We start from the raw sequence: 72,089 nt of genomic DNA, 5'->3' as shown, positions 1-72,089 counted from the left end.
CCCACAACAAAACCCTATCCCTAGGTCCAATCCTAACACTAACCGTCTCTCTAACCCTAGCCCTCAACATAACCCCAACCCTAGGTCCAATCCTAACCCTAACCGTCTCTCTAACCCTAGCCCTCAAAATAACCCCAACCCTAGGTCCAATCCTAACACTAACCGTCTTTCTAACCCTAGCCCTCAACCTAACCCTAACCCTAGGTCCAATCCTAACCCTAACCATCTCTCTAACCCTAGCCCTCAACATAACCCTAACCCTAGGTCCAATCCAAACCCTAACCGTCTATCTAACCCTAGCCCTCAACATAACCCTAACTATAGGTCCAATCCTAACCCCAACCGTCTCTCTAAACCTAGCCCTCAACATAACCCTAACCCTAGGTCCAATCCTAACCCTAACCGTCTCTCTAACACTAGCCCTCAACATAACCCTAAGCCTAGGTCCAATCCTAACCCTAACCGTCTCTCTAACCCTAGCCCTCAACATAACCCTAACCCTAGGTCCAATACTAACCCTAACCGTCTCTCTAACCCTAGCCCTCAACGTAACCCTAACCCTAGGTCCAATCCTAACCCTAAAGGTCTCTCTAACCCTAGCCCTCAACATAACCCTATCCCTAGGTCCAATCCTAACACTAACCGTCTCTCTAACCCTAGCCCTCAACATAACCCCAACCCTAGGTCCAATCCTAACCCTAACCGTCTCTCTAACCCTAGCCCTCAAAATAACCCCAACCCTAGGTCCAATCCTAACACTAACCGTCTTTCTAACCCTAGCCCTCAACCTAACCCTAACCCTAGGTCCAATCCTAACCCTAACCATCTCTCTAACCCTAGCCCTCAACATAACCCTAACCCTAGGTCCAATCCAAACCCTAACCGTCTATCTAACCCTAGCCCTCAACATAACCCTAACTATAGGTCCAATCCTAACCCCAACCGTCTCTCTAAACCTAGCCCTCAACATAACCCTAACCCTAGGTCCAATCCTAACCCTAACCGTCTCTCTAACACTAGCCCTCAACATAACCCTAAGCCTAGGTCCAATCCTAACCCTAACCGTCTCTCTAACCCTAGCCCTCAACATAACCCTAACCCTAGGTCCAATACTAACCCTAACCGTCTCTCTAACCCTAGCCCTCAACGTAACCCTAACCCTAGGTCCAATCCTAACCCTAAAGGTCTCTCTAACCCTAGCCCTCAACATAACCCTATCCCTAGGTCCAATCCTAACACGAACCGTCTCTCTAACCCTAGCCCTCAACATAACCCCAACCTTAGGTCCAATCCTAACCCTAACCGTCTCTCTAACCCTAGCCCTCAAAATAACCCCAACCAGAGGTCCAATCCTAACACTAACCGTCTTTCTAACCCTAGCCCTCAACATAACCCTAACCCTAGGTCCAATCCTAACCCTAACCATCTCTCTAACCCTAGCCCTCAACATAACCCTAACCCTAGGTCCAATCCTAACCCTAACCGTCTCTCTAACCCTAGCCCTCAACATAACCCTAACTATAGGTCCAATCCTAACCCCAACCGTCTCTCTAAACCTAGCCCTCAACATAACCCTAACCCTAGGTCCAATACTAACCCTAACCGTCTCTCTAACCCTAGCCCTCAACGTAACCCTAACCCTAGGTCCAATCCTAACCCTAAAGGTCTCTCTAACCCTAGCCCTCAACATAACCCTATCCCTAGGTCCAATCCTAACCCTAACCGTCTCTCTAACCCTAGCCCTCAACATAACCCTAAGCCTAGGTCCAGTCCTACCCCTAACCGTCTTTCTAACCCTAGCCCTCAACATAACCCTAACCCTAGGTCCAATCCTAACCCTAACCATCTCTCTAACCCTAGCCCTCAACATAACCCCAACCCTAGGTCCAATCCTAACCCTAACCGTCTTTCTAACCCTAGCCCTCAACATAACTGTAACCCTAGGTCCAATCCTAACCCTAAACGTCTCTCTAACCCTAGCCCTCAACATAACCCTAACCCTAGGTCCAGTCCTAACCCTAACCGTCTCTCTAACCCTAGCCCTCAACATAACCCTAACCCTAGGTCCAGTCCTAACCCTAACCGTCTCTCTAACCCTAGCCCTCAACCTAACCCTAACCCTAGGTCCAATCCTAACCCTAACCGTCTCTCTAAAAATAGCCCACAACAAAACCCTATCCCTAGGTCCAATCCTAACACTAACCGTCTCTCTAACCCTAGCCCTCAACATAACCCCAACCCTAGGTCCAATCCTAACCCTAACCGTCTCTCTAACCCTAGCCCTCAAAATAACCCCAACCCTAGGTCCAATCCTAACACTAACCGTCTTTCTAACCCTAGCCCTCAACCTAACCCTAACCCTAGGTCCAATCCTAACCCTAACCATCTCTCTAACCCTAGCCCTCAACATAACCCTAACCCTAGGTCCAATCCAAACCCTAACCGTCTATCTAACCCTAGCCCTCAACATAACCCTAACTATAGGTCCAATCCTAACCCCAACCGTCTCTCTAAACCTAGCCCTCAACATAACCCTAACCCTAGGTCCAATCCTAACCCTAACCGTCTCTCTAACACTAGCCCTCAACATAACCCTAAGCCTAGGTCCAATCCTAACCCTAACCGTCTCTCTAACCCTAGCCCTCAACATAACCCTAACCCTAGGTCCAATACTAACCCTAACCGTCTCTCTAACCCTAGCCCTCAACGTAACCCTAACCCTAGGTCCAATCCTAACCCTAAAGGTCTCTCTAACCCTAGCCCTCAACATAACCCTATCCCTAGGTCCAATCCTAACCCTAACCGTCTCTCTAACCCTAGCCCTCAACATAACCCTAAGCCTAGGTCCAATCCTAACCCTAACCGTCTTTCTAACCCTAGCCCTCAACATAACCCTAACCCTAGGTCCAATCCTAACCCTAACCATCTCTCTAACCCTAGCCCTCAACATAACCCCAACCCTAGGTCCAATCCTAACCCTAACCGTCTTTCTAACCCTAGCCCTCGACATAACTGTAACCCTAGGTCCAATCCTAACCCTAAACGTCTCTCTAACCCTAGCCCTCAACATAACCCTAACCCTAGGTCCAGTCCTAACCCTAACCGTCTCTCTAAGAATAGCCCTCAACCTAACCCTAACCCTAGGTCCAATCAATCCTAACCCTAACCGTCTCTCTAAACCTAGCCCACAACAAAACCCTATCCCTAGGTCCAATCCTAACACTAACCGTCTCTCTAACCCTAGCCCTCAACATAACCCCCACCCTAGGTCCAATCCTAACCCTAACCGTCTCTCTAACCCTAGCCCTCAACATAACCCTAAGCCTAGGTCCAATCCTAACCCTAACCGTCTCTCTAACCCTAGCCCTCAACATAACCCTAACCCTAGGTCCAATACTAACCCTAACCGTCTCTCTAACCCTAGCCCTCAACGTAACCCTAACCCTAGGTCCAATCCTAACCCTAAAGGTCTCTCTAACCCTAGCCCTCAACATAACCCTATCCCTAGGTCCAATCCTAACCCTAACCGTCTCTCTAACCCAAGCCCTCAACATAACCCTAACCCTAGGTCCAGTCCTAACCCTAACCGTCTCTCTAACCCTAGCCCTCAACCTAACCCTAACCCTAGGTCCAATCCTAACCCTAACCGTCTCTCTAACCCTAGCCCACAACAAAACCCTATCCCTAGTTCCAATCCTAACCCTAACCGTCTCTCTAACACTAGCCCTCAACATAACCCTAAGCCTAGGTCCAATCCTAACCCTAACCGTCTCTCTAACCCTAGCCCTCAACATAACCCTAACCCTAGGTCCAATACTAACCCTAACCGTCTCTCTAACCCTAGCCCTCAACGTAACCCTAACCCTAGGTCCAATCCTAACCCTAAAGGCCTCTCTAACCCTAGCCCTCAACATAACCCTAACCCTAGGTCCAATCCTAACCCTAACCGTCTCTCTAACCCTAGCCCTCAACATAACCCTAACCCTAGGTCCAGTCCTAACCCTAACCGTCTCTCTAACCCTAGCCCTCAACCTAACCCTAACCCTAGGTCCAATCCTAACCCTAACCGTCTCTCTAAAAATAGCCCACAACAAAACCCTATACCTAGGTCCAATCCTAACACTAACCGTCTCTCTAACCCTAGCCCTCAACATAACCCCAACCCTAGGTCCAATCCTAACCCTAACCGTCTCTCTAACCCTAGCCCTCAAAATAACCCCAACCCTAGGTCCAATCCTAACACTAACCGTCTTTCTAACCCTAGCCCTCAACCTAACCCTAACCCTAGGTCCAATCCTAACCCTAACCATCTCTCTAACCCTAGCCCTCAACATAACCCTAACCCTAGGTCCAATCCTAACCCTAACCATCTCTCTAACCCTAGCCCTCAACATAACCCTAACTATAGGTCCAATCCTAACCCCAACCGTCTCTCTAAACCTAGCCCTCAACATAACCCTAACCCTAGGTCCAATCCTAACCCTAACCGTCTCTCTAACACTAGCCCTCAACATAACCCTAAGCCTAGGTCCAATCCTAACCCTAACCGTCTCTCTAACCCTAGCCCTCAACATAACCCTAACCCTAGGTCCAATACTAACCCTAACCGTCTCTCTAACCCTAGCCCTCAACGTAACCCTAACCCTAGGTCCAATCCTAACCCTAAAGGTCTCTCTAACCCTAGCCCTCAACATAACCCTATCCCTAGGTCCAATCCTAACCCTAACCGTCTCTCTAACCCTAGCCCTCAACATAACCCTAAGCCTAGGTCCAGTCCTAACCCTAACCGTCTTTCTAACCCTAGCCCTCAACATAACCCTAACCCTAGGTCCAATCCTAACCCTAACCATCTCTCTAACCCTAGCCCTCAACATAACCCCAACCCTAGGTCCAATCCTAACCCTAACCGTCTTTCTAACCCTAGCCCTCAACATAACTGTAACCCTAGGTCCAATCCTAACCCTAAACGTCTCTCTAACCCTAGCCCTCAACATAACCCTAACCCTAGGTCCAGTCCTAACCCTAACCGTCTCTCTAAGAATAGCCCTCAACCTAACCCTAACCCTAGGTCCAATCCTAACCCTAACCGTCTCTCTAAACCTAGCCCACAACAAAACCCTATCCCTAGGTCCAATCCTAACACTAACCGTCTCTCTAACCCTAGCCCTCAACATAACCCCCACCCTAGGTCCAATCCTAACCCTAACCGTCTCTCTAACCCTAGCCCTCAACATAACCCTAAGCCTAGGTCCAATCCTAACCCTAACCGTCTCTCTAACCCTAGCCCTCAACATAACCCTAACCCTAGGTCCAATACTAACCCTAACCGTCTCTCTAACCCTAGCCCTCAACGTAACCCTAACCCTAGGTCCAATCCTAACCCTAAAGGTCTCTCTAACCCTAGCCCTCAACATAACCCTATCCCTAGGTCCAATCCTAACCCTAACCGTCTCTCTAACCCTAGCCCTCAACATAACCCTAACCCTAGGTCCAGTCCTAACCCTAACCGTCTCTCTAACCCTAGCCCTCAACCTAACCCTAACCCTAGGTCCAATCCTAACCCTAACCGTCTCTCTAACCCTAGCCCACAACAAAACCCTATCCCTAGTTCCAATCCTAACCCTAACCGTCTCTCTAACACTAGCCCTCAACATAACCCTAAGCCTAGGTCCAATCCTAACCCTAACCGTCTCTCTAACCCTAGCCCTCAACATAACCCTAACCCTAGGTCCAATACTAACCCTAACCGTCTCTCTAACCCTAGCCCTCAACGTAACCCTAACCCTAGGTCCAATCCTAACCCTAAAGGCCTCTCTAACCCTAGCCCTCAACATAACCCTAACCCTAGGTCCAATCCTAACCCTAACCGTCTCTCTAAACCTAGCCCTCAACATAACCCTAACCCTAGGTCCAGTCCTAACCCTAACCGTCTCTCTAACCCTAGCCCTCAACCTAACCCTAACCCTAGGTCCAATCCTAACCCTAACCGTCTCTCTAAAAATAGCCCACAACAAAACCCTATCCCTAGGTCCAATCCTAACACTAACCGTCTCTCTAACCCTAGCCCTCAACATAACCCCAACCCTAGGTCCAATCCTAACCCTAACCGTCTCTCTAACCCTAGCCCTCAAAATAACCCCAACCAGAGGTCCAATCCTAACACTAACCGTCTTTCTAACCCTAGCCCTCAACATAACCCTAACCCTAGGTCCAATCCTAACCCTAACCATCTCTCTAACCCTAGCCCTCAACATAACCCTAACCCTAGGTCCAATCCTAACCCTAACCGTCTCTCTAACCCTAGCCCTCAACATAACCCTAACTATAGGTCCAATCCTAACCCCAACCGTCTCTCTAAACCTAGCCCTCAACATAACCCTAACCCTAGGTCCAATACTAACCCTAACCGTCTCTCTAACCCTAGCCCTCAACGTAACCCTAACCCTAGGTCCAATCCTAACCCTAAAGGTCTCTCTAACCCTAGCCCTCAACATAACCCTATCCCTAGGTCCAATCCTAACCCTAACCGTCTCTCTAACCCTAGCCCTCAACATAACCCTAAGCCTAGGTCCAGTCCTACCCCTAACCGTCTTTCTAACCCTAGCCCTCAACATAACCCTAACCCTAGGTCCAATCCTAACCCTAACCATCTCTCTAACCCTAGCCCTCAACATAACCCCAACCCTAGGTCCAATCCTAACCCTAACCGTCTTTCTAACCCTAGCCCTCAACATAACTGTAACCCTAGGTCCAATCCTAACCCTAAACGTCTCTCTAACCCTAGCCCTCAACATAACCCTAACCCTAGGTCCAGTCCTAACCCTAACCGTCTCTCTAAGAATAGCCCTCAACCTAACCCTAACCCTAGGTCCAATCCTAACCCTAACCGTCTCTCTAAACCTAGCCCACAACAAAACCCTATCCCTAGGTCCAATCCTAACACTAACCGTCTCTCTAACCCTAGCCCTCAACATAACCCCCACCCTAGGTCCAATCCTAACCCTAACCGTCTCTCTAACCCTAGCCCTCAACATAACCCTAAGCCTAGGTCCAATCCTAACCCTAACCGTCTCTCTAACCCTAGCCCTCAACATAACCCTAACCCTAGGTCCAATACTAACCCTAACCGTCTCTCTAACCCTAGCCCTCAAAGTAACCCTAACCCTAGGTCCAATCCTAACCCTAAAGGTCTCTCTAACCCTAGCCCTCAACATAACCCTATCCCTAGGTCCAATCCTAACCCTAACCGTCTCTCTAACCCTAGCCCTCAACATAACCCTAAGCCTAGGTCCAGTCCTAACCCTAACCGTCTTTCTATCCCTAGCCCTCAACATAACCCTAAGCCTAGGTCCAATCCTAACCCTAACCGTCTCTCTAACAATAGCCCTCAACATAACCCTAACCCTAGGTCCAATACTAACCCTAACCGTCTCTCTAACCCTAGCCCTCAACGTAACCCTAACCCTAGGTCCAATCCTAACCCTAAAGGTCTCTCTAACCATAGCCCTCAACATAACCCTATCCCTAGGTCCAATCCTAACCCTAACCGTCTCTCTAACCCTAGCCCTCAACATAACCCTAACCCTAGGTCCAGTCCTAACCCTAACCGTCTCTCTAACCCTAGCCCTCAACCTAACCCTAACCCTAGGTCCAATCCTAACCCTAACCGTCTCTCTAACCCTAGCCCACAACAAAACCCTATCCCTAGTTCCAATCCTAACCCTAACCGTCTCTCTAACACTAGCCCTCAACATAACCCTAAGCCTAGGTCCAATCCTAACCCTAACCGTCTCTCTAACCCTAGCCCTCAACATAACCCTAACCCTAGGTCCAATACTAACCCTAACCGTCTCTCTAACCCTAGCCCTCAACGTAACCCTAACCCTAGGTCCAATCCTAACCCTAAAGGCCTCTCTAACCCTAGCCCTCAACATAACCCTAACCCTAGGTCCAATCCTAACCCTAACGGTCTCTCTAACCCTAGCCCTCAACATAACCCTAACCCTAGGTCCAGTCCTAACCCTACCCGTCTCTCTAACCCTAGCCCTCAACCTAACCCTAACCCTAGGTCCAATCCTAACCCTAACCGTCTCTCTAAAAATAGCCCACAACAAAACCCTATCCCTAGGTCCAATCCTAACACTAACCGTCTCTCTAACCCTAGCCCTCAACATAACCCCAACCCTAGGTCCAATCCTAACCCTAACCGTCTCTCTAACCCTAGCCCTCAACATAACCCTAACTATAGGTCCAATCCTAACCCCAACCGTCTCTCTAACCCTAGCCCTCAACATAACCCTAACCCTAGGTCCAATCCTAACCCTAACCGTCTCTCTAACACTAGCCCTCAACATAACCCTAAGCCTAGGTCCAATCCTAACCCTAACCGTCTCTCTAACCCTAGCCCTCAACATAACCCTAACCCTAGGTCCAATACTAACCCTAACCGTCTCTCTAACCCTAGCCCTCAACGTAACCCTAACCCTAGATCCAATCCTAACCCTAAAGGTCTCTCTAACCCTAGCCCTCAACATAACAATATCCCTAGGTCCAATCCTAACCCTAACCGTCCCTCTAACCCTAGCCCTCAACATAACCCTAAGCCTAGGTCCAGTCCTAACCCTAACCGTCTTTCTAACCCTAGCCCTCAACATAACCCTAACCCTAGGTCCAATCCTAACCCTAACCATCTCTCTAACCCTAGCCCTCAACATAACCCCAACCCTAGGTCCAATCCTAACCCTAACCGTCTTTCTAACCCTAGCCCTCAACATAACTGTAACCCTAGGTCCAATCCTAACCCTAAACGTCTCTCTAACCCTAGCCCTCAACATAACCCTAACCCTAGGTCCAGTCCTAACCCTAACCGTCTCTCTAAGAATAGCCCTCAACCTAACCCTAACCCTAGGTCCAATCCTAACCCTAACCGTCTCTCTAAACCTAGCCCACAACAAAACCCTATCCCTAGGTCCAATCCTAACACTAACCGTCTCTCTAACCCTAGCCCTCAACATAACCCCCACCCTAGGTCCAATCCTAACCCTAACCGTCTCTCTAACCCTAGCCCTCAACATAACCCTAAGCCTAGGTCCAATCCTAAACCTAACCGTCTCTCTAACCCTAGCCCTCAACATAACCCTAACCCTAGGTCCAATACTAACCCTAACCGTCTCTCTAACCCTAGCCCTCAACGTAACCCTAACCCTAGGTCCAATCCTAACCCTAAAGGTCTCTCTAACCCTAGCCCTCAACATAACCCTATCCCTAGGTCCAATCCTAACCCTAACCGTCTCTCTAACCCTATCCCTCAACATAACCCTAACCCTAGGTCCAGTCCTAACCCTAACCGTCTCTCCAACCCTAGCCCTCAACCTAACCCTAACCCTAGGTCCAATCCTAACCCTAACCGTCTCTCTAACCCTAGCCCACAACAAAACCCTATCCCTAGTTCCAATCCTAACCCTAACCGTCTCTCTAACACTAGCCCTCAACATAACCCTAAGCCTAGGTCCAATCCTAACCCTAACCGTCTCTCTAACCCTAGCCCTCAACATAACCCTAACCCTAGGTCCAATACTAACCCTAACCGTCTCTCTAACCCTAGCCCTCAACGTAACCCTAACCCTAGGTCCAATCCTAACCCTAAAGGCCTCTCTAACCCTAGCCCTCAACATAACCCTAACCCTAGGTCCAATCCTAACCCTAACCGTCTCTCTAACCCTAGCCCTCAACATAACCCTAACCCTAGGTCCAGTCCTAACCCTAACCGTCTCTCTAACCCTAGCCCTCAACCTAACCCTAACCCTAGGTCCAATCCTAACCCTAACCGTCTCTCTAAAAATAGCCCACAACAAAACCCTATCCCTAGGTCCAATCCTAACCCTAACCGTCTCTCTAACCCTAGCCCTCAACATAACCCCAACCGTAGGTCCAATCCTAACCCTAACCGTCTATCTAACCCTAGCCCTCAAAATAACCCCAACCCTAGGTCCAATCCTAACACTAACCGTCTTTCTAACCCTAGCCCTCAACATAACCCTAACCCTAGGTCCAATCCTAACCCTAACCATCTCTCTAACCCTAGCCCTCAACATAACCCTAACCCTAGGTCCAATCCTAACCCTAACCGTCTATCTAACCCTAGCCCTCAACATAACCCTAACTATAGGTCCAATCCTAACCCCAACCGTCTCTCTAAACCTAGCCCTCAACATAACCCTAACCCTAGGTCCAATCCTAACCCTAACCGTCTCTCTAACACTAGCCCTCAACATAACCCTAAGCCTAGGTCCAATCCTAACCCTAACCGCCTCTCTAACCCTAGCCCTCAACATAACCCTAACCCTAGGTCCAATACTAACCCTAACCGTCTCTCTAACCCTAGCCCTCAACGTAACCCTAACCCTAGGTCCAATCCTAACCCTAAAGGTCTCTCTAACCCTAGCCCTCAACATAACCCTATCCCTAGGTCCAATCCTAACCCTAACCGTCTCTCTAACCCTAGCCCTCAACATAACCCTAAGCCTAGGTCCAGTCCTAACCCTAACCGTCTTTCTAACCCTAGCCCTCAACATAACCCTAACCCTAGGTCCAATCCTAACCCTAACCATCTCTCTAACCCTAGCCCTCAACATAACCCCAACCCTAGGTCCAATCCTAACCCTAACCGTCTTTCTAACCCTAGCCCTCAACAACTGTAACCCTAGGTCCAATCCTAACCCTAAACGTCTCTCTAACCCTAGCCCTCAACATAACCCTAACCCTAGGTCCAGTCCTAACCCTAACCGTCTCTCTAAGAATAGCCCTCAACCTAACCCTAACCCTAGGTCCAATCCTAACCCTAACCGTCTCTCTAAACCTAGCCCACAACAAAACCCTATCCCTAGGTCCAATCCTAACACTAACCGTCTCTCTAACCCTAGCCCTCAACATAACCCCCACCCTAGGTCCAATCCTAACCCTAACCGTCTCTCTAACCCTAGCCCTCAACATAACCCTAAGCCTAGGTCCAATCCTAACCCTAACCGTCTCTCTAACCCTAGCCCTCAACATAACCCTAACCCTAGGTCCAATACTAACCCTAACCGTCTCTCTAACCCTAGCCCTCAACATAACCCTATCCCTAGGTCCAATCCTAACCCTAACCGTCTCTCTAACCCTAGCCCTCAACATAACCCTAAGCCTAGGTCCAGTCCTAACCCTAACCGTCTTTCTAACCCTAGCCCTCAACATAACCCTAAGCCTAGGTCCAATCCTAACCCTAACCGTCTCTCTAACCCTAGCCCTCAACATAACCCTAACCCTAGGTCCAATACTAACCCTAACCGTCTCTCTAACCCTAGCCCTCAACGTAACCCTAACCCTAGGTCCAATCCTAACCCTAAAGGTCTCTCTAACCCTAGCCCTCAACATAACCCTATCCCTAGGTCCAATCCTAACCCTAACCGTCTCTCTAACCCTAGCCCTCAACATAACCCTAACCCTAGGTCCAGTCCTAACCCTAACCGTCTCTCTAACCCTAGCCCTCAACCTAACCCTAACCCTAGGTCCAATCCTAACCCTAACCGTCTCTCTAACCCTAGCCCACAACAAAACCCTATCCCTAGTTCCAATCCTAACCCTAACCGTCTCTCTAACACTAGCCCTCAACATAACCCTAAGCCTAGGTCCAATCCTAACCCTAACCGTCTCTCTAACCCTAGCCCTCAACATAACCCTAACCCTAGGTCCAATACTAACCCTAACCGTCTCTCTAACCCTAGCCCTCAACGTAACCCTAACCCTAGGTCCAATCCTAACCCTAAAGGCCTCTCTAACCCTAGCCCTCAACATAACCCTAACCCTAGGTCCAATCCTAACCCTAACCGTCTCTCTAACCCTAGCCCTCAACATAACCCTAACCCTAGGTCCAGTCCTAACCCTAACCGTCTCTCTAACCCTAGCCCTCAACCTAACCCTAACCCTAGGTCCAATCCTAACCCTAACCGTCTCTCTAAAAATAGCCCACAACAAAACCCTATCCTTAGGTCCAATCCTAACACTAAACGTCTCTCTAACCCTAGCCCTCAACATAACCCCAACCCTAGGTCCAATCCTAACCCTAACCGTCTCTCTAACCCTAGCCCTCAAAATAACCCCAACCCTAGGTCCAATCCTAACCCTAACCGTCTCTCTAACCCTAGCCCTCAACATAACCCTAACCCTAGGTCCAATACTAACCCTAACCGTCTCTCTAACCCTAGCCCTCAACGTAACCCTAACCCTAGGTCCAATCCTAACCCTAAAGGTCTCTCTAACCCTAGCCCTCAACATAACCCTATCCCTAGGTCCAATCCTAACCCTAACCGTCCCTCTAACCCTAGCCCTCAACATAACCCTAAGCCTAGGTCCAGTCCTAACCCTAACCGTCTTTCTAACCCTAGCCCTCAACATAACCCTAACCCTAGGTCCAATCCTAACCCTAACCATCTCTATAACCCTAGCCCTCAACATAACCCCAACCCTAGGTCCAATCCTAACCCTAACCGTCTTTCTAACCCTAGCCCTCAACATAACTGTAACCCTAGGTCCAATCCTAACCCTAAACGTCTCTCTAACCCTAGCCCTCAACATAACCCTAACCCTAGGTCCAGTCCTAACCCTAACCGTCTCTCTAAGAATAGCCCTCAACCTAACCCTAACCCTAGGTCCAATCCTAACCCTAACCGTCTCTCTAAACCTAGCCCACAACAAAACCCTATCCCTAGGTCCAATCCTAACACTAACCGTCTCTCTAACCCTAGCCCTCAACATAACCCCCACCCTAGGTCCAATCCTAACCCTAACCGTCTCTCTAACCCTAGCCCTCAACATAACCCTAAGCCTAGGTCCAATCCTAAACCTAACCGTCTCTCTAACCCTAGCCCTCAACATAACCCTAACCCTAGGTCCAATACTAACCCTAACCGTCTCTCTAACCCTAGCCCTCAACGTAACCCTAACCCTAGGTCCAATCCTAACCCTAAAGGTCTCTCTAACCCTAGCCCTCAACATAACCCTATCCCTAGGTCCAATCCTAACCCTAACCGTCTCTCTAACCCTATCCCTCAACATAACCCTAACCCTAGGTCCAGTCCTAACCCTAACCGTCTCTCCAACCCTAGCCCTCAACCTAACCCTAACCCTAGGTCCAATCCTAACCCTAACCGTCTCTCTAACCCTAGCCCACAACAAAACCCTATCCCTAGTTCCAATCCTAACCCTAACCGTCTCTCTAACACTAGCCCTCAACATAACCCTAAGCCTAGGTCCAATCCTAACCCTAACCGTCTCTCTAACCCTAGCCCTCAACATAACCCTAACCCTAGGTCCAATACTAACCCTAACCGTCTCTCTAACCCTAGCCCTCAACGTAACCCTAACCCTAGGTCCAATCCTAACCCTAAAGGCCTCTCTAACCCTAGCCCTCAACATAACCCTAACCCTAGGTCCAATCCTAACCCTAACCGTCTCTCTAACCCTAGCCCTCAACATAACCCTAACCCTAGGTCCAGTCCTAACCCTAACCGTCTCTCTAACACTAGCCCTCAACCTAACCCTAACCCTAGGTCCAATCCTAACCCTAACCGTCTCTCTAAAAATAGCCCACAACAAAACCCTATCCCTAGGTCCAATCCTAACCCTAACCGTCTCTCTAACCCTAGCCCTCAACATAACCCCAACCCTAGGTCCAATCCTAACCCTAACCGTCTCTCTAACCCTAGCCCTCAAAATAACCCCAACCCTAGGTCCAATCCTAACACTAACCGTCTTTCTAACCCTAGCCCTCAACATAACCCTAACCCTAGGTCCAATCCTAACCCTAACCATCTCTCTAACCCTAGCCCTCAACATAACCCTAACCCTAGGTCCAATCCTAACCCTAACCGTCTATCTAACCCTAGCCCTCAACATAACCCTAACTATAGGTCCAATCCTAACCCCAACCGTCTCTCTAAACCTAGCCCTCAACATAACCCTAACCCTAGGTCCAATCCTAACCCTAACCGTCTCTCTAACACTAGCCCTAAACATAACCCTAAGCCTAGGTCCAATCCTAACCCTAACCGCCCCTCTAACCCTAGCCCTCAACATAACCCTAACCCTAGGTCCAATCCTAACCCTAAAGGTCTCTCTAACCCTAGCCCTCAACATAACCCTATCCCTAGGTCCAATCCTAACCCTAACCGTCTCTCTAACCCTAGCCCTCAACATAACCCTAAGCCTAGGTCCAGTCCTAACCCTAACCGTCTTTCTAACCCTAGCCCTCAACATAACCCTAACCCTAGGTCCAATCCTAACCCTAACCATCTCTCTAACCCTAGCCCTCAACATAACCCCAACCCTAGGTCCAATCCTAACCCTAACCGTCTTTCTAACCCTAGCCCTCAACATAACTGTAACCCTAGGTCCAATCCTAACCCTAAACGTCTCTCTAACCCTAGCCCTCAACATAACCCTAACCCTAGGTCCAGTCCTAACCCTAACCGTCTCTCTAAGAATAGCCCTCAACCTAACCCTAACCCTAGGTCCAATCCTAACCCTAACCGTCTCTCTAAACCTAGCCCACAACAAAACCCTATCCCTAGGTCCAATCCTAACACTAACCGTCTCTCTAACCCTAGCCCTCAACATAACCCCCACCCTAGGTCCAATCCTAACCCTAACCGTCTCTCTAACCCTAGCCCTCAACATAACCCTAAGCCTAGGTCCAATCCTAACCCTAACCGTCTATCTAACCCTAGCCCTCAACATAATCCTAACCCTAGGTCCAATACTAACCCTAACCGTCTCTCTAACCCTAGCCCTCAACATAACCCTATCCCTAGGTCCAATCCTAACCCTAACCGTCTCTCTAACCCTAGCCCTCAACATAACCCTAAGCCTAGGTCCAGTCCTAACCCTAACCGTCTTTCTAACCCTAGCCCTCAACATAACCCTAAGCCTAGGTCCAATCCTAACCCTAACCGTCTCTCTAACCCTAGCCCTCAACATAACCCTAACCCTAGGTCCAATACTAACCCTAACCGTCTCTCTAACCCTAGCCCTCAACGTAACCCTAACCCTAGGTCCAATCCTAACCCTAAAGGTCTCTCTAACCCTAGCCCTCAACATAACCCTATCCCTAGGTCCAATCCTAACCCTAACCGTCTCTCTAACCCTAGCCCTCAACATAACCCTAACCCTAGGTCCAGTCCTAACCCTAACCGTCTCTCTAACCCTAGCCCTCAACCTAACCCTAACCCTAGGTCCAATCCTAACCCTAACCGTCTCTCTAACCCTAGCCCACAACAAAACCCTATCCCTAGTTCCAATCCTAACGCTAACCGTCTCTCTAACACTAGCCCTCAACATAACCCTAAGCCTAGGTCCAATCCTAACCCTAACCGTCTCTCTAACCCTAGCCCTCAACATAACCCTAACCCTAGGTCCAATACTAACCCTAACCGTCTCTCTAACCCTAGCCCTCAACGTAACCCTAACCCTAGGTCCAATCCTAACCCTAAAGGCCTCTCTAACCCTAGCCCTCAACATAACCCTAACCCTAGGTCCAATCCTAACCCTAACCGTCTCTCTAACCCTAGCCCTCAACATAACCCTAACCCTAGGTCCAGTCCTAACCCTAACCGTCTCTCTAACCCTAGCCCTCAACCTAACCCTAACCCTAGGTCCAATCCTAACCCTAACCGTCTCTCTAAAAATAGCCCACAACAAAACCCTATCCCTAGGTCCAATCCTAACACTAACCGTCTCTCTAACCCTAGCCCTCAACATAACCCCAACCCTAGGTCCAATCCTAACCCTAACCGTCTCTCTAACCCTAGCCCTCAAAATAACCCCAACCCTAGGTCCAATCCTAACACTAACCGTCTTTCTAACCCTAGCCCTCAACATAACCCTAACCCTAGGTCCAATCCTAACCCTAACCATCTCTCTAACCCTAGCCCTCAACATAACCCTAACCCTAGGTCCAATCCTAACCCTAACCGTCTCTCTAACCCTAGCCCTCAACATAACCCTAACTATAGGTCCAATCCTAACCCCAACCGTCTCTCTAAACCTAGCCCTCAACATAACCCTAACCCTAGGTCCAATCCTAACCCTAACCGTCTCTCTAACACTAGCCCTCAACATAACCCTAAGCCTAGGTCCAATCCTAACCCTAACCGTCTCTCTAACCCTAGCCCTCAACATAACCCTAACCCTAGGTCCAATACTAACCCTAACCGTCTCTCTAACCCTAGCCCTCAACGTAACCCTAACCCTAGGTCCAATCCTAACCCTAAAGGTCTCTCTAACCCTAGCCCTCAACATAACCCTATCCCTAGGTCCAATCCTAACCCTAACCGTCTCTCTAACCCTATCCCTCAACATAACCCTAACCCTAGGTCCAGTCCTAACCCTAACCGTCTCTCCAACCCTAGCCCTCAACCTAACCCTAACCCTAGGTCCAATCCTAACCCTAACCGTCTCTCTAACCCTAGCCCACAACAAAACCCTATCCCTAGTTCCAATCCTAACCCTAACCGTCTCTCTAACACTAGCCCTCAACATAACCCTAAGCCTAGGTCCAATCCTAACCCTAACCGTCTCTCTAACCCTAGCCCTCAACATAACCCTAACCCTAGGTCCAATACTAACCCTAACCGTCTCTCTAACCCTAGCCCTCAACGTAACCCTAACCCTAGGTCCAATCCTAACCCTAAAGGCCTCTCTAACCCTAGCCCTCAACATAACCCTAACCCTAGGTCCAATCCTAACCCTAACCGTCTCTCTAACCCTAGCCCTCAACATAACCCTAACCCTAGGTCCAGTCCTAACCCTAACCGTCTCTCTAACCCTAGCCCTCAACCTAACCCTAACCCTAGGTCCAATCCTAACCCTAACCGTCTCTCTAAAAATAGCCCACAACAAAACCCTATCCCTAGGTCCAATCCTAACCCTAACCGTCTCTCTAACCCTAGCCCTCAACATAACCCCAACCCTAGGTCCAATCCTAACCCTAACCGTCTCTCTAACCCTAGCCCTCAAAATAACCCCAACCCTAGGTCCAATCCTAACACTAACCGTCTTTCTAACCCTAGCCCTCAACATAACCCTAACCCTAGGTCCAATCCTAACCCTAACCATCTCTCTAACCCTAGCCCTCAACATAACCCTAACCCTAGGTCCAATCCTAACCCTAACCGTCTATCTAACCCTAGCCCTCAACATAACCCTAACTATAGGTCCAATCCTAACCCCAACCGTCTCTCTAAACCTAGCCCTCAACATAACCCTAACCCTAGGTCCAATCCTAACCCTAACCGTCTCTCTAACACTAGCCCTCAACATAACCCTAAGCCTAGGTCCAATCCTAACCCTAACCGCCTCTCTAACCCTAGCCCTCAACATAACCCTAACCCTAGGTCCAATCCTAACCCTAAAGGTCTCTCTAACCCTAGCCCTCAACATAACCCTATCCCTAGGTCCAATCCTAACCCTAACCGTCTCTCTAACCCTAGCCCTCAACATAACCCTAAGCCTAGGTCCAGTCCTAACCCTAACCGTCTTTCTAACCCTAGCCCTCAACATAACCCTAACCCTAGGTCCAATCCTAACCCTAACCATCTCTCTAACCCTAGCCCTCAACATAACCCCAACCCTAGGTCCAATCCTAACCCTAACCGTCTTTCTAACCCTAGCCCTCAACATAACTGTAACCCTAGGTCCAATCCTAACCCTAAACGTCTCTCTAACCCTAGCCCTCAACATAACCCTAACCCTAGGTCCAGTCCTAACCCTAACCGTCTCTCTAAGAATAGCCCTCAACCTAACCCTAACCCTAGGTCCAATCCTAACCCTAACCGTCTCTCTAAACCTAGCCCACAACAAAACCCTATCCCTAGGTCCAATCCTAACACTAACCGTCTCTCTAACCCTAGCCCTCAACATAACCCCCACCCTAGGTCCAATCCTAACCCTAACCGTCTCTCTAACCCTAGCCCTCAACATAACCCTAAGCCTAGGTCCAATCCTAACCCTAACCGTCTATCTAACCCTAGCCCTCAACATAACCCTAACCCTAGGTCCAATACTAACCCTAACCGTCTCTCTAACCCTAGCCCTCAACATAACCCTATCCCTAGGTCCAATCCTAACCCTAACCGTCTCTCTAACCCTAGCCCTCAACATAACCCTAAGCCTAGGTCCAGTCCTAACCCTAACCGTCTTTCTAACCCTAGCCCTCAACATAACCCTAAGCCTAGGTCCAATCCTAACCCTAACCGTCTCTCTAACCCTAGCCCTCAACATAACCCTAACCCTAGGTCCAATACTAACCCTAACCGTCTCTCTAACCCTAGCCCTCAACGTAACCCTAACCCTAGGTCCAATCCTAACCCTAAAGGTCTCTCTAACCCTAGCCCTCAACATAACCCTATCCCTAGGTCCAATCCTAACCCTAACCGTCTCTCTAACCCTAGCCCTCAACATAACCCTAACCCTAGGTCCAGTCCTAACCCTAACCGTCTCTCTAACCCTAGCCCTCAACCTAACCCTAACCCTAGGTCCAATCCTAACCCTAACCGTCTCTCTAACCCTAGCCCACAACAAAACCCTATCCCTAGTTCCAATCCTAACCCTAACCGTCTCTCTAACACTAGCCCTCAACATAACCCTAAGCCTAGGTCCAATCCTAACCCTAACCGTCTCTCTAACCCTAGCCCTCAACATAACCCTAACCCTAGGTCCAATACTAACCCTAACCGTCTCTCTAACCCTAGCCCTCAACGTAACCCTAACCCTAGGTCCAATCCTAACCCTAAAGGCCTCTCTAACCCTAGCCCTCAACATAACCCTAACCCTAGGTCCAATCCTAACCCTAACCGTCTCTCTAACCCTAGCCCTCAACATAACCCTAACCCTAGGTCCAGTCCTAACCCTAACCGTCTCTCTAACCCTAGCCCTCAACCTAACCCTAACCCTAGGTCCAATCCTAACCCTAACCGTCTCTCTAAAAATAGCCCACAACAAAACCCTATCCCTAGGTCCAATCCTAACACTAACCGTCTCTCTAACCCTAGCCCTCAACATAACCCCAACCCTAGGTCCAATCCTAACCCTAACCGTCTCTCTAACCCTAGCCCTCAAAATAACCCCAACCCTAGGTCCAATCCTAACACTAACCGTCTTTCTAACCCTAGCCCTCAACATAACCCTAACCCTAGGTCCAATCCTAACCCTAACCATCTCTCTAACCCTAGCCCTCAACATAACCCTAACCCTAGGTCCAATCCTAACCCTAACCGTCTCTCTAACCCTAGCCCTCAACATAACCCTAACTATAGGTCCAATCCTAACCCCAACCGTCTCTCTAAACCTAGCCCTCAACATAACCCTAACCCTAGGTCCAATCCTAACCCTAACCGTCTCTCTAACACTAGCCCTCAACATAACCCTAAGCCTAGGTCCAATCCTAACCCTAACCGTCTCTCTAACCCTAGCCCTCAACATAACCCTAACCCTAGGTCCAATACTAACCCTAACCGTCTCTCTAACCCTAGCCCTCAACGTAACCCTAACCCTAGGTCCAATCCTAACCCTAAAGGTCTCTCTAACCCTAGCCCTCAACATAACCCTATCCCTAGGTCCAATCCTAACCCTAACCGTCTCTCTAACCCTAGCCCTCAACATAACCCTAAGCCTAGGTCCAGTCCTAACCCTAACCGTCTTTCTAACCCTAGCCCTCAACATAACCCTAACCCTAGGTCCAATCCTACCCCTAACCATCTCTCTAACCCTAGCCCTCAACATAACCCCAACCCTAGGTCCAATCCTAACCCTAACCGTCTTTCTAACCCTAGCCCTCAACATAACTGTAACCCTAGGTCCAATCCTAACCCTAAACGTCTCTCTAACCCTAGCCCTCAACATAACCCTAACCCTAGGTCCAGTCCTAACCCTAACCGTCTCTCTAAGAATAGCCCTCAACCTAACCCTAACCCTAGGTCCAATCCTAACCCTAACCGTCTCTAAACCTAGCCCACAACAAAACCCTATCCCTAGGTCCAATCCTAACACTAACCGTCTCTCTAACCCTAGCCCTCAACATAACCCCCACCCTAGGTCCAATCCTAACCCTAACCGTCTCTCTAACCCTATCCCTCAACATAACCCTAAGCCTAGGTCCAATCCTAACCCTAACCGTCTCTCTAACCCTAGCCCTCAACATAACCCTAACCCTAGGTCCAATACTAACCCTAACCGTCTCTCTAACCCTAGCCCTCAACGTAACCCTAACCCTAGGTCCAATCCTAACCCTAAAGGTCTCTCTAACCCTAGCCCTCAACATAACCCTATCCCTAGGTCCAATCCTAACCCTAACCGTCTCTCTAACCCTAGCCCTCAACATAACCCTAACCCTAGGTCCAGTCCTAACCCTAACCGTCTCTCTAACCCTAGCCCTCAACCTAACCCTAACCCTAGGTCCAATCCTAACCCTAACCGTCTCTCTAACCCTAGCCCTCAACATAACCCTAACCCTAGGTCCAGTCCTAACCCTAACCGTCTCTCTAACCCTAGCCCTCAACCTAACCCTAACCCTAGGTCCAATCCTAACCCTAACCGTCTCTCTAACACTAGCCCTCAACATAACCCTAAGCCTAGGTCCAATCCTAACCCTAACCGTCTCTCTAACCCTAGCCCTCAACATAACACTAACCCTAGGTCCAATACTAACCCTAACCGTCTCTCTAACCCTAGCCCTCAACGTAACCCTAACCCTAGGTCCAATCCTAACCCTAAAGGCCTCTCTAACCCTAGCCCTCAACATAACCCTAACCCTAGGTCCAATCCTAACCCTAACCGTCTCTCTAACCCTAGCCCTCAACATAACCCTAACCCTAGGTCCGGTCCTAACCCTAACCGTCTCTCTAACCCTAGCCCTCAACCTAACCCTAACCCTAGGTCCAATCCTAACCCTAACCGTCTCTCTAAAAATAGCCCACAACAAAACCCTATCCCTAGGTCCAATCCTAACACTAACCGTCTCTCTAACCCTAGCCCTCAACATAACCCCAACCCTAGGTCCAATCCTAACCCTAACCGTATCTCTAACCCTAGCCCTCAAAATAACCCCAACCCTAGGTCCAATCCTAACACTAACCGTCTTTCTAACCCTAGCCCTCAACATAACCCTAACCCTAGGTCCAATCCTAACCCTAACCATCTCTCTAACCCTAGCCCTCAACATAACCCTAACCCTAGGTCCAATCCTAACCCTAACCGTCTCTCTAACCCTAGCCTTCAACATAACCCTAACTATAGGTCCAATCCTAACCCCAACCGTCTCTCTAAACCTAGCCCTCAACATAACCCTAAACCTAGGTCCAATCCTAACCCTAACCGTCTCTCTAACACTAGCCCTCAACATAACCCTAAGCCTAGGTCCAATCCTAACCCTAACCGTCTCTCTAACCCTAGCCCTCAACATAACCCTAACCCTAGGTCCAATACTAACCCTAACCGTCTCTCTAACCCTAGCCCTCAACGTAACCCTAACCCTAGGTCCAATCCTAACCCTAAAGGTCTCTCTAACCCTAGCCCTCAACATAACCCTATCCCTAGGTCCAATCCTAACCCTAACCGTCTCTCTAACCCTAGCCCTCAACATAAGCCTAAGCCTAGGTCCAGTCCTAACCCTAACCGTCTTTCTAACCCTAGCCCTCAACATAACCCTAACCCTAGGTCCAATCCTAACCCTAACCATCTCTCTAACCCTAGCCCTCAACATAACCCCAACCCTAGGTCCCATCCTAACCCTAACCGTCTTTCTAACCCTAGCCCTCAACATAACTGTAACCCTAGGTCCAATCCTAACCCTAAACGTCTCTCTAACCCTAGCCCTCAACATAACCCTAACCCTAGGTCCAGTCCTAACCCTAACCGTCTCTCTAAGAATAGCCCTCAACCTAACCCTAACCCTAGGTCCAATCCTAACCCTAACCGTCTCTCTAAACCTAGCCCACAACAAAACCCTATCCCTAGGTCCAATCCTAACACTAACCGTCTCTCTAACCCTAGCCCTCAACATAACCCCCACCCTAGGTCCAATCCTAACCCTAACCGTCTCTCTAACCCTAGCCCTCAACATAACCCTAAGCCTAGGTCCAATCCTAACCCTAACCGTCTCTCTAACCCTAGCCCTCAACATAACCCTAACCCTAGGTCCAATACTAACCCTAACCGTCTCTCTAACCCTAGCCCTCAACGTAACCCTAACCCTAGGTCCAATCCTAACCCTAAAGGTCTCTCTAACCCTAGCCCTCAACATAACCCTATCCCTAGGTCCAATCCTAACCCTAACCGTCTCTCTAACCCTAGCCCTCAACATAACCCTAAGCCTAGGTCCAGTCCTAACCCTAACCGTCTTTCTAACCCTAGCCCTCAACATAACCCTAAGCCTAGGTCCAATCCTAACCCTAACCGTCTCTCTAACCCTAGCCCTCAACATAACCCTAACCCTAGGTCCAATACTAACCCTAACCGTCTCTCTAACCCTAGCCCTCAACGTAACCCTAACCCTAGGTCCAATCCTAACCCTAAAGGTCTCTCTAACCCTAGCCCTCAACATAACCCTATCCCTAGGACCAATCCTAACCCTAACCGTCTCTCTAATCCTAGCCCTCAACATAACCCTAACCCTAGGTCCAGTCCTAACCCTAACCGTCTCTCTAACCCTAGCCCTCAACCTAACCCTAACCCTAGGTCCAATCCTAACCCTAACCGTCTCTCTAACCCTAGCCCACAACAAAACCCTATCCCTAGTTCCAATCCTAACCCTAACCGTCTCTCTAACACTAGCCCTCAACATAACCCTAAGCCTAGGTCCAATCCTAACCCTAACCGTCTCTCTAACCCTAGCCCTCAACATAACCCTAACCCCAGGTCCAATACTAACCCTAACCCTCTCTCTAACCCTAGCCCTCAACGTAACCCTAACCCTAGGTCCAATCCTAACCCTAAAGGCCTCTCTAACCCTAGCCCTCAACATAACCCTAACCCTAGGTCCAATCCTAACCCTAACCGTCTCTCTAACCCTAGCCCTCAACATAACCCTAACCCTAGGTCCAGTCCTAACCCTAACCGTCTCTCTAACCCTAGCCCTCAACCTAACCCTAACCCTAGGTCCAATCCTAACCCTAACCGTCTCTCTAAAAATAGCCCACAACAAAACCCTATCCCTAGGTCCAATCCTAACACTAACCGTCTCTCTAACCCTAGCCCTCAACATAACCCCAACCCTAGGTCCAATCCTAACCCTAACCGTCTCTCTAACCCTAGCCCTCAAAATAACCCCAACCCTAGGTCCAATCCTAACACTAACCGTCTTTCTAACCCTAGCCCTCAACATAACCCTATCCCTAGGTCCAATCCTAACCCTAACCATCTCTCTAACCCTAGCCCTCAACATAACCCTAACCCTAGGTCCAATCCTAACCCTAACCGTCTCTCTAACCCTAGCCCTCAACATAACCCTAACTATAGGTCCAATCCTAACCCCAACCGTCTCTCTAAACCTAGCCCTCAACATAACCCTAACCCTAGGTCCAATCCTAACCCTAAGCGTCTCTCTAAACCTAGCCCACAACAAAACCCTATCCCTAGGTCCAATCCTAACACTAACCGTCTCTCTAACCCTAGCCCTCAACATAACCCCCACCCTAGGTCCAATCCTAACCCTAACCGTCTCTCTAACCCTAGCCCTCAACATAACCCTAAGCCTAGGTCCAATCCTAACCCTAACCGTCTCTCTAACCCTAGCCCTCAACATAACCCTAACCCTAGGTCCAATACTAACCCTAACCGTCTCTCTAACCCTAGCCCTCAACGTAACCCTAACCCTAGGTCCAATCCTAACCCTAAAGGTCTCTCTAACCCTAGCCCTCAACATAACCCTATCCCTAGGTCCAATCCTAACCCTAACCGTCTCTCTAACCCTAGCCCTCAACATAACCCTAAGCCTAGGTCCAGTCCTAACCCTAACCGTCTTTCTAACCCTAGCCCTCAACATAACCCTAAGCCTAGGTCCAATCCTAACCCTAACCGTCTCTCTAACCCTAGCCCTCAACATAACCCTAACCCTAGGTCCAATACTAACCCTAACCGTCTCTCTAACCCTAGCCCTCAACGTAACCCTAACCCTAGGTCCAATCCTAACCCTAAAGGTCTCTCTAACCCTAGCCCTCAACATAACCCTATCCCTAGGTCCAATCCTAACCCTAACCGTCTCTCTAACCCTAGCCCTCAACATAACCCTAACCCTAGGTCCAGTCCTAACCCTAACCGTCTCTCTAACCCTAGCCCTCAACCTAACCCTAACCCTAGGTCCAATCCTAACCCTAACCGTCTCTCTAACCCTAGCCCACAACAAAACCCTATCCCTAGTTCCAATCCTAACCCTAACCGTCTCTCTAACACTAGCCCTCAACATAACCCTAAGCCTAGGTCCAATCCTAACCCTAACCGTCTCTCTAACCCTAGCCCTCAACATAACCCTAACCCTAGGTCCAATACTAACCCTAACCGTCTCTCTAACCCTAGCCCTCAACGTAACCCTAACCCTAGGTCCAATACTAACCCTAACCGTCTCTCTAACCCTAGCCCTCAACGTAACCCTAACCCTAGGTCCAATCCTAACCCTAAAGGCCTCTCTAACCCTAGCCCTCAACATAACCCTAACCCTAGGTCCAATCCTAACCCTAACCGTCTCTCTAACCCTAGCCCTCAACATAACCCTAACCCTAGGTCCAGTCCTAACCCTAACCGTCTCTCTAACCCTAGCCCTCAACCTAACCCTAACCCTAGGTCCAATCCTAACCCTAACCGTCTCTCTAAAAATAGCCCACAACAAAACCCTATCCCTAGGTCCAATCCTAACACTAACCGTCTCTCTAACCCTAGCCCTCAACATAACCCCAACCCTAGGTCCAATCCTAACCCTAACCGTCTCTCTAACCCTAGCCCTCAAAATAACCCCAACCCTAGGTCCAATCCTAACTCTAACCGTCTTTCTAACCCTAGCCCTCAACATAACCCTAACCCTAGGTCCAATCCTAACCCTAACCATCTCTCTAACCCTAGCCCACAACATAACCCTAACCCTAGGTCCAATCCTAACCCTAACCGTCTCTCTAACCCTAGCCCTCAACATAACCCTAACTATAGGTCCAATCCTATCCCCAACCGTCTCTCTAAACCTATCCCTCAACATAACCCTAACCCTAGGTCCAATCCTAACCCTAAGCGTCTCTCTAACACTAGCCCTCAACATAACCCTAAGCCTAGGTCCAATCCTAACCCTAACCGTCTCTCTAACCCTAGCCCTCAACATAACCCTAACCCTAGGTCCAATACTAACCCTAACCGTCTCTCTAAACCTAGCCCTCAACGTAACCCTAACCCTAGTTCCAATCCTAACCCTAAAGGTCTCTCTAACCCTAGCCCTCAACATAACCCTATCCCTAGGTCCAATCCTAACCCTAACCGTCTCTCTAACCCTAGCCCTCAACATAACCCTAAGCCTAGGTCCAGTCCTAACCCTAACCGTCTTTCTAACCCTAGCCCTCAACATAACCCTAACACTAGGTCCAATCCTAACCCTAACCATCTCTCTAACCCTAGCCCTCAACATAACCCCAACCCTAGGTCCAATCCTAACCCTAACCGTCTTTCTAACCCTAGCCCTCAACATAACTGTAACCCTAGGTCCAATCCTAACCCTAAACGTCTCTCTAACCCTAGCCCTCAACATAACCCTAACCCTAGGTCCAGTCCTAACCCTAACCGTCTCTCTAAGAATAGCCCTCAACCTAACCCTAACCCTAGGTCCAATCCTAACCCTAACCGTCTCTCTAAACCTAGCCCACAACAAAACCCTATCCCTAGGTCCAATCCTAACACTAACCGTCTCTCTAACCCTAGCCCTCAACATAACCCCCACCCTAGGTCCAATCCTAACCCTAACCGTCTCTCTAACCCTAGCCCTCAACATAACCCTAAGCCTAGGTCCAATCCTAACCCTAACCGTCTCTCTAACCCTAGCCCTCAACATAACCCTAACCCTAGGTCCAATACTAACCCTAACCGTCTCTCTAACCCTAGCCCTCAACGTAACCCTAACCCTAGGTCCAATCCTAACCCTAAAGGTCTCTCTAACCCTAGCCCTCAACATAACCCTATCCCTAGGTCCAGTCCTAACCCTAACCGTCTCTCTAACCCTAGCCCTCAACCTAACCCTAACCCTAGGTCCAATCCTAACCCTAACCGTCTCTCTAACCCTAGCCCACAACAAAACCCTATCCCTAGTTCCAATCCTAACCCTAACCGTCTCGCTAACACTAGCCCTCAACATAACCCTAAGCCTAGGTCCAATCCTAACCCTAACCGTCTCTCTAACCCTAGCCCTCAACATAACCCTAACCCTAGGTCCAATACTAACCCTAACCGTCTCTCTAACCCTAGCCCTCAACGTAACCCTAACCCTAGGTCCAATCCTAACCCTAAAGGCCTCTCTAACCCTAGCCCTCAACATAACCCTAACCCTAGGTCCAATCCTAACCCTAACCGTCTCTCTAACCCTAGCCCTCAACATAACCCTAACCCTAGGTCCAGTCCTAACCCTAACCGTCTCTCTAACCCTAGCCCTCAACCTAACCCTAACCCTAGGTCCAATCCTAACCCTAACCGTCTCTCTAAAAATAGCCCACAACAAAACCCTATCCCTAGGTCCAATCCTAACACTAACCGTCTCTCTAACCCTAGCCCTCAACATAACCCCAACCCTAGGTCCAATCCTAACCCTAACCGTCTCTCTAACCCTAGCCCTCAAAATAACCCCAACCCTAGGTCCAATCCTAACACTAACCGTCTTTCTAACCCTAGCCCTCAACATAACCCTAACCCTAGGTCCAATCCTAACCCTAACCATCTCTCTAACCCTAGCCCTCAACATAACCCTAACCCTAGGTCCAATCCTAACCCTAACCGTCTCTCTAACCCTAGCCCTCAACATAACCCTAACTATAGGTCCAATCCTAACCCCAACCGTCTCTCTAAACCTAGCCCTCAACATAACCCTAACCCTAGGTCCAATCCTAACCCTAACCGTCTCTCTAACACTAGCCCTCAACATAACCCTAAGCCTAGGTCCAATCCTAACCCTAACCGTCTCTCTAACCCTAGCCCTCAACATAACCCTAACCCTAGGTCCAATACTAACCCTAACCGTCTCTCTAACCCTAGCCCTCAACGTAACCCTAACCCTAGGTCCAATCCTAACCCTAAAGGTCTCTCTAACCCTAGCCCTCAACATAACCCTATCCCTAGGTCCAATCCTAACCCTAACCGTCTCTCTAACCCTAGCCCTCAACATAACCCTAAGCCTAGGTCCAGTCCTAACCCTAACCGTCTTTCTAACCCTAGCCCTCAACATAACCCTAACCCTAGGTCCAATCCTAACCCTAACCATCTCTCTAACCCTAGCCCTCAACATAACCCCAACCCTAGGTCCAATCCTAACCCTAACCGTCTTTCTAACCCTAGCCCTCAACATAACTGTAACCCTAGGTCCAATCCTAACCCTAAACGTCTCTCTAACCCTAGCCCTCAACATAACCCTAACCCTAGGTCCAGTCCTAACCCTAACCGTCTCTCTAAGAATAGCCCTCAACCTAACCCTAACCCTAGGTCCAATCCTAACCCTAACCGTCTCTCTAAACCTAGCCCACAACAAAACCCTATCCCTAGGTCCAATCCTAACACTAACAGTCTCTCTAACCCTAGCCCTCAACATAACCCCCACCCTAGGTCCAATCCTAACCCTAACCGTCTCTCTAACCCTAGCCCTCAAAATAACCCTAAGCCTAGGTCCAATCCTAACCCTAACCGTCTCTCTAACCCTAGCCCTCAACATAACCCTAACCCTAGGTCCAATACTAACCCTAACCGTCTCTCTAACCCTAGCCCTCAACATCACCCTATCCCTAGGTCCAATCCTAACCCTAACCGTCTCTCTAACCCTCCCCTCAACATAACCCTATCCCTAGGTCCAATCCTAACCCTAACCGTCTCTCTAACCCTAGCCGTCAACATAACCCTAACCCTAGGTCCAGTCCTAACCCTAACCGTCTCTCTAACCCTAGCCCTCAACCTAACCCTAACCCTAGGTCCCATCCTAACCCTAACCGTCTCTCTAACCCTAACCCACAACAAAACCCTATCCCTAGTTCCAATCCTAACCCTAACCGTCTCTCTAACACTAGCCCTCAACATAACCCTAAGCCTAGGTCCAATCCTAACCCTAACCGTCTCTCTAACCCTAGCCCTCAACATAACCCTAACCATAGGTCCAATACTAACCCTAACCGTCTCTCTAACCCTAGCCCTCAACGTAACCCTAACCCTAGGTCCAATCCTAACCCTAACCGTCTCTCTAAAAATAGCCCACAACAAAACCCTATCCCTAGGTCCAATCCTAACACTAACCGTCTCTCTAACCCTAGCCCTCAACATAACCCCAACCCTAGGTCCAATCCTAACCCTAACCGTCTCTCTAACCCTAGCCCTCAAAATAACCCCAACCCTAGGTCCAATCCTAACACTAACCGTCTTTCTAACCCTAGCCCTCAACATAACCCTAACCCTAGGTCCAATCCTAACCCTAACCATCTCTCTAACCCTAGCCCTCAACATAACCCTAACCCTAGGTCCAATCCTAACCCTAACCGTCTCTCTAAACCTAGCCCTCAACATAACCCTAACCCTAGGTCCAATCCTAACCCTAACCGTCTCTCTAACACTAGCCCTCAACATAACCCTAAGCCTAGGTCCAATCCTAACCCTAACCGTCTCTCTAACCCTAGCCCTCAACATAACCCTAACCCTAGGTCCAATACTAACCCTAACCGTCTCTCTAACCCTAGCCCTCAACGTAACCCTAACCCTAGGTCCAATCCTAACCCTAAAGGTCTCTCTAACCCTAGCCCTCAACATAACCCTATCCCTAGGTCCAATCCTAACCCTAACCGTCTCTCTAACCCTAGCCCTCAACATAACCCTAAGCCTAGGTCCAGTCCTAACCCTAACCGTCTTTCTAACCCTAGCCCTCAACATAATCCTAACCCTAGGTCCAATCCTAACCCTAACCATCTCTCTAACCCTAGCCCTCAACATAACCCCAACCCTAGGTCCAATCCTAACCCTAACCGTCTTTCTAACCCTAGCCCTCAACATAACTGTAACCCTAGGTCCAATCCTAACCCTAAACGTCTCTCTAACCCTAGCCCTCAACATAACCCTAACCCTAGGTCCAGTCCTAACCCTAACCGTCTCTCTAAGAATAGCCCTCAACCTAACCCTAACCCTAGGTCCAGTCCTAACCCTAACCGTCTCTCTAACCCTAGCCCACAACAAAACCCTATCCCTAGTTCCAATCCTAACCCTAACAGTCTCTCTAACACTAGCCCTCAACATAACCCTAAGCCTAGGTCCAATCCTAACCCTAACCGTCTCTCTAACCCTAGCCCTCAACATAACCCTAACCCTAGGTCCAATACTAACCCTAACCGTCTCTCTAACCCTAGCCCTCAACGTAACCCTAACCCTAGGTCCAATCCTAACCCTAAAGGCCTCTCTAACCCTAGCCCTCAACATAACCCTAACCCTAGGTCCAATCCTAACCCTAACCGTCTCTCTAACCCTAGCCCTCAACATAACCCTAACCCTAGGTCCAGTCCTAACCCTAACCGTCTTTCTAACCCTAGCCCTCAACCTAACCTTAACCCTAGGTCCAATCCTAACCCTAACCGTCTCTCTAAAAATAGCCCACAACAAAACCCTATCCCTAGGTCCAATCCTAACACTAACCGTCTCTCTAACCCTAGCCCTCAACATAACCCCAACCCTAGGTCCAATCCTAACCCTAACCGTCTCTCTAACCCTAGCCCTCAAAATAACCCCAACCCTAGGTCCAATCCTAACACTAACCGTCTTTCTAACCCTAGCCCTCAACATAACCCTAACCCTAGGTCCAATCCTAACCCTAACCATCTCTCTAACCCTAGCCCTCAACATAACCCTAACCCTAGGTCCAATCCTAACCCTAACCGTCTCTCTAACCCTAGCCCTCAACATAACCCTAACTATAGGTCCAATCCTAACCCCAACCGTCTCTCTAAACCTAGCCCTCAACATAACCCTAACCCTAGGTCCAATCCTAACCCTAACCGTCTCTCTAACACTAGCCCTCAACATAACCCTAAGCCTAGCTCCAATCCTAACCCTAACCGTCTCTCTAACCCTAGCCCTCAACATAACCCTAACCCTAGGTCCAATACTAACCTTAACCGTCTCTCTAACCCTAGCCCTCAACGTAACCCTAAACCTAGGTCCAATCCTAACCCTAAAGGTCTCTCTGACCCTAGCCCTCAACATAACCCTATCCCTAGGTCCAATCCTAACCCTAACCGTCTCTCTAACCCTAGCCCTCAACATAACCCTAAGCCTAGGTCCAGTCCTAACCCTAACCGTCTTTCTAACCCTAGCCCTCAACATAACCCTAACCCTAGGTCCAATCCTAACCCTAACCATCTCTCTAACCCTAGCCCTCAACATAACCCCAACCCTAGGTCCAATCCTAACCCTAACCGTCTTTCTAACCCTAGCCCTCAACATAACTGTAACCCTAGGTCCAATCCTAACCCTAACCGTCTCTCTAACCCTAGCCCTCAACATAACCCTAACCCTAGGTCCAATCCTAACCCTAACCGTCTCTCTAACCCTAGCCCTCAACCTAACCCTAACCCTAGGTCCAATCCTAACCCTAACCGTCTCTCTAAAAATAGCCCACAACAAAACCCTATCCCTAGGTCCAATCCTAACACTAACCGTCTCTCTAACCCTAGCCCTCAACATAACCCTAACTATAGGTCCAATCCTAACCCCAACCGTCTCTCTAAACCTAGCCCTCAACATAACCCTAACCCTAGGTCCAATCCTAACCCTAACCGTCTCTCTAACACTAGCCCTCAACATAACCCTAAGCCTAGGTCCAATCCTAACCCTAACCGTCTCTCTAACCCTAGCCCTCAACATAACCCTAACCCTAGGTCCAATACTAACCCTAACCGTCTCTCTAACCCTAGCCCTCAACGTAACCCTAACCCTAGGTCCAATCCTAACCCTAAAGGCCTCTCTAACCCTAGCCCTCAACATAACCCTAACCCTAGGTCCAATCCTAACCCTAACCGTCTCTCTAACCCTAGCCCTCAACATAACCCTAACCCTAGGTCCAGTCCTAACCCTAACCGTCTCTCTAACCCTAGCCCTCAACCTAACCCTAACCCTAGGTCCAATCCTAACCCTAACCGTCTCTCTAAAAATAGCCCACAACAAAACCCTATCCCTAGGTCCAATCCTAACACTAACCGTCTCTCTAACCCTAGCCCTCAACATAACCCCAACCCTAGGTCCAATCCTAACCCTAACCGTCTCTCTAACCCTAGCCCTCAAAATAACCCCAACCCTAGGTCCAATCCTACAACTAACCGTCTTTCTAACCCTAGCCCTCAACATAACCCTAACCCTAGGTCCAATCCTAACCCTAACCATCTCTCTAACCCTAGCCCTCAACATAACCCTAACCCTAGGTCCAATCCTAACCCTAACCGTCTCTCTAACCCTAGCCCTCAACATAACCCTAACTATAGGTCCAATCCTAACCCCAACCGTCTCTCTAAACCTAGCCCTCAACATAACCCTAACCCTAGGTCCAATCCTAACCCTAAACGTCTCTCTAACACTAGCCCTCAACATAACCCTAAGCCTAGGTCCAATCCTAACCCTAACCGTCTCTCTAACACTAGCCCTCAACATAACCCTAACCCTAGGTCCAATACTAACCCTAACCGTCTCTCTAACCCTAGCCCTCAACGTAACCCTAACCCTAGGTCCAATCCTAACCCTAAAGGTCTCTCTAACCCTAGCCCTCAACATAACCCTATCCCTAGGTCCAATCCTAACCCTAACCGTCTCTCTAACCCTAGCCCTCAACATAACCCTAAGCCTAGGTCCAGTCCTAACCCTAACCGTCTTTCTAACCCTAGCCCTCAACATAACCCTAACCCTAGGTCCAATCCTAACCCTAACCATCTCTCTAACCCTAGCCCTCAACATAACCCCAACCCTAGGTCCAATCCTAACCCTAACTGTCTTTCTAACCCTAGCCCTCAACATAACTGTAACCCTAGGTCCAATCCTAACCCTAAACGTCTCTCTAACCCTAGCCCTCAACATAACCCTAACCCTAGGTCCAGTCCTAACCCTAACCGTCTCTCTAAGAATAGCCCTCAACCTAACCCTAACCCTAGGTCCAATCCTAACCCTAACCGTCTCTCTAAACCTAGCCCACAACAAAACCCTATCCCTAGGTCCAATCCTAACACTAACCGTCTCTCTAACCCTAGCCCTCAACATAACCCCCACCCTAGGTCCAATCCTAACCCTAACCGTCTCTCTAACCCTAGCCCTCAACATAACCCTAAGCCTAGGTCCAATCCTAACCCTAACCGTCTCTCTAACCCTAGCCCTCAACATAACCCTAACCCTAGGTCCAATACTAACCCTAACCGTCTCTCTAACCCTAGCCCTCAACGTAACCCTAACCCTAGGTCCAATCCTAACCCTAAAGGTCTCTCTAACCCTAGCCCTCAACATAACCCTATCCCTAGGTCCAATCCTAACCCTAACCGTCTCTCTAACCCTAGCCCTCAACATAACCCTAACCCTAGGTCCAGTCCTAACCCTAACCGTCTCTCTAACCCTAGCCCTCAACCTAACCCTAACCCTAGGTCCAATCCTAACCCTAACCGTCTCTCTAACCCTAGCCCACAACAAAACCCTATCCCTAGTTCCAATCCTAACCCTAACCGTCTCTCTAACACTAGCCCTCAACATAACCCTAAGCCTAGGTCCAATCCTAACCCTAACCGTCTCTCTAACCCTAGCCCTCAACATAACCCTAACCCTAGGTCCAATACTAACCCTAACCGTCTCTCTAACCCTAGCCCTCAACGTAACCCTAACCCTAGGTCCAATCCTAACCCTAAAGGCCTCTCTAACCCTAGCCCTCAACATAACCCTAACCCTAGGTCCAATCCTAACCCTAACCGTCTCTCTAACCCTATCCCTCAACATAACCCTAACCCTAGGTCCAGTCCTAACCCTAACCATCTCTCTAACCCTAGCCCTCAACCTAACCCTAACCCTAGGTCCAATCCTAACCCTAACCGTCTCTCTAAAAATAGCCCACAACAAAACCCTATCCCTAGGTCCAATCCTAACACTAACCGTCTCTCTAACCCTAGCCCTCAACATAACCCCAACCCTAGGTCCAATCCTAACCCTAACCGTCTCTCTAACCCTAGCCCTCAAAATAACCCCAACCCTAGGTCCAATCCTACAACTAACCGTCTTTCTAACCCTAGCCCTTAACATAACCCTAACCCTAGGTCCAATCCTAACCCTAACCATCTCTCTAACCCTAGCGCTCAACATAACCCTAACCCTAGGTCCAATCCTAACCCTAACCGTCTCTCTAACCCTAGCCCTCAACATAACCCTAACTATAGGTCCAATCCTAACCCCAACCGTCTCTCTAAACCTAGCCCTCAACATAACCCTTTTCCCTAGGTCCAATCCTAACCCTAAACGTCTCTCTAACACTAGCCCTCAACATAACCCTAAGCCTAGGTCCAATCCTAACCCTAACCGTCTCTCTAACCCTAGCCCTCAACATAACCCTAACCCTAGGTCCAATACTAACCCTAACCGTCTCTCTAACCCTAGCCCTCAACGTAACCCTAACCCTAGGTCCAATCCTAACCCTAAAGGTCTCTCTAACCCTAGCCCTCAACATAACCCTATCCCTAGGTCCAATCCTAACCCTAACCGTCTCTCTAACCCTAGCCCTCAACATAACCCTAAGCCTAGGTCCAGTCCTAACCCTAACCGTCTTTCTAACCCTAGCCCTCAACATAACCCTAACCCTAGGTCCAATCCTAACCCTAACCATCTCTCTAACCCTAGCCCTCAACATAACCCCAACCCTAGGTCCAATCCTAACCCTAACCGTCTTTCTAACCCTAGCCCTCAACATAACTGTAACCCTAGGTCCAATCCTAACCCTAAACGTCTCTCTAACCCTAGCCCTCAACATAACCCTAACCCTAGGTCCAGTCCTAACCCTAACCGTCTCTCTAAGAATAGCCCTCAACCTAACCCTAACCCTAGGTCCAATCCTAACCCTAACCGTCTCTCTAAACCTAGCCCACAACAAAACCCTATCCCTAGGTCCAATCCTAACACTAACCGTCTCTCTAACCCTAGCCCTCAACATAACCCCCACCCTAGGTCCAATCCTAACCCTAACCGTCTCTCTAACCCTAGCCCTCAACATAACCCTAAGCCTAGGTCCAATCCTAACCCTAACCGTCTCTCTAACCCTAGCCCTCAACATAACCCTAACCCTAGGTCCAATACTAACCCTAACCGTCTCTCTAACCCTAGCCCTCAACGTAACCCTAACCCTAGGTCCAATCCTAACCCTAAAGGTCTCTCTAACCCTAGCCCTCAACATAACCCTATCCCTAGGTCCAATCCTAACCCTAACCGTCTCTCTAACCCTAGCCCTCAACATAACCCTAAGCCTAGGTCCAGTCCTAACCCTAACCGTCTTTCTAACCCTAGCCCTCAACATAACCCTAAGCCTAGGTCCAATCCTAACCCTAACCGTCTCTCTAACCCTAGCCCTCAACCTAACCCTAACCCTAGGTCCAATCCTAACCCTAACCGTCTCTCTAACCCTAGCCCACAACAAAACCCTATCCCTAGTTCCAATCCTAACCCTAACCGTCTCTCTAACACTAGCCCTCAACATAACCCTAAGCCTAGGTCCAATCCTAACCCTAACCGTCTCTCTAACCCTAACCCTCAACATAACCCTAACCCTAGGTCCAATACTAACCCTAACCGTCTCTCTAACCCTAGCCCTCAACGTAACCCTAACCCTAGGTCCAATCCTAACCCTAAAGGCCTCTCTAACCCTAGCCCTCAACATAACCCTAACCCTAGGTCCAATCCTAACCCTAACCGTCTCTCTAACCCTAGCCCTCAACATAACCCTAACCCTAGGTCCAGTCCTAACCCTAACCGTCTCTCTAACCCTAGCCCTCAACCTAACCCTAACCCTAGGTCCAATCCTAACCCTAACCGTCTCTCTAAAAATAGCCCACAACAAAACCCTATCCCTAGGTCCAATCCTAACACTAACCGTCTCTCTAACCCTAACCCTCAACATAACCCCAACCCTAGGTCCAATCCTAACCCTAACCGTCTCTCTAACCCTAGCCCTCAAAATAACCCCAACCCTAGGTCCAATCCTAACACTAACCGTCTTTCTAACCCTAGCCCTCAACATAACCCTAACCCTAGGTCCAATCCTAACCCTAACCATCTCTCTAACCCTAGCCCTCAACATAACCCTAACCCTAGGTCCAATCCTAACCCTAACCTTCTCTCTAACCCTAGCCCTCAACATAACCCTAACTATAGGTCCAATCCTAACCCCAACCGTCTCTCTAAACCTAGCCCTCAACATAACCCTAACCCTAGGTCCAATCCTAACCCTAACCGTCTCTCTAACACTAGCCCTCAACATAACCCTAAGCCTAGGTCCAATCCTAACCCTAACCGTCTCTCTAACCCTAGCCCTCAACATAACCCTAACCCTAGGTCCAATACTAACCCTAACCGTCTCTCTAACCCTAGCCCTCAACGTAACCCTAACCCTAGGTCCAATCCTAACCCTAAAGGTCTCTCTAACCCTAGCCCTCAACATAACCCTAACCCTAGGTCCAATCCTAACCCTAACCATCTCTCTAACCCTAGCCCTCAACATAACCCCAACCCTAGGTCCAATCCTAACCCTAACCGTCTTTCTAACCCTAGCCCTCAACATAACTGTAACCCTAGGTCCAATCCTAACCCTAAACGTCTCTCTAACCCTAGCCCTCAACATAACCCTAACCCTAGGTCCAGTCCTAACCCTAACCGTCTCTCTAAGAATAGCCCTCAACCTAACCCTAACCCTAGGTCCAATCCTAACCCTAACCGTCTCTCTAAACCTAGCCCACAACAAAACCCTATCCCTAGGTCCAATCCTAACACTAACCGTCTCTCTAACCCTAGCCCTCAACATAACCCCCACCCTAGGTCCAATCCTAACGCTAACCGTCTCTCTAACCCTAGCCCTCAACATAACCCTAAGCCTAGGTCCAATCCTAACGCTAACCGTCTCTCTAACCCTAGCCCTCAACATAACCCTAACCCTAGGTCCAATACTAACCCTAACCGTCTCTCTAACCCTAGCCCTCAACGTAACCCTAACCCTAGGTCCAATCCTAACCCTAAAGGTCTCTCTAACCCTAGCCCTCAACATAACCCTATCCCTAGGTCCAATCCTAACCCTAACCGTCTCTCTAACCCTAGCCCTCAACATAACCCTAACCCTAGGTCCAGTCCTAACCCTAACCGTCTCTCTAACCCTAGCCCTCAACCTAACCCTAACCCTAGGTCCAATCCTAACCCTAACCGTCTCTCTAACCCTAGCCCACAACAAAACCCTATCCCTAGTTCCAATCCTAACCCTAACCGTCTCTCTAACACTAGCCCTCAACATAACCCTAAGCCTAGGTCCAATCCTAACCCTAACCGTCTCTCTAACCCTAGCCCTCAACATAACCCTAACCCAAGGTCCAATACTAACCCTAACCGTCTCTCTAACCCTAGCCCTCAACGTAACCCTAACCCTAGGTCCAATCCTAACCCTAAAGGCCTCTCTAACCCTAGCCCTCAACATAACCCTAACCCTAGGTCCAATCCTAACCCTAACCGTCTCTCTAACCCTAGCCCTCAACATAACCCTAACCCTAGGTCCAGTCCTAACCCTAACCGTCTCTCTAACCCTAGCCCTCAACCTAACCCTAACCCTAGGTCCAATCCTAACCCTAACCGTCTCTCTAAAAATAGCCCACAACAAAACCCTATCCCTAGGTCCAATCCTAACACTAACCGTCTCTCTAACCCTAGCCCTCAACATAACCCCAACCCTAGGTCCAATCCTAACCCTAACCGTCTCTCTAACCCTAGCCCTCAAAATAACCCCAACCCTAGGTCCAATCCTAACACTAACCGTCTTTCTAACCCTAGCCCTCAACATAACCCTAACCCTAGGTCCAATCCTAACCCTAACCATCTCTCTAACCCTAGCCCTCAACATAACCCTAACCCTAGGTCCAATCCTAACCCTAACCGTCTCTCTAACCCTAGCCCTCAACATAACCCTAACTATAGGTCCAATCCTAACCCCAACCGTCTCTCTAAACCTAGCCCTCAACATAACCCTAACCCTAGGTCCAATCCTAACCCTAACCGTCTCTCTAACCCTAGCCCTCAACATAACCCTAACCCTAGGTCCAATACTAACCCTAACCGTCTCTCTAACCCTAGCCCTCAACGTAACCCTAACCCTAGGTCCAATCCTAACCCTAAAGGTCTCTCTAACCCTAGCCCTCAACATAACCCTATCCCTAGGTCCAATCCTAACCCTAACCGTCTCTCTAACCCTAGCCCTCAACATAACCCTAAGCCTAGGACCAGTCCTAACCCTAACCGTCTTTCTAACCCTAGCCCTCAACATAACCCTAACCCTAGGTCCAATCCTAACCCTAACCATCTCTCTAACCCTAGCCCTCAACATAACCCCAACCCTAGGTCCAATCCTAACCCTAAACGTCTCTCTAACCCTAGCCCTCAACATAACCCTAACCCTAGGTCCAGTCCTAACCCTAACCGTCTCTCTAAGAATAGCCCTCAACCTAACCCTAACCCTAGGTCCAATCCTAACCCTAACCGTCTCTCTAAACCTAGCCCACAACAAAACCCTATCCCTAGGTCCAATCCTAACACTAACCGTCTCTCTAACCCTAGCCCTCAACATAACCCCCACCCTAGGTCCAATCCTAACCCTAACCGTCTCTCTAACCCTAGCCCTCAACGTAACCCTAACCCTAGGTCCAATCCTAACCCTAAAGGTCTCTCTAACCCTAGCCCTCAACATAACCCTATCCCTAGGTCCAATCCTAACCCTAACCGTCTCTCTAACCCTAGCCCTCAACATAACCCTAAGCCTAGGACCAGTCCTAACCCTAACCGTCTCTCTAACCCTAGCCCTCAACATAATCCTAACCCTAGGTCCAATCCTAACCCTAACCATCTCTCTAACCCTAGCCCTCAACATAACTGTAACCCTAGGTCCAATCCTAACCCTAAACGTCTCTCTAACCCTAGCCCTCAACATAACCCTAACCCTAGGTCCAGTCCTAACCCTAACCGTCTCTCTAAGAATAGCCCTCAACCTAACCCTAACCCTAGGTCCAATCCTAACCCTAACCGTCTCTCTAAACCTAGCCCACAACAAAACCCTATCCCTAGGTCCAATCCTAACACTAACCGTCTCTCTAACCCTAGCCCTCAACATAACCCCCACCCTAGGTCCAATCCTAACGCTAACCGTCTCTCTAACCCTAGCCCTCAACATAACCCTAAGCCTAGGTCCAATCCTAACCCTAACCGTCTCTCTAACCCTAGCCCTCAACATAACCCTAACCCTAGGTCCAATACTAACCCTAACCGTCTCTCTAACCCTAGCCCTCAACGTAACCCTAACCCTAGGTCCAATCCTAACCCTAAAGGTCTCTCTAACCCTAGCCCTCAACATAACCCTATCCCTAGGTCCAATCCTAACCCTAACCGTCTCTCTAACCCTAGCCCTCAACATAACCCTAACCCTAGGTCCAGTCCTAACCCTAACCGTCTCTCTAACCCTAGCCCTCAACCTAACCCTAACCCTAGGTCCAATCCTAACCCTAACCGTCTCTCTAACCCTAGCCCACAACAAAACCCTATCCCTAGTTCCAATCCTAACCCTAACCGTCTCTCTAACACTAGCCCTCAACATAACCCTAAGCCTAGGTCCAATCCTAACCCTAACCGTCTCTCTAACCCTAGCCCTCAACATAACCCTAACCCAAGGTCCAATACTAACCCTAACCGTCTCTCTAACCCTAGCCCTCAACGTAACCCTAACCCTAGGTCCAATCCTAACCCTAAAGGCCTCTCTAACCCTAGCCCTCAACATAACCCTAACCCTAGGTCCAATCCTAACCCTAACCGTCTCTCTAACCCTAGCCCTCAACATAACCCTAACCCTAGGTCCAGTCCTAACCCTAACCGTCTCTCTAACCCTAGCCCTCAACCTAACCCTAACCCTAGGTCCAATCCTAACCCTAACCGTCTCTCTAAAAATAGCCCACAACAAAACCCTATCCCTAGGTCCAATCCTAACACTAACCGTCTCTCTAACCCTAGCCCTCAACATAACCCCAACCCTAGGTCCAATCCTAACCCTAACCGTCTCTCTAACCCTAGCCCTCAAAATAACCCCAACCCTAGGTCCAATCCTAACACTAACCGTCTTTCTAACCCTAGCCCTCAACATAACCCTAACCCTAGGTCCAATCCTAACCCTAACCATCTCTCTAACCCTAGCCCTCAACATAACCCTAACCCTAGGTCCAATCCTAACCCTAACCGTCTCTCTAACCCTAGCCCTCAACATAACCCTAACTATAGGTCCAATCCTAACCCCAACCGTCTCTCTAAACCTAGCCCTCAACATAACCCTAACCCTAGGTCCAATCCTAACCCTAACCGTCTCTCTAACCCTAGCCCTCAACATAACCCTAACCCTAGGTCCAATACTAACCCTAACCGTCTCTCTAACCCTAGCCCTCAACGTAACCCTAACCCTAGGTCCAATCCTAACCCTAAAGGTCTCTCTAACCCTAGCCCTCAACATAACCCTATCCCTAGGTCCAATCCTAACCCTAACCGTCTCTCTAACCCTAGCCCTCAACATAACCCTAAGCCTAGGACCAGTCCTAACCCTAACCGTCTCTCTAACCCTAGCCCTCAACATAACCCCCACCCTAGGTCCAATCCTAACGCTAACCGTCTCTCTAACCCTAGCCCTCAACATAACCCTAAGCCTAGGTCCAATCCTAACGCTAACCGTCTCTCTAACCCTAGCCCTCAACATAACCCTAACCCTAGGTCCAATACTAACCCTAACCGTCTCTCTAACCCTAGCCCTCAACGTAACCCTAACCCTAGGTCCAATCCTAACCCTAAAGGTCTCTCTAACCCTAGCCCTCAACATAACCCTATCCCTAGGTCCAATCCTAACCCTAACCGTCTCTCTAACCCTAGCCCTCAACATAACCCTAACCCTAGGTCCAGTCCTAACCCTAACCGTCTCTCTAACCCTAGCCCTCAACCTAACCCTAACCCTAGGTCCAATCCTAACCCTAACCGTCTCTCTAACCCTAGCCCACAACAAAACCCTATCCCTAGTTCCAATCCTAACCCTAACCGTCTCTCTAACACTAGCCCTCAACATAACCCTAAGCCTAGGTCCAATCCTAACCCTAACCGTCTCTCTAACCCTAGCCCTCAACATAACCCTAACCCAAGGTCCAATACTAACCCTAACCGTCTCTCTAACCCTAGCCCTCAACGTAACCCTAACCCTAGGTCCAATCCTAACCCTAAAGGCCTCTCTAACCCTAGCCCTCAACATAACCCTAACCCTAGGTCCAATCCTAACCCTAACCGTCTCTCTAACCCTAGCCCTCAACATAACCCTAACCCTAGGTCCAGTCCTAACCCTAACCGTCTCTCTAACCCTAGCCCTCAACCTAACCCTAACCCTAGGTCCAATCCTAACCCTAACCGTCTCTCTAAAAATAGCCCACAACAAAACCCTATCCCTAGGTCCAATCCTAACACTAACCGTCTCTCTAACCCTAGCCCTCAACATAACCCCAACCCTAGGTCCAATCCTAACCCTAACCGTCTCTCTAACCCTAGCCCTCAAAATAACCCCAACCCTAGGTCCAATCCTAACACTAACCGTCTTTCTAACCCTAGCCCTCAACATAACCCTAACCCTAGGTCCAATCCTAACCCTAACCATCTCTCTAACCCTAGCCCTCAACATAACCCTAACCCTAGGTCCAATCCTAACCCTAACCGTCTCTCTAACCCTAGCCCTCAACATAACCCTAACCCTAGGTCCAGTCCTAACCCTAACCGTCTCTCTAAGAATAGCCCTCAACCTAACCCTAACCCTAGGTCCAATCCTAACCCTAACCGTCTCTCTAAACCTAGCCCACAACAAAACCCTATCCCTAGGTCCAATCCTAACACTAACCGTCTCTCTAACCCTAGCCCTCAACATAACCCCCACCCTAGGTCCAATCCTAACGCTAACCGTCTCTCTAACCCTAGCCCTCAACATAACCCTAAGCCTAGGTCCAATCCTAACCCTAACCGTCTCTCTAACCCTAGCCCTCAACATAACCCTAACCCTAGGTCCAATACTAACCCTAACCGTCTCTCTAACCCTAGCCCTCAACGTAACCCTAACCCTAGGTCCAATCCTAACCCTAAAGGTCTCTCTAACCCTAGCCCTCAACATAACCCTATCCCTAGGTCCAATCCTAACCCTAACCGTCTCTCTAACCCTAGCCCTCAACATAACCCTAACCCTAGGTCCAGTCCTAACCCTAACCGTCTCTCTAACCCTAGCCCTCAACCTAACCCTAACCCTAGGTCCAATCCTAACCCTAACCGTCTCTCTAACCCTAGCCCACAACAAAACCCTATCCCTAGTTCCAATCCTAACCCTAACCGTCTCTCTAACACTAGCCCTCAACATAACCCTAAGCCTAGGTCCAATCCTAACCCTAACCGTCTCTCTAACCCTAGCCCTCAACATAACCCTAACCCAAGGTCCAATACTAACCCTAACCGTCTCTCTAACCCTAGCCCTCAACGTAACCCTAACCCTAGGTCCAATCCTAACCCTAAAGGCCTCTCTAACCCTAGCCCTCAACATAACCCTAACCCTAGGTCCAATCCTAACCCTAACCGTCTCTCTAACCCTAGCCCTCAACATAACCCTAACCCTAGGTCCAGTCCTAACCCTAACCGTCTCTCTAACCCTAGCCCTCAACCTAACCCTAACCCTAGGTCCAATCCTAACCCTAACCGTCTCTCTAAAAATAGCCCACAACAAAACCCTATCCCTAGGTCCAATCCTAACACTAACCGTCTCTCTAACCCTAGCCCTCAACATAACCCCAACCCTAGGTCCAATCCTAACCCTAACCGTCTCTCTAACCCTAGCCCTCAAAATAACCCCAACCCTAGGTCCAATCCTAACACTAACCGTCTTTCTAACCCTAGCCCTCAACATAACCCTAACCCTAGGTCCAATCCTAACCCTAACCATCTCTCTAACCCTAGCCCTCAACATAACCCTAACCCTAGGTCCAATCCTAACCCTAACCGTCTCTCTAACCCTAGCCCTCAACATAACCCTAACTATAGGTCCAATCCTAACCCCAACCGTCTCTCTAAACCTAGCCCTCAACATAACCCTAACCCTAGGTCCAATCCTAACCCTAACCGTCTCTCTAACCCTAGCCCTCAACATAACCCTAACCCTAGGTCCAATACTAACCCTAACCGTCTCTCTAACCCTAGCCCTCAACGTAACCCTAACCCTAGGTCCAATCCTAACCCTAAAGGTCTCTCTAACCCTAGCCCTCAACATAACCCTATCCCTAGGTCCAATCCTAACCCTAACCGTCTCTCTAACCCTAGCCCTCAACATAACCCTAAGCCTAGGACCAGTCCTAACCCTAACCGTCTTTCTAACCCTAGCCCTCAACATAACCCTAACCCTAGGTCCAATCCTAACCCTAACCATCTCTCTAACCCTAGCCCTCAACATAACCCCAACCCTAGGTCCAATCCTAACCCTAAACGTCTCTCTAACCCTAGCCCTCAACATAACCCTAACCCTAGGTCCAGTCCTAACCCTAACCGTCTCTCTAAGAATAGCCCTCAACCTAACCCTAACCCTAGGTCCAATCCTAACCCTAACCGTCTCTCTAAACCTAGCCCACAACAAAACCCTATCCCTAGGTCCAATCCTAACACTAACCGTCTCTCTAACCCTAGCCCTCAACATAACCCCCACCCTAGGTCCAATCCTAACCCTAACCGTCTCTCTAACCCTAGCCCTCAACGTAACCCTAACCCTAGGTCCAATCCTAACCCTAAAGGTCTCTCTAACCCTAGCCCTCAACATAACCCTATCCCTAGGTCCAATCCTAACCCTAACCGTCTCTCTAACCCTAGCCCTCAACATAACCCTAAGCCTAGGACCAGTCCTAACCCTAACCGTCTTTCTAACCCTAGCCCTCAACATAATCCTAACCCTAGGTCCAATCCTAACCCTAACCATCTCTCTAACCCTAGCCCTCAACATAACTGTAACCCTAGGTCCAATCCTAACCCTAAACGTCTCTCTAACCCTAGCCCTCAACATAACCCTAACCCTAGGTCCAGTCCTAACCCTAACCGTCTCTCTAAGAATAGCCCTCAACCTAACCCTAACCCTAGGTCCAATCCTAACCCTAACCGTCTCTCTAAACCTAGCCCACAACAAAACCCTATCCCTAGGTCCAATCCTAACACTAACCGTCTCTCTAACCCTAGCCCTCAACATAACCCCCACCCTAGGTCCAATCCTAACCCTAACCGTCTCTCTAACCCTAGCCCTCAACATAACCCTAAGCCTAGGTCCAATCCTAACCCTAACCGTCTCTCTAACCCTAGCCCTCAACATAACCCTAACCCTAGGTCCAATACTAACCCTAACCGTCTCTCTAACCCTAGCCCTCAACGTAACCCTAACCCTAGGTCCAATCCTAACCCTAAAGGTCTCTCTAACCCTAGCCCTCAACATAACCCTATCCCTAGGTCCAATCCTAACCCTAACCGTCTCTCTAACCCTAGCCCTCAACATAACCCTAAGCCTAGGTCCAGTCCTAACCCTAACCGTCTTTCTAACCCTAGCCCTCAACATAACCCTAAGCCTAGGTCCAATCCTAACCCTAACCGTCTCTCTAACCCTAGCCCTCAACCTAACCCTAACCCTAGGTCCAATCCTAACCCTAACCGTCTCTCTAACCCTAGCCCACAACAAAACCCTATCCCTAGTTCCAATCCTAACCCTAACCGTCTCTCTAACACTAGCCCTCAACATAACCCTAAGCCTAGGTCCAATCCTAACCCTAACCGTCTCTCTAACCCTAGCCCTCAACATAACCCTAACCCTAGGTCCAATACTAACCCTAACCGTCTCTCTAACCCTAGCCCTCAACGTAACCCTAACCCTAGGTCCAATCCTAACCCTAAAGGCCTCTCTAACCCTAGCCCTCAACATAACCCTAACCCTAGGTCCAATCCTAACCCTAACCGTCTCTCTAACCCTAGCCCTCAACATAACCCTAACCCTAGGTCCAGTCCTAACCCTAACCGTCTCTCTAACCCTAGCCCTCAACCTAACCCTAACCCTAGGTCCAATCCTAACCCTAACCGTCTCTCTAAAAATAGCCCACAACAAAACCCTATCCCTAGGTCCAATCCTAACACTAACCGTCTCTCTAACCCTAACCCTCAACATAACCCCAACCCTAGGTCCAATCCTAACCCTAACCGTCTCTCTAACCCTAGCCCTCAAAATAACCCCAACCCTAGGTCCAATCCTAACACTAACCGTCTCTCTAACCCTAGCCCTCAACATAACCCTAAGCCTAGGACCAGTCCTAACCCTAACCGTCTTTCTAACCCTAGCCCTCAACATAACCCTAACCCTAGGTCCAATCCTAACCCTAACCATCTCTCTAACCCTAGCCCTCAACATAACCCCAACCCTAGGTCCAATCCTAACCCTAAACGTCTCTCTAACCCTAGCCCTCAACATAACCCTAACCCTAGGTCCAGTCCTAACCCTAACCGTCTCTCTAAGAATAGCCCTCAACCTAACCCTAACCCTAGGTCCAATCCTAACCCTAACCGTCTCTCTAAACCTAGCCCACAACAAAACCCTATCCCTAGGTCCAATCCTAACACTAACCGTCTCTCTAACCCTAGCCCTCAACATAACCCCCACCCTAGGTCCAATCCTAACCCTAACCGTCTCTCTAACCCTAGCCCTCAACGTAACCCTAACCCTAGGTCCAATCCTAACCCTAAAGGTCTCTCTAACCCTAGCCCTCAACATAACCCTATCCCTAGGTCCAATCCTAACCCTAACCGTCTCTCTAACCCTAGCCCTCAACATAACCCTAAGCCTAGGACCAGTCCTAACCCTAACCGTCTCTCTAACCCTAGCCCTCAACATAATCCTAACCCTAGGTCCAATCCTAACCCTAACCATCTCTCTAACCCTAGCCCTCAACATAACTGTAACCCTAGGTCCAATCCTAACCCTAAACGTCTCTCTAACCCTAGCCCTCAACATAACCCTAACCCTAGGTCCAGTCCTAACCCTAACCGTCTCTCTAAGAATAGCCCTCAACCTAACCCTAACCCTAGGTCCAATCCTAACCCTAACCGTCTCTCTAAACCTAGCCCACAACAAAACCCTATCCCTAGGTCCAATCCTAACACTAACCGTCTCTCTAACCCTAGCCCTCAACATAACCCCCACCCTAGGTCCAATCCTAACGCTAACCGTCTCTCTAACCCTAGCCCTCAACATAACCCTAAGCCTAGGTCCAATCCTAACCCTAACCGTCTCTCTAACCCTAGCCCTCAACATAACCCTAACCCTAGGTCCAATACTAACCCTAACCGTCTCTCTAACCCTAGCCCTCAACGTAACCCTAACCCTAGGTCCAATCCTAACCCTAAAGGTCTCTCTAACCCTAGCCCTCAACATAACCCTATCCCTAGGTCCAATCCTAACCCTAACCGTCTCTCTAACCCTAGCCCTCAACATAACCCTAACCCTAGGTCCAGTCCTAACCCTAACCGTCTCTCTAACCCTAGCCCTCAACCTAACCCTAACCCTAGGTCCAATCCTAACCCTAACCGTCTCTCTAACCCTAGCCCACAACAAAACCCTATCCCTAGTTCCAATCCTAACCCTAACCGTCTCTCTAACACTAGCCCTCAACATAACCCTAAGCCTAGGTCCAATCCTAACCCTAACCGTCTCTCTAACCCTAGCCCTCAACATAACCCTAACCCAAGGTCCAATACTAACCCTAACCGTCTCTCTAACCCTAGCCCTCAACGTAACCCTAACCCTAGGTCCAATCCTAACCCTAAAGGCCTCTCTAACCCTAGCCCTCAACATAACCCTAACCCTAGGTCCAATCCTAACCCTAACCGTCTCTCTAACCCTAGCCCTCAACATAACCCTAACCCTAGGTCCAGTCCTAACCCTAACCGTCTCTCTAACCCTAGCCCTCAACCTAACCCTAACCCTAGGTCCAATCCTAACCCTAACCGTCTCTCTAAAAATAGCCCACAACAAAACCCTATCCCTAGGTCCAATCCTAACACTAACCGTCTCTCTAACCCTAGCCCTCAACATAACCCCAACCCTAGGTCCAATCCTAACCCTAACCGTCTCTCTAACCCTAGCCCTCAAAATAACCCCAACCCTAGGTCCAATCCTAACACTAACCGTCTTTCTAACCCTAGCCCTCAACATAACCCTAACCCTAGGTCCAATCCTAACCCTAACCATCTCTCTAACCCTAGCCCTCAACATAACCCTAACCCTAGGTCCAATCCTAACCCTAACCGTCTCTCTAACCCTAGCCCTCAACATAACCCTAACTATAGGTCCAATCCTAACCCCAACCGTCTCTCTAAACCTAGCCCTCAACATAACCCTAACCCTAGGTCCAATCCTAACCCTAACCGTCTCTCTAACCCTAGCCCTCAACATAACCCTAACCCTAGGTCCAATACTAACCCTAACCGTCTCTCTAACCCTAGCCCTCAACGTAACCCTAACCCTAGGTCCAATCCTAACCCTAAAGGTCTCTCTAACCCTAGCCCTCAACATAACCCTATCCCTAGGTCCAATCCTAACCCTAACCGTCTCTCTAACCCTAGCCCTCAACATAACCCTAAGCCTAGGACCAGTCCTAACCCTAACCGTCTTTCTAACCCTAGCCCTCAACATAACCCTAACCCTAGGTCCAATCCTAACCCTAACCATCTCTCTAACCCTAGCCCTCAACATAACCCCAACCCTAGGTCCAATCCTAACCCTAAACGTCTCTCTAACCCTAGCCCTCAACATAACCCTAACCCTAGGTCCAGTCCTAACCCTAACCGTCTCTCTAAGAATAGCCCTCAACCTAACCCTAACCCTAGGTCCAATCCTAACCCTAACCGTCTCTCTAAACCTAGCCCACAACAAAACCCTATCCCTAGGTCCAATCCTAACACTAACCGTCTCTCTAACCCTAGCCCTCAACATAACCCCCACCCTAGGTCCAATCCTAACCCTAACCGTCTCTCTAACCCTAGCCCTCAACGTAACCCTAACCCTAGGTCCAATCCTAACCCTAAAGGTCTCTCTAACCCTAGCCCTCAACATAACCCTATCCCTAGGTCCAATCCTAACCCTAACCGTCTCTCTAACCCTAGCCCTCAACATAACCCTAAGCCTAGGACCAGTCCTAACCCTAACCGTCTTTCTAACCCTAGCCCTCAACATAATCCTAACCCTAGGTCCAATCCTAACCCTAACCATCTCTCTAACCCTAGCCCTCAACATAACTGTAACCCTAGGTCCAATCCTAACCCTAAACGTCTCTCTAACCCTAGCCCTCAACATAACCCTAACCCTAGGTCCAGTCCTAACCCTAACCGTCTCTCTAAGAATAGCCCTCAACCTAACCCTAACCCTAGGTCCAATCCTAACCCTAACCGTCTCTCTAAACCTAGCCCACAACAAAACCCTATCCCTAGGTCCAATCCTAACACTAACCGTCTCTCTAACCCTAGCCCTCAACATAACCCCCACCCTAGGTCCAATCCTAACCCTAACCGTCTCTCTAACCCTAGCCCTCAACATAACCCTAAGCCTAGGTCCAATCCTAACCCTAACCGTCTCTCTAACCCTAGCCCTCAACATAACCCTAACCCTAGGTCCAATACTAACCCTAACCGTCTCTCTAACCCTAGCCCTCAACGTAACCCTAACCCTAGGTCCAATCCTAACCCTAAAGGTCTCTCTAACCCTAGCCCTCAACATAACCCTATCCCTAGGTCCAATCCTAACCCTAACCGTCTCTCTAACCCTAGCCCTCAACATAACCCTAAGCCTAGGTCCAGTCCTAACCCTAACCGTCTTTCTAACCCTAGCCCTCAACATAACCCTAAGCCTAGGTCCAATCCTAACCCTAACCGTCTCTCTAACCCTAGCCCTCAACCTAACCCTAACCCTAGGTCCAATCCTAACCCTAACCGTCTCTCTAACCCTAGCCCACAACAAAACCCTATCCCTAGTTCCAATCCTAACCCTAACCGTCTCTCTAACACTAGCCCTCAACATAACCCTAAGCCTAGGTCCAATCCTAACCCTAACCGTCTCTCTAACCCTAGCCCTCAACATAACCCTAACCCTAGGTCCAATACTAACCCTAACCGTCTCTCTAACCCTAGCCCTCAACGTAACCCTAACCCTAGGTCCAATCCTAACCCTAAAGGCCTCTCTAACCCTAGCCCTCAACATAACCCTAACCCTAGGTCCAATCCTAACCCTAACCGTCTCTCTAACCCTAGCCCTCAACATAACCCTAACCCTAGGTCCAGTCCTAACCCTAACCGTCTCTCTAACCCTAGCCCTCAACCTAACCCTAACCCTAGGTCCAATCCTAACCCTAACCGTCTCTCTAAAAATAGCCCACAACAAAACCCTATCCCTAGGTCCAATCCTAACACTAACCGTCTCTCTAACCCTAACCCTCAACATAACCCCAACCCTAGGTCCAATCCTAACCCTAACCGTCTCTCTAACCCTAGCCCTCAAAATAACCCCAACCCTAGGTCCAATCCTAACACTAACCGTCTCTCTAACCCTAGCCCTCAACATAACCCTAAGCCTAGGACCAGTCCTAACCCTAACCGTCTTTCTAACCCTAGCCCTCAACATAACCCTAACCCTAGGTCCAATCCTAACCCTAACCATCTCTCTAACCCTAGCCCTCAACATAACCCCAACCCTAGGTCCAATCCTAACCCTAAACGTCTCTCTAACCCTAGCCCTCAACATAACCCTAACCCTAGGTCCAGTCCTAACCCTAACCGTCTCTCTAAGAATAGCCCTCAACCTAACCCTAACCCTAGGTCCAATCCTAACCCTAACCGTCTCTCTAAACCTAGCCCACAACAAAACCCTATCCCTAGGTCCAATCCTAACACTAACCGTCTCTCTAACCCTAGCCCTCAACATAACCCCCACCCTAGGTCCAATCCTAACCCTAACCGTCTCTCTAACCCTAGCCCTCAACGTAACCCTAACCCTAGGTCCAATCCTAACCCTAAAGGTCTCTCTAACCCTAGCCCTCAACATAACCCTATCCCTAGGTCCAATCCTAACCCTAACCGTCTCTCTAACCCTAGCCCTCAACATAACCCTAAGCCTAGGACCAGTCCTAACCCTAACCGTCTCTCTAACCCTAGCCCTCAACATAATCCTAACCCTAGGTCCAATCCTAACCCTAACCATCTCTCTAACCCTAGCCCTCAACATAACTGTAACCCTAGGTCCAATCCTAACCCTAAACGTCTCTCTAACCCTAGCCCTCAACATAACCCTAACCCTAGGTCCAGTCCTAACCCTAACCGTCTCTCTAAGAATAGCCCTCAACCTAACCCTAACCCTAGGTCCAATCCTAACCCTAACCGTCTCTCTAAACCTAGCCCACAACAAAACCCTATCCCTAGGTCCAATCCTAACACTAACCGTCTCTCTAACCCTAGCCCTCAACATAACCCCCACCCTAGGTCCAATCCTAACGCTAACCGTCTCTCTAACCCTAGCCCTCAACATAACCCTAAGCCTAGGTCCAATCCTAACCCTAACCGTCTCTCTAACCCTAGCCCTCAACATAACCCTAACCCTAGGTCCAATACTAACCCTAACCGTCTCTCTAACCCTAGCCCTCAACGTAACCCTAACCCTAGGTCCAATCCTAACCCTAAAGGTCTCTCTAACCCTAGCCCTCAACATAACCCTATCCCTAGGTCCAATCCTAACCCTAACCGTCTCTCTAACCCTAGCCCTCAACATAACCCTAACCCTAGGTCCAGTCCTAACCCTAACCGTCTCTCTAACCCTAGCCCTCAACCTAACCCTAACCCTAGGTCCAATCCTAACCCTAACCGTCTCTCTAACCCTAGCCCACAACAAAACCCTATCCCTAGTTCCAATCCTAACCCTAACCGTCTCTCTAACACTAGCCCTCAACATAACCCTAAGCCTAGGTCCAATCCTAACCCTAACCGTCTCTCTAACCCTAGCCCTCAACATAACCCTAACCCAAGGTCCAATACTAACCCTAACCGTCTCTCTAACCCTAGCCCTCAACGTAACCCTAACCCTAGGTCCAATCCTAACCCTAAAGGCCTCTCTAACCCTAGCCCTCAACATAACCCTAACCCTAGGTCCAATCCTAACCCTAACCGTCTCTCTAACCCTAGCCCTCAACATAACCCTAACCCTAGGTCCAGTCCTAACCCTAACCGTCTCTCTAACCCTAGCCCTCAACCTAACCCTAACCCTAGGTCCAATCCTAACCCTAACCGTCTCTCTAAAAATAGCCCACAACAAAACCCTATCCCTAGGTCCAATCCTAACACTAACCGTCTCTCTAACCCTAGCCCTCAACATAACCCCAACCCTAGGTCCAATCCTAACCCTAACCGTCTCTCTAACCCTAGCCCTCAAAATAACCCCAACCCTAGGTCCAATCCTAACACTAACCGTCTTTCTAACCCTAGCCCTCAACATAACCCTAACCCTAGGTCCAATCCTAACCCTAACCATCTCTCTAACCCTAGCCCTCAACATAACCCTAACCCTAGGTCCAATCCTAACCCTAACCGTCTCTCTAACCCTAGCCCTCAACATAACCCTAACTATAGGTCCAATCCTAACCCCAACCGTCTCTCTAAACCTAGCCCTCAACATAACCCTAACCCTAGGTCCAATCCTAACCCTAACCGTCTCTCTAACCCTAGCCCTCAACATAACCCTAACCCTAGGTCCAATACTAACCCTAACCGTCTCTCTAACCCTAGCCCTCAACGTAACCCTAACCCTAGGTCCAATCCTAACCCTAAAGGTCTCTCTAACCCTAGCCCTCAACATAACCCTATCCCTAGGTCCAATCCTAACCCTAACCGTCTCTCTAACCCTAGCCCTCAACATAACCCTAAGCCTAGGACCAGTCCTAACCCTAACCGTCTTTCTAACCCTAGCCCTCAACATAACCCTAACCCTAGGTCCAATCCTAACCCTAACCATCTCTCTAACCCTAGCCCTCAACATAACCCCAACCCTAGGTCCAATCCTAACCCTAAACGTCTCTCTAACCCTAGCCCTCAACATAACCCTAACCCTAGGTCCAGTCCTAACCCTAACCGTCTCTCTAAGAATAGCCCTCAACCTAACCCTAACCCTAGGTCCAATCCTAACCCTAACCGTCTCTCTAAACCTAGCCCACAACAAAACCCTATCCCTAGGTCCAATCCTAACACTAACCGTCTCTCTAACCCTAGCCCTCAACATAACCCCCACCCTAGGTCCAATCCTAACCCTAACCGTCTCTCTAACCCTAGCCCTCAACGTAACCCTAACCCTAGGTCCAATCCTAACCCTAAAGGTCTCTCTAACCCTAGCCCTCAACATAACCCTATCCCTAGGTCCAATCCTAACCCTAACCGTCTCTCTAACCCTAGCCCTCAACATAACCCTAAGCCTAGGACCAGTCCTAACCCTAACCGTCTTTCTAACCCTAGCCCTCAACATAATCCTAACCCTAGGTCCAATCCTAACCCTAACCATCTCTCTAACCCTAGCCCTCAACATAACTGTAACCCTAGGTCCAATCCTAACCCTAAACGTCTCTCTAACCCTAGCCCTCAACATAACCCTAACCCTAGGTCCAGTCCTAACCCTAACCGTCTCTCTAAGAATAGCCCTCAACCTAACCCTAACCCTAGGTCCAATCCTAACCCTAACCGTCTCTCTAAACCTAGCCCACAACAAAACCCTATCCCTAGGTCCAATCCTAACACTAACCGTCTCTCTAACCCTAGCCCTCAACATAACCCCCACCCTAGGTCCAATCCTAACCCTAACCGTCTCTCTAACCCTAGCCCTCAACATAACCCTAAGCCTAGGTCCAATCCTAACCCTAACCGTCTCTCTAACCCTAGCCCTCAACATAACCCTAACCCTAGGTCCAATACTAACCCTAACCGTCTCTCTAACCCTAGCCCTCAACGTAACCCTAACCCTAGGTCCAATCCTAACCCTAAAGGTCTCTCTAACCCTAGCCCTCAACATAACCCTATCCCTAGGTCCAATCCTAACCCTAACCGTCTCTCTAACCCTAGCCCTCAACATAACCCTAAGCCTAGGTCCAGTCCTAACCCTAACCGTCTTTCTAACCCTAGCCCTCAACATAACCCTAAGCCTAGGTCCAATCCTAACCCTAACCGTCTCTCTAACCCTAGCCCTCAACCTAACCCTAACCCTAGGTCCAATCCTAACCCTAACCGTCTCTCTAACCCTAGCCCACAACAAAACCCTATCCCTAGTTCCAATCCTAACCCTAACCGTCTCTCTAACACTAGCCCTCAACATAACCCTAAGCCTAGGTCCAATCCTAACCCTAACCGTCTCTCTAACCCTAGCCCTCAACATAACCCTAACCCTAGGTCCAATACTAACCCTAACCGTCTCTCTAACCCTAGCCCTCAACGTAACCCTAACCCTAGGTCCAATCCTAACCCTAAAGGCCTCTCTAACCCTAGCCCTCAACATAACCCTAACCCTAGGTCCAATCCTAACCCTAACCGTCTCTCTAACCCTAGCCCTCAACATAACCCTAACCCTAGGTCCAGTCCTAACCCTAACCGTCTCTCTAACCCTAGCCCTCAACCTAACCCTAACCCTAGGTCCAATCCTAACCCTAACCGTCTCTCTAAAAATAGCCCACAACAAAACCCTATCCCTAGGTCCAATCCTAACACTAACCGTCTCTCTAACCCTAACCCTCAACATAACCCCAACCCTAGGTCCAATCCTAACCCTAACCGTCTCTCTAACCCTAGCCCTCAAAATAACCCCAACCCTAGGTCCAATCCTAACACTAACCGTCTCTCTAACCCTAGCCCTCAACATAACCCTAAGCCTAGGACCAGTCCTAACCCTAACCGTCTTTCTAACCCTAGCCCTCAACATAACCCTAACCCTAGGTCCAATCCTAACCCTAACCATCTCTCTAACCCTAGCCCTCAACATAACCCCAACCCTAGGTCCAATCCTAACCCTAAACGTCTCTCTAACCCTAGCCCTCAACATAACCCTAACCCTAGGTCCAGTCCTAACCCTAACCGTCTCTCTAAGAATAGCCCTCAACCTAACCCTAACCCTAGGTCCAATCCTAACCCTAACCGTCTCTCTAAACCTAGCCCACAACAAAACCCTATCCCTAGGTCCAATCCTAACACTAACCGTCTCTCTAACCCTAGCCCTCAACATAACCCCCACCCTAGGTCCAATCCTAACCCTAACCGTCTCTCTAACCCTAGCCCTCAACGTAACCCTAACCCTAGGTCCAATCCTAACCCTAAAGGTCTCTCTAACCCTAGCCCTCAACATAACCCTATCCCTAGGTCCAATCCTAACCCTAACCGTCTCTCTAACCCTAGCCCTCAACATAACCCTAAGCCTAGGACCAGTCCTAACCCTAACCGTCTCTCTAACCCTAGCCCTCAACATAATCCTAACCCTAGGTCCAATCCTAACCCTAACCATCTCTCTAACCCTAGCCCTCAACATAACTGTAACCCTAGGTCCAATCCTAACCCTAAACGTCTCTCTAACCCTAGCCCTCAACATAACCCTAACCCTAGGTCCAGTCCTAACCCTAACCGTCTCTCTAAGAATAGCCCTCAACCTAACCCTAACCCTAGGTCCAATCCTAACCCTAACCGTCTCTCTAAACCTAGCCCACAACAAAACCCTATCCCTAGGTCCAATCCTAACACTAACCGTCTCTCTAACCCTAGCCCTCAACATAACCCCCACCCTAGGTCCAATCCTAACGCTAACCGTCTCTCTAACCCTAGCCCTCAACATAACCCTAAGCCTAGGTCCAATCCTAACCCTAACCGTCTCTCTAACCCTAGCCCTCAACATAACCCTAACCCTAGGTCCAATACTAACCCTAACCGTCTCTCTAACCCTAGCCCTCAACGTAACCCTAACCCTAGGTCCAATCCTAACCCTAAAGGTCTCTCTAACCCTAGCCCTCAACATAACCCTATCCCTAGGTCCAATCCTAACCCTAACCGTCTCTCTAACCCTAGCCCTCAACATAACCCTAACCCTAGGTCCAGTCCTAACCCTAACCGTCTCTCTAACCCTAGCCCTCAACCTAACCCTAACCCTAGGTCCAATCCTAACCCTAACCGTCTCTCTAACCCTAGCCCACAACAAAACCCTATCCCTAGTTCCAATCCTAACCCTAACCGTCTCTCTAACACTAGCCCTCAACATAACCCTAAGCCTAGGTCCAATCCTAACCCTAACCGTCTCTCTAACCCTAGCCCTCAACATAACCCTAACCCAAGGTCCAATACTAACCCTAACCGTCTCTCTAACCCTAGCCCTCAACGTAACCCTAACCCTAGGTCCAATCCTAACCCTAAAGGCCTCTCTAACCCTAGCCCTCAACATAACCCTAACCCTAGGTCCAATCCTAACCCTAACCGTCTCTCTAACCCTAGCCCTCAACATAACCCTAACCCTAGGTCCAGTCCTAACCCTAACCGTCTCTCTAACCCTAGCCCTCAACCTAACCCTAACCCTAGGTCCAATGCTAACCCTAACCGTCTCTCTAAAAATAGCCCACAACAAAACCCTATCCCTAGGTCCAATCCTAACACTAACCGTCTCTCTAACCCTAGCCCTCAACATAACCCCAACCCTAGGTCCAATCCTAACCCTAACCGTCTCTCTAACCCTAGCCCTCAAAATAACCCCAACCCTAGGTCCAATCCTAACACTAACCGTCTTTCTAACCCTAGCCCTCAACATAACCCTAACCCTAGGTCCAATCCTAACCCTAACCATCTCTCTAACCCTAGCCCTCAACATAACCCTAACCCTAGGTCCAATCCTAACCCTAACCGTCTCTCTAACCCTAGCCCTCAACATAACCCTAACTATAGGTCCAATCCTAACCCCAACCGTCTCTCTAAACCTAGCCCTCAACATAACCCTAACCCTAGGTCCAATCCTAACCCTAACCGTCTCTCTAACCCTAGCCCTCAACATAACCCTAACCCTAGGTCCAATACTAACCCTAACCGTCTCTCTAACCCTAGCCCTCAACGTAACCCTAACCCTAGGTCCAATCCTAACCCTAAAGGTCTCTCTAACCCTAGCCCTCAACATAACCCTATCCCTAGGTCCAATCCTAACCCTAACCGTCTCTCTAACCCTAGCCCTCAACATAACCCTAAGCCTAGGACCAGTCCTAACCCTAACCGTCTTTCTAACCCTAGCCCTCAACATAACCCTAACCCTAGGTCCAATCCTAACCCTAACCATCTCTCTAACCCTAGCCCTCAACATAACCCCAACCCTAGGTCCAATCCTAACCCTAAACGTCTCTCTAACCCTAGCCCTCAACATAACCCTAACCCTAGGTCCAGTCCTAACCCTAACCGTCTCTCTAAGAATAGCCCTCAACCTAACCCTAACCCTAGGTCCAATCCTAACCCTAACCGTCTCTCTAAACCTAGCCCACAACAAAACCCTATCCCTAGGTCCAATCCTAACACTAACCGTCTCTCTAACCCTAGCCCTCAACATAACCCCCACCCTAGGTCCAATCCTAACCCTAACCGTCTCTCTAACCCTAGCCCTCAACGTAACCCTAACCCTAGGTCCAATCCTAACCCTAAAGGTCTCTCTAACCCTAGCCCTCAACATAACCCTATCCCTAGGTCCAATCCTAACCCTAACCGTCTCTCTAACCCTAGCCCTCAACATAACCCTAAGCCTAGGACCAGTCCTAACCCTAACCGTCTTTCTAACCCTAGCCCTCAACATAATCCTAACCCTAGGTCCAATCCTAACCCTAACCATCTCTCTAACCCTAGCCCTCAACATAACTGTAACCCTAGGTCCAATCCTAACCCTAAACGTCTCTCTAACCCTAGCCCTCAACATAACCCTAACCCTAGGTCCAGTCCTAACCCTAACCGTCTCTCTAAGAATAGCCCTCAACCTAACCCTAACCCTAGGTCCAATCCTAACCCTAACCGTCTCTCTAAACCTAGCCCACAACAAAACCCTATCCCTAGGTCCAATCCTAACACTAACCGTCTCTCTAACCCTAGCCCTCAACATAACCCCCACCCTAGGTCCAATCCTAACCCTAACCGTCTCTCTAACCCTAGCCCTCAACATAACCCTAAGCCTAGGTCCAATCCTAACCCTAACCGTCTCTCTAACCCTAGCCCTCAACATAACCCTAACCCTAGGTCCAATACTAACCCTAACCGTCTCTCTAACCCTAGCCCTCAACGTAACCCTAACCCTAGGTCCAATCCTAACCCTAAAGGTCTCTCTAACCCTAGCCCTCAACATAACCCTATCCCTAGGTCCAATCCTAACCCTAACCGTCTCTCTAACCCTAGCCCTCAACATAACCCTAAGCCTAGGTCCAGTCCTAACCCTAACCGTCTTTCTAACCCTAGCCCTCAACATAACCCTAAGCCTAGGTCCAATCCTAACCCTAACCGTCTCTCTAACCCTAGCCCTCAACCTAACCCTAACCCTAGGTCCAATCCTAACCCTAACCGTCTCTCTAACCCTAGCCCACAACAAAACCCTATCCCTAGTTCCAATCCTAACCCTAACCGTCTCTCTAACACTAGCCCTCAACATAACCCTAAGCCTAGGTCCAATCCTAACCCTAACCGTCTCTCTAACCCTAGCCCTCAACATAACCCTAACCCTAGGTCCAATACTAACCCTAACCGTCTCTCTAACCCTAGCCCTCAACGTAACCCTAACCCTAGGTCCAATCCTAACCCTAAAGGCCTCTCTAACCCTAGCCCTCAACATAACCCTAACCCTAGGTCCAATCCTAACCCTAACCGTCTCTCTAACCCTAGCCCTCAACATAACCCTAACCCTAGGTCCAGTCCTAACCCTAACCGTCTCTCTAACCCTAGCCCTCAACCTAACCCTAACCCTAGGTCCAATCCTAACCCTAACCGTCTCTCTAAAAATAGCCCACAACAAAACCCTATCCCTAGGTCCAATCCTAACACTAACCGTCTCTCTAACCCTAACCCTCAACATAACCCCAACCCTAGGTCCAATCCTAACCCTAACCGTCTCTCTAACCCTAGCCCTCAAAATAACCCCAACCCTAGGTCCAATCCTAACACTAACCGTCTTTCTAACCCTAGCCCTCAACATAACCCTAACCCTAGGTCCAATCCTAACCCTAACCATCTCTCTAACCCTAGCCCTCAACATAACCCTAACCCTAGGTCCAATCCTAACCCTAACTGTCTCTCTAACCCTAGCCCTCAACATAACCCTAACTATAGGTCCAATCCTAACCCCAACCGTCTCTCTAAACCTAGCCCTCAACATAACCCTAACCCTAGGTCCAATCCTAACCCTAACCGTCTCTCTAACACTAGCCCTAAACATAACCCTAAGCCTAGGTCCAATCCTAACCCTAACCGTCTCTCTAACCCTAGCCCTCAACATAACCCTAACCCTAGGTCCAATACTAACCCTAACCGTCTCTCTAACCCTAGCCCTCAACGTAACCCTAACCCTAGGTCCAATCCTAACCCTAAAGGTCTCTCTAACCCTAGCCCTCAACATAACCCTATCCCTAGGTCCAATCCTAACCCTAACCGTCTCTCTAACCCTAGCCCTCAACATAACCTTAAGCCTAGGTCCAGTCCTAACCCTAACCGTCTTTCTAACCCTAGCCCTCAACATAACCCTAACCCTAGGTCCAATCCTAACCCTAACCATCTCTCTAACCCTAGCCCTTTACATAACCCCAACCCTAGGTCCAATCCTAACCCTAACCGTCTTTCTAACCCTAGCCCTCAACATAACTGTAACCCTAGGTCCAATCCTAACCCTAAACGTCTCTCTAACCCTAGCCCTCAACATAACCCTAACCCTAGGTCCAGTCCTAACCCTAACCGTCTCTCTAAGAATAGCCCTCAACCTAACCCTAACCCTAGGTCCAATCCTAACCCTAACCGTCTCTCTAAACCTAGCCCACAACAAAACCCTATCCCTAGGTCCAATCCTAACACTAACCGTCTCTCTAACCCTAGCCCTCAACATAACCCCCACCCTAGGTCCAATCCTAACCCTAACCGTCTCTCTAACCCTAGCCCTCAACATAACCCTAAATCTAGGTCCAATCCTAACCCTAACCGTCTCTCTAACCCTAGCCCTCAACATAACCCTAACCCTAGGTCCAATACTAACCCTAACCGTCTCTCTAACCCTAGCCCTCAACGTAACCCTAACCCTAGGTCCAATCCTAACCCTAAAGGTCTCTCTAACCCTAGCCCTCAACATAACCCTATCCCTAGGTCCAATCCTAACCCTAACCGTCTCTCTAACCCTAGCCCTCAACATAACCCTAACCCTAGGTCCAGTCCTAACCCTAACCGTCTCTCTAACCCTAGCCCTCAACCTAACCCTAACCCTAGGTCCAATCCTAACCCTAACCGTCTCTCTAACCCTAGCCCACAACAAAACCCTATCCCTAGTTCCAATCCTAACCCTAACCGTCTCTCTAACACTAGCCCTCAACATAACCCTAAGCCTAGGTCCAATCCTAACCCTAACCGTCTCTCTAACCCTAGCCCTCAACATAACCCTAACCCTAGGTCCAATACTAACCCTAACCGTCTCTCTAACCCTAGCCCTCAACGTAACCCTAACCCTAGGTCCAATCCTAACCCTAAAGGCCTCTCTAACCCTAGCCCTCAACATAACTATAACCCTAGGTCCAATCCTAACCCTAACCGTCTCTCTAACCCTAGCCCTCAACATAACCCTAACCCTAGGTCCAGTCCTAACCCTAACCGTCTCTCTAACCCTAGCCCTCAACCTAACCCTAACCCTAGGTCCAATCCTAACCCTAACCGTCTCTCTAAAAATAGCCCACAACAAAACCCTATCCCTAGGTCCAATCCTAACACTAACCGTCTCTCTAACCCTAGCCCTCAACATAACCCCAACCCTAGGTCCAATCCTAACCCTAACCGTCTCTCTAACCCTAGCCCTCAAAATAACCCCAACCCTAGGTCCAATCCTAACACTAACCGTCTTTCTAACCCTAGCCCTCAACATAACCCTAACCCTAGGTCCAATCCTAACCCTAACCATCTCTCTAACCCTAGCCCTCAACATAACCCTAACCCTAGGTCCAATCCTAACCCTAACCGTCTCTCTAACCCTAGCCCTCAACATAACCCTAACTATAGGTCCAATCCTAACCCCAACCGTCTCTCTAAACCTAGCCCTCAACATAACCCTAACCCTAGGTCCAATCCTAACCCTAACCGTCTCTCTAACACTAGCCCTCAACATAACCCTAAGCCTAGGTCCAATCCTAACCCTAACCGTCTCTCTAACCCTAGCCCTCAACATAACCCTAACCCTAGGTCCAATACTAACCCTAACCGTCTCTCTAACCCTAGCCCTCAACGTAACCCTAACCCTAGGTCCAATCCTAACCCTAAAGGTCTCTCTAACCCTAGCCCTCAACATAACCCTATCCCTAGGTCCAATCCTAACCCTAACCGTCTCTCTAACCCTAGCCCTCAACATAACCCTAAGCCTAGGTCCAGTCCTAACCCTAACCGACTTTCTAACCCTAGCCCTCAACATAACCCTAACCCTAGGTCCAATCCTAACCCTAACCATCTCTCTAACCCTAGCCCTCAACATAACCCCAACCCTAGGTCCAATCCTAACCCTAACCGTCTTTCTAACCCTAGCCCTCAACATAACTGTAACCCTAGGTCCAATCCTAACCCTAAACGTCTCTCTAACCCTAGCCCTCAACATAACCCTAACCCTAGGTCCAGTCCTAACCCTAACCGTCTCTCTAAGAATAGCCCTCAATCTAACCCTAACCCTAGGTCCAATCCTAACCCTAACCGTCTCTCTAAACCTAGCCCACAACAAAACCCTATCCCTAGGTCCAATCCTAACACTAACCGTCTCTCTAACCCTAGCCCTCAACATAACCCCCACCCTAGGTCCAATCCTAACCCTAACCGTCTCTCTAACCCTAGCCCTCAACATAACCCTAAGCCTAGGTCCAATCCTAACCCTAACCGTCTCTCTAACCCTAGCCCTCAACATAACCCTAACCCTAGGTCCAATACTAACCCTAACCGTCTCTCTAACGCTAGCCCTCAACATAACCCTATCCCTAGGTCCAATCCTAACCCTAACCGTCTCTCTAACCCTAGCCCTCAACATAACCCTAAGCCTAGGTCCAGTCCTAACCCTAACCGTCTTTCTAACCCTAGCCCTCAACATAACCCTAAGCCTAGGTCCAATCCTAACCCTAACCGTCTCTCTAACCCTAGCCCTCAACATAACCCTAACACTAGGTCCAATACTAACCCTAACCGTCTCTCTAACCCTAGCCCTCAACGTAACCCTAACCCTAGGTCCAATCCTAACCCTAAAGGTCTCTCTAACCCTAGCCCTCAACATAACCCTATCCCTAGGTCCAATCCTAACCCTAACCGTCTCTCTAACCCTAGCCCTCAACATAACCCTAACCCTAGGTCCAGTCCTAAACCTAACCGTCTCTCTAACCCTAGCCCTCAACCTAACCCTAACCCTAGGTCCAATCCTAACCCTAACCGTCTCTCTAACCCTAGCCCACAACAAAACCCTATCCCTAGTTCCAATCCTAACCCTAACCGTCTCTCTAACACTAGCCCTCAACATAACCCTAAGCCTAGGTCCAATCCTAACCCTAACCGTCTCTCTAACCCTAGCCCTCAACATAACCCTAACCCTAGGTCCAATACTAACCCTAACCGTCTCTCTAACCCTAGCCCTCAACGTAACCCTAACCCTAGGTCCAATCCTTACCCTAAGGGCCTCTCTAACCCTAGCCCTCAACATAACCCTAACCCTAGGTCCAATCCTAACCCTAACCGTCTCTCTAACCCTAGCCCTCAACATAACCCTAACCCTAGGTCCAGTCCTAACCCTAACCGTCTCTCTAACCCTAGCCCTCAACCTAACCCTAACCCTAGGTCCAATCCTAACCCTAACCGTCTCTCTAAAAATAGCCCACAACAAAACCCTATCCCTAGGTCCAATCCTAACACTAACCGTCTCTCTAACCCCAGCCCTCAACATAACCTCAACCCTAGGTCCAATCCTAACCCTAACCGTCTCTCTAACCCTAGCCCTCAAAATAACCCCAACCCTAGGTCCAATCCTAACACTAACCGTCTTTCTAACCCTAGCCCTCAACATAACCCTAACCCTAGGTCCAATCCTAACCCTAACCATCTCTCTAACCCTAGCCCTCAACATAACCCTAACCCTAGGTCCAATCCTAACCCTAACCGTCTCTCTAACCCTAGCCCTCAACATAACCCTAACTATAGGTCCAATCCTAACCCCAACCGTCTCTCTAAACCTAGCCCTCAACATAACCCTAACCCTAGGTCCAATCCTAACCCTAACCGTCTCTCTAACACTAGCCCTCAACATAACCCTAAGCCTAGGTCCAATCCTAACCCTAACCGTCTCTCTAACCCTAGCCCTCAACATAACCCTAACCCTAGGTCCAATACTAACCCTAACCGTCTCTCTAACCCTAGCCCTCAACGTAACCCTAACCCTAGGTCCAATCCTAACCCTAAAGGTCTCTCTAACCCTAGCCCTCAACATAACCCTATCCCTAGGTCCAATCCTAACCCTAACCGTCTCTCTAACCCTAGCCCTCAACATAACCCTAAGCCTAGGTCCAGTCCTAACCCTAACCGTCTTTCTAACCCTAGCCCTCAACATAACCCTAACCCTAGGTCCAATCCTAACCCTAACCATCTCTCTAACCCTAGCCCTCAACATAACCCCAACCCTAGGTCCAATCCTAACCCTAACCGTCTTTCTAACCCTAGCCCTCAACATAACTGTAACCCTAGGTCCAATCCTAACCCTAAACGTCTCTCTAACCCTAGCCCTCAACATAACCCTAACCCTAGGTCCAGTCCTAACCCTAACCGTCTCTCTAAGAATAGCCCTCAACCTAACCCTAACCCTAGGTCCAATCCTAACCCTAACCGTCTCTCTAAACCTAGCCCACAACAAAACCCTATCCCTAGGTCCAATCCTAACACTAACCGTCTCTCTAACCCTAGCCCTCAACATAACCCCCACCCTAGGTCCAATCCTAACGCTAACCGTCTCTCTAACCCTAGCCCTCAACATAACCCTAAGCCTAGGTCCAATCCTAACCCTAACCGTCTCTCTAACCCTAGCCCTCAACATAACCCTAACCCTAGGTCCAATACTAACCCTAACCGTCTCTCTAACCCTAGCCCTCAACGTAACCCTAACCCTAGGTCCAATCCTAACCCTAAAGGTCTCTCTAACCCTAGCCCTCAACATAACCCTATCCCTAGGTCCAATCCTAACCCTAACCGTCTCTCTAACCCTAGCCCTCAACAGAACCCTAACCCTAGGTCCAGTCCTAACCCTAACCGTCTCTCTAACCCTAGCCCTCAACCTAACCCTAACCCTAGGTCCAATCCTAACCCTAACCGTCTCTCTAACCCTAGCCCACAACAAAACCCTATCCCTAGTTCCAATCCTAACCCTAACCGTCTCTCTAACACTAGCCCTCAACATAACCCTAAGCCTAGGTCCAATCCTAACCCTAACCGTCTCTCTAACCCTAGCCCTCAACATAACCCTAACCCTAGGTCCAATACTAACCCTAACCGTCTCTCTAACCCTAGCCCTCAACGTAACCCTAACCCTAGGTCCAATCCTAACCCTAAAGGCCACTCTAACCCTAGCCCTCAACATAACCCTAACCCTAGGTCCAATCCTAACCCTAACCGTCTCTCTAACCCTAGCCCTCAACATAACCCTAACCCTAGGTCCAGTCCTAACCCTAACCGTCTCTCTAACCCTAGCCCTCAACCTAACCCTAACCCTAGGTCCAATCCTAACCCTAACCGTCTCTCTAAAAATAGCCCACAACAAAACCCTATCCCTAGGTCCAATCCTAACACTAACCGTCTCTCTAACCCTAGCCCTCAACATAACCCCAACCCTAGGTCCAATCCTAACCCTAACCGTCTCTCTAACCCTAGCCCTCAAAATAACCCCAACCCTAGGTCCAATCCTAACACTAACCGTCTTTCTAACCCTAGCCCTCAACATAACCCTAACCCTAGGTCCAATCCTAACCCTAACCATCTCTCTAACCCTAGCCCTCAACATAACCCTAACCCTAGGTCCAATCCTAACCCTAACCGTCTCTCTAACCCTAGCCCTCAACATAACCCTAACTATAGGTCCAATCCTAACCCCAACCGTCTCTCTAAACCTAGCCCTCAACATAACCCTAACCCTAGGTCCAATCCTAACCCTAACCGTCTCTCTAACACTAGCCCTCAACATAACCCTAAGCCTAGGTCCAATCCTAACCCTAACCGTCTCTCTAACCCTAGCCCTCAACATAACCCTAACCCTAGGTCCAATACTAACCCTAACCGTCTCTCTAACCCTAGCCCTCAACGTAACCCTAACCCTAGGTCCAATCCTAACCCTAAAGGTCTCTCTAACCCTAGCCCTCAACATAACCCTATCCCTAGGTCCAATCCTAACCCTAACCGTCTCTCTAACCCTAGCCCTCAACATAACCCTAAGCCTAGGTCCAGTCCTAACCCTAACCGTCTTTCTAACCCTAGCCCTCAACATAACCCTAACCCTATGTCCAATCCTAACCCTAACCATCTCTCTAACCCTAGCCCTCAACATAACCCCAACCCTAGGTCCAATCCTAACCCTAACCGTCTTTCTAACCCTAGCCCTCAACATAACTGTAACCCTAGGTCCAATCCTAACCCTAAACGTCTCTCTAACCCTAGCCCTCAACATAACCCTAACCCTAGGTCCAGTCCTAACCCTAACCGTCTCTCTAAGAATAGCCCTCAACCTAACCCTAACCCTAGGTCCAATCCTAACCCTAACCGTCTCTCTAAACCTAACCCACAACAAAACCCTATCCCTAGGTCCAATCCTAACACTAACCGTCTCTCTAACCCTAGCCCTCAACATAACCCCCACCCTAGGTCCAATCCTAACCCTAACCGTCTCTCTAACCCTAGCCCTCAACATAACCCTAACCCTAGGTCCAATCCTAACCCTAACCGTCTCTCTAACCCTAGCCCTCAACATAACCCTAACTATAGGTCCAATCCTAACCCCAACCGTCTCTCTAAACCTAGCCCTCAACATAACCCTAACCCTAGGTCCAATCCTAACCCTAACCGTCTCTCTAACACTAGCCCTCAACATAACCCTAAGCCTAGGTCCAATCCTAACCCTAACCGTCTCTCTAACCCTAGCCCTCAACATAACCCTAACCCTAGGTCCAATACTAACCCTAACCGTCTCTCTAACCCTAGCCCTCAACGTAACCCTAACCCTAGGTCCAATCCTAACCCTAAAGGTCTCTCTAACCCTAGCCCTCAACATAACCCTATCCCTAGGTCCAATCCTAACCCTAACCGTCTCTCTAACCCTAGCCCTCAACATAACCCTAAGCCTAGGTCCAGTCCTAACCCTAACCGTCTTTCTAACCCTAGCCCTCAACATAACCCTAACCCTAGGTCCAATCCTAACCCTAACCATCTCTCTAACCCTAGCCCTCAACATAACCCCAACCCTAGGTCCAATCCTAACCCTAACCGTCTTTCTAACCCTAGCCCTCAACATAACTGTAACCCTAGGTCCAATCCTAACCCTAAACGTCTCTCTAACCCTAGCCCTCAACATAACCCTAACCCTAGGTCCAGTCCTAACCCTAACCGTCTCTCTAAGAATAGCCCTCAACCTAACCCTAACCCTAGGTCCAATCCTAACCCTAACCGTCTCTCTAAACCTAACCCACAACAAAACCCTATCCCTAGGTCCAATCCTAACACTAACCGTCTCTCTAACCCTAGCCCTCAACATAACCCCCACCCTAGGTCCAATCCTAACCCTAACCGTCTCTCTAACCCTAGCCCTCAACATAACCCTAAGCCTAGGTCCAATCCTAACCCTAACCGTCTCTCTAACCCTAGCCCTCAACATAACCCTAACCCTAGGTCCAATACTAACCCTAACCGTCTCTCTAACCCTAGCCCTCAACGTAACCCTAACCCTAGGTCCAATCCTAACCCTAAAGGTCTCTCTAACCCTAGCCCTCAACATAACCCTATCCCTAGGTCCAATCCTAACCCTAACCGTCTCTCTAACCCTAGCCCTCAACATAACCCTAAGCCTAGGTCCAGTCCTAACCCTAACCGTCTTTCTAACCCTAGCCCTCAACATAACCCTAAGCCTAGGTCCAATCCTAACCCTAACCGTCTCTCTAACCCTAGCCCTCAACATAACCCTAACCCTAGGTCCAATACTAACCCTAACCGTCTCTCTAACCCTAGCCCTCAACGTAACCCTAACCCTAGGTCCAATCCTAACCCTAAAGGTCTCTCTAACCCTAGCCCTCAACATAACCCTATCCCTAGGTCCAATCCTAACCCTAACCGTCTCTCTAACCCTAGCCCTCAACATAACCCTAACAATAGGTCCAGTCCTAACCCTAACCGTCTCTCTAACCCTAGCCCTCAACCTAACCCTAACCCTAGGTCCAATCCTAACCCTAACCGTCTCTCTAACCCTAGCCCACAACAAAACCCTATCCCTAGTTCCAATCCTAACCCTAACCGTCTCTCTAACACTAGCCCTCAACATAACCCTAAGCCTAGGTCCAATCCTAACCCTAACCGTCTCTCTAACCCTAGCCCTCAACATAACCCTAACCCTAGGTCCAATACTAACCCTAACCGTCTCTCTAACCCTAGCCCTCAACGTAACCCTAACCCTAGGTCCAATCCTAACCCTAAAGGCCTCTCTAACCCTAGCCATCAACATAACCCTAACCCTAGGTCCAATCCTAACCCTAACCGTCTCTCTAACCCTAGCCCTCAACATAACCCTAACCCTAGGTCCAGTCCTAACCCTAACCGTCTCTCTAACCCTAGCCCTCAACCTAACCCTAACCCTAGGTCCAATCCTAACCCTAACCGTCTCTCTAAAAATAGCCCACAACAAAACCCTATCCCTAGGTCCAATCCTAACACTAACCGTCTCTCTAACCCTAGCCCTCAACATAACCCCAACCCTAGGTCCAATCCTAACCCTAACCGTCTCTCTAACCCTAGCCCTCAAAATAACCCCAACCCTAGGTCCAATCCTAACACTAACCGTCTTTCTAACCCTAGCCCTCAACATAACCCTAACCCTAGGTCCAATCCTAACCCTAAGCAACTCTCTAACCCTAGCCCTCAACATAACCCTAACCCTAGGTCCAATCCTAACCCTAACCGTCTCTCTAACCCTAGCCCTCAACATAACCCTAACTATAGGTCCAATCCTAACCCCAACCGTCTCTCTAAACCTAGCCCTCAACATAACCCCCACCCTAGGTCCAATCCTAACCCTAACCGTCTCTCTAACCCTAGCCCTCAACATAACCCTAAGCCTAGGTCCAATCCTAACCCTAACCGTCTCTCTAACCCTAGCCCTCAACATAACCCTAACCCTAGGTCCAATACTAACCCTAACCGTCTCTCTAACCCTAGCCCTCAACGTAACCCTAACCCTAGGTCCAATCCTAACCCTAAAGGTCTCTCTAACCCTAGCCCTCAACATAACCCTATCCCTAGGTCCAATCCTAACCCTAACCGTCTCTCTAACCCTAGCCCTCAACATAACCCTAAGCCTAGGTCCAGTCCTAACCCTAACCGTCTTTCTAACCCTAGCCCTCAACATAACCCTAACCCTAGGTCCAATCCTAACCCTAACCATCTCTCTAACCCTAGCCCTCAACATAACCCCAACCCTAGGTCCAATCCTAACCCTAACCGTCTTTCTAACCCTAGCCCTCAACATAACTGTAACCCTAGGTCCAATCCTAACCCTAAACGTCTCTCTAACCCTAGCCCTCAACATAACCCTAACCCTAGGTCCAGTCCTAACCCTAACCGTCTCTCTAAGAATAGCCCTCAACCTAACCCTAACCCTAGGTCCAATCCTAACCCTAACCGTCTCTCTAAACCTAGCCCACAACAAAACCCTATCCCTAGGTCCAATCCTAACACTAACCGTCTCTCTAACCCTAGCCCTCAACATAACCCCCACCCTAGGTCCAATCCTAACCCTAACCGTCTCTCTAACCCTAGCCCTCAACATAACCCTAAGCCTAGGTCCAATCCTAACCCTAACCGTCTCTCTAACCCTAGCCCTCAACATAACCCTAACCCTAGGTCCAATACTAACCCTAACCGTCTCTCTAACCCTAGCCCTCAACATAACCCTATCCCTAGGTCCAATCCTAACCCTAACCGTCTCTCTAACCCTAGCCCTCAACATAACCCTAAGCCTAGGTCCAGTCCTAACCCTAACCGTCTTTCTAACCCTAGCCCTCAACATAACCCTAAGCCTAGGTCCAATCCTAACCCTAACCGTCTCTCTAACCCTAGCCCTCAACATAACCCTAACCCTAGGTCCAATACTAACCCTAACCGTCTCTGTAACCCTAGCCCTCAACGTAACCCTAACCCTAGGTCCAATCCTAACCCTAAAGGTCTCTCTAACCCTAGCCCTCAATATAACCCTATCCCTAGGTCCAATCCTAACCGTAACCGTCTCTCTAACCCTAGCCCTCAACATAACCCTAACCCTAGGTCCAGTCCTAACCCTAACCGTCTCTCTAACCCTAGCCCTCAACCTAACCCTAACCCTAGGTCCAATCCTAACCCTAACCGTCTCTCTAACCCTAGCCCACAACAAAACCCTATCCCTAGTTCCAATCCTAACCCTAACCGTCTCTCTAACACTAGCCCTCAACATAACCCTAAGCCTAGGTCCAATCCTAACCCTAACCGTCTCTCTAACCCTAGCCCTCAACATAACCCTAACCCTAGGTCCAATACTAACCCTAACCGTCTCTCTAACCCTAGCCCTCAACGTAACCCTAACCCTAGGTCCAATCCTAACCCTAAAGGCCTCTCTAACCCTAGCCCTCAACATAACCCTAACCCTAGGTCCAATCCTAACCCTAACCGTCTCTCTAACCCTAGCCCTCAACATAACCCTAACCCTAGGTCCAGTCCTAACCCTAACCGTCTCTCTAACCCTAGCCCTCAACCTAACCCTAACCCTAGGTCCAATCCTAACCCTAACCGTCTCTCTAAAAATAGCCCACAACAAAACCCTATCCCTAGGTCCAATCCTAACACTAACCGTCTCTCTAACCCTAGCCCTCAACATAACCCCAACCCTAGGTCCAATCCTAACCCTAACCGTCTCTCTAACCCTAGCCCTCAAAATAACCCCAACCCTAGGTCCAATCCTAACACTAACCGTCTTTCTAACCCTAGCCCTCAACATAACCCTAACCCTAGGTCCAATCCTAACCCTAACCATCTCTCTAACCCTAGCCCTCAACATAACCCTAACCCTAGGTCCAATCCTAACCCTAACCGTCTCTCTAACCCTAGCCCTCAACATAACCCTAACTATAGGTCCAATCCTAACCCCAACCGTCTCTCTAAACCTAGCCCTCAACATAACCCTAACCCTAGGTCCAATCCTAACCCTAACCGTCTCTCTAACACTAGCCCTCAACATAACCCTAAGCCTAGGTCCAATCCTAACCCTAACCGTCTCTCTAACCCTAGCCCTCAACATAACCCTAACCCTAGGTCCAATACTAACCCTAACCATCTCTCTAACCCTAGCCCTCAAAATAACCCCAACCCTAGGTCCAATCCTAACACTAACCGTCTTTCTAACCCTAGCCCTCAACATAACCCTAACCCTAGGTACAATCCTAACCCTAACCATCTCTCTAACCCTAGCCCTCAACATAACCCTAAGCCTAGGTCCAGTCCTAACCCTAACCGTCTTTCTAACCCTAGCCCTCAACATAACCCTAACCCTAGGTCCAATCCTAACCCTAACCATCTCTCTAACCCTAGCCCTCAACATAACCCCAACCCTAGGTCCAATCCTAACCCTAACCGTCTTTCTAACCCTAGCCCTCAACATAACTGTAACCCTAGGTCCAATCCTAACCCTAAACGTCTCTCTAACCCTAGCCCTCAACATAACCCTAACCCTAGGTCCAGTCCTAACCCTAACCGTCTCTCTAAGAATAGCCCTCAACCTAACCCTAACCCTAGGTCCAATCCTAACGCTAACCGTCTCTCTAACCCTAGCCCTCAACATAACCCCCACCCTAGGTCCAATCCTAACCCTAACCGTCTCTCTAACCCTAGCCCTCAACATAACCCTAAGCCTAGGTCCAATCCTAACCCTAACCGTCTCTCTAACCCTAGCCCTCAACATAACCCTAACCCTAGGTCCAATACTAACCCTAACCGTCTCTCTAACCCTAGCCCTCAACGTAACCCTAACCCTAGGTCCAATCCTAACCCTAAAGGTCTCTCTAACCCTAGCCCTCAACATAACCCTATCCCTAGGTCCAATCCTAACCCTAACCGTCTCTCTAACCCTAGCCCTCAACATAACCCTAACCCTAGGTCCAGTCCTAACCCTAACCGTCTCTCTAACCCTAGCCCTCAACCTAACCCTAACCCTAGGTCCAATCCTAACCCTAACCGTCTCTCTAAAAATAGCCCACAACAAAACCCTATCCCTAGGTCCAATCCTAACACTAACCGTCTCTCTAACCCTAGCCCTCAACATAACCCCAACCCTAGGTCCAATCCTAACCCTAACCGTCTCTCTAACCCTAGCCCTCAAAATAACCCCAACCCTAGGTCCAATCCTAACACTAACCGTCTTTCTAACCCTAGCCCTCAACATAACCCTAACCCTAGGTCCAATCCTAACCCTAACCATCTCTCTAACCCTAGCCCTCAACATAACCCTAACCCTAGGTCCAATCCTAACCCTAACCGTCTCTCTAACCCTAGCCCTCAACATAACCCTAACTATAGGTCCAATCCTAACCCCAACCGTCTCTCTAAACCTAGCCCTCAACATAACCCTAACCCTAGGTCCAATCCTAACCCTAACCGTCTCTCTAACACTAGCCCTCAACATAACCCTAAGCCTAGGTCCAATCCTAACCCTAACCGTCTCTCTAACCCTAGCCCTCAACATAACCCTAACCCTAGGTCCAATACTAACCCTAACCGTCTCTCTAACCCTAGCCCTCAACGTAACCCTAACCCTAGGTCCAATCCTAACCCTAAAGGTCTCTCTAACCCTAGCCCTCAACATAACCCTATCCCTAGGTCCAATCCTAACCCTAACCGTCTCTCTAACCCTAGCCCTCAACATAACCCTAAGCCTAGGTCCAGTCCTAACCCTAACCGTCTTTCTAACCCTAGCCCTCAACATAACCCTAACCCTAGGTCCAATCCTAACCCTAACCATCTCTCTAACCCTAGCCCTCAACATAACCCCAACCCTAGGTCCAATCCTAACCCTAACCGTCTTTCTAACCCTAGCCCTCAACATAACTGTAACCCTAGGTCCAATCCTAACCCTAAACGTCTCTCTAACCCTAGCCCTCAACATAACCCTAACCCTAGGTCCAGTCCTAACCCTAACCGTCTCTCTAAGAATAGCCCTCAACCTAACCCTAACCCTAGGTCCAATCCTAACCCTAACCGTCTCTCTAAACCTAACCCACAACAAAACCCTATCCCTAGGTCCAATCCTAACACTAACCGTCTCTCTAACCCTAGCCCTCAACATAACCCCCACCCTAGGTCCAATCCTAACCCTAACCGTCTCTCTAACCCTAGCCCTCAACATAACCCTAACCCTAGGTCCAATCCTAACCCTAACCGTCTCTCTAACCCTAGCCCTCAACATAACCCTAACTATAGGTCCAATCCTAACCCCAACCGTCTCTCTAAACCTAGCCCTCAACATAACCCTAACCCTAGGTCCAATCCTAACCCTAACCGTCTCTCTAACACTAGCCCTCAACATAACCCTAAGCCTAGGTCCAATCCTAACCCTAACCGTCTCTCTAACCCTAGCCCTCAACATAACCCTAACCCTAGGTCCAATACTAACCCTAACCGTCTCTCTAACCCTAGCCCTCAACGTAACCCTAACCCTAGGTCCAATCCTAACCCTAAAGGTCTCTCTAACCCTAGCCCTCAACATAACCCTATCCCTAGGTCCAATCCTAACCCTAACCGTCTCTCTAACCCTAGCCCTCAACATAACCCTAAGCCTAGGTCCAGTCCTAACCCTAACCGTCTTTCTAACCCTAGCCCTCAACATAACCCTAACCCTAGGTCCAATCCTAACCCTAACCATCTCTCTAACCCTAGCCCTCAACATAACCCCAACCCTAGGTCCA

The sequence above is a fragment of the Miniopterus schreibersii genome, assembly GCF_964146895.1.
Source record: "Miniopterus schreibersii genome assembly, chromosome: 7".
Classification (NCBI taxonomy): domain Eukaryota; kingdom Metazoa; phylum Chordata; class Mammalia; order Chiroptera; family Miniopteridae; genus Miniopterus; species Miniopterus schreibersii.
Note: the sequence above shows the minus strand (reverse complement) of the source record.